The 62,269-nt window shown below is 29.9% G+C and overlaps 1 protein-coding gene and 1 pseudogene across 13 annotated transcripts; one reads left to right on the top strand and one right to left on the bottom strand.

The window, feature by feature from the left end:
- The first annotated feature begins 1,715 nt into the window (after nt 1–1,715).
- LOC106784199 lies at nt 1,716–12,765 on the top strand (annotated as a pseudogene).
- Nucleotides 12,766–18,086: 5,321 nt separating this feature from the next.
- LOC106784185 (transcription factor 12) lies at nt 18,087–49,670 on the bottom strand. 13 transcript variants are annotated; one of them, XM_014743457.1, is made up of 14 exons: nt 48,591–49,670; nt 34,311–34,395; nt 30,157–30,293; nt 28,199–28,495; nt 27,542–27,703; nt 26,737–26,796; nt 25,764–25,916; nt 25,559–25,676; nt 23,945–24,098; nt 23,197–23,286; nt 21,272–21,361; nt 20,766–20,911; nt 20,529–20,683; nt 18,087–20,456 (listed from the first exon to the last, which is right to left on the bottom strand). In XM_014743457.1, the coding sequence occupies exons 1-14, from the start codon at nt 49,176–49,178 to the stop codon at nt 20,412–20,414; spliced, it is 2,280 nt and encodes a 759-aa protein (XP_014598943.1). In that variant the 5' UTR covers nt 49,179–49,670; the 3' UTR covers nt 18,087–20,411. The 13 variants fall into 13 exon arrangements, with proteins under 13 accessions (XP_014598943.1, XP_014598944.1, XP_014598945.1 ...); XM_014743458.1 differs by having other exon boundaries at nt 21,272–21,358; XM_014743459.1 differs by having other exon boundaries at nt 23,197–23,283.
- Nucleotides 49,671–62,269: the final 12,599 nt, after the last annotated feature.

Genomic DNA, 62,269 nt, shown 5'->3' with positions numbered 1-62,269 from the left:
AATAAAGAAAGAGTCCTTGCAAGCATCTTAGCGCTACCGTGGTTACCACTAAAAACAACGATATTGCTTTGTCGCACGCGTCTCACGCCTTGGCAGGGCAGTAAACGCCTAGGTGCTTCGCCCTACTCACTCGTTGCGTGGGATACGCMACAGATAATGTTTCGCCATTGCTTATTGTTCTATCATAAGCCTAATAAAATCTAATAAAGAAAAATTAGAAATATTTTATTTTTATAATATAAAAATGTTTTTTAAATATAGATTTCACGGTTTTAATCAGCTTTTATCGTATAAAGGTAGTAGTAATTAATAAATTAAAATTACACTTTAATCGATTCAATGCATTAAATAAAACATTATGTTCTTTTTCTTCCTCTTCTTCTTCTTCCTCATTTTATCATGGCTTTGTCCTGTTATAATAGCTTCTTTTTATTGCTATTCTATTTTTGCATATTGTTTTATTGCATTCTATTGCTATTTCTAAGAATGACTTATACATATACTATGTTATATATATTATGAATAAAAATTTCGTAAACATTCCATTTTTGTGATTCTTCTTTTAATTAAAATATCTAATATTTTAGCAAAGCTGAGTGTCGATACGAACGTTGTACTATATTACCGATTAATACACTGGACGATTTTCGTCCAAAAGATACGAGAAAACTCGTCCAGAAGATATAAGGTCCTATCGGCAAGCTTTATAAATATATGTATTTTAATGGAATAGCATAAATTATATTAAATAACTACGAATCCAAGACTAAACATTTTCTTATTACTACATTATATTAAATATGGAATAATAAAAATTTACGCATGCAGAAATATAATTTGATCCATATTACTGGTTATTAATCAAACATATCCTGATTTTTTATGATAAAATCGTTCTTGCAATAATGAATATATTCATATGAACAACGAAGATATAAAAATAATTTACAGATAGTAGCAATTATACATACCTATTTGCATAATAACCAAGAATACACGTTTTCTGAATTACGTAAAAAGCATTATATATATTATAATGAGAACCTGTCGCATATCACAGATTGTGTAACGAGTAGTTCGATAAATCCTGTACATCTATGTATTATAGAAATTACCATGAATAAATAATGATACATACTTACCTATTAGAAAAATATTTCATTATATAAAATAATTCAACAATAAATGCAATAGATTTGTTGTTAAAGTGTCTTATAATGTTATAATTTCGAATCTAATAGCAACCGAGATAGTATGCTTGTCATTAGTATATCTCGTACCAATGTTAATAAGAATAGTTCAAATAAAATATAAGAAAATAAATATAATCTAATAACAAAAAAAGAGAAACTGTGAAACTAGAAGAGTTAGGTACGGAAGTTACATTTCGAATGTATGTACTATCTGTACACATACTGTATTTATTTTTATTACAATTACTGTTTAAATAGAAGAATGGAAAACTCTATGCTCCTTCTCTTTGAATTTGAATAAAAATTTATATATATATATATATATTATTCTTATATTTTTTATATCGATGACTGGTCGTTTCAACCAATCCAAGGAAAATGAGTATGCATATATTGTTAAAAGGTTTAGTGTTTTAGAAAAAATGCTAAGACAAAAAAAAAAAGAATATACTTTGAATGAGTAGAGATACGACAAGCATACTACTTTACGAACGATATATGTTTTACAGAATTTCGTTTGTGGAGGGGATAATAAGCTGCATCGATTGCGTTCTAGAGCTAACTTGTTCGTAAACACTCGAGAGCGATCGTGTCTTTCGGTCGATTTTTCGCGGGAAGAAACAGTACATTGAAGCAATGGAAACGTTCGTTCGCTTGTTTGTCGAGAACTTTGCAATATAACACATTTATTCGATTCTAATTGATCTCGCGAGTGATCGACATTAATTATTCATAACACTTGTAAATTTTGTTACTTTCTTTTCTTTTTAGTTTTCCAAGTGTAACATCACGAAATTTAGTAAAAAAAAAAAAAGGTAATATATCTTTCTTATTGTAAAAATTCTATTTCATATTATATTATCTTATAGATATTTCTTTTTTATCCATGCGATTGATATTTGATATAGAAATTAAAACCTATAAATTAGTTAATTCATATGAAATAATTAGGTTTTACTCGAAATAAATCAATTTTTGGAGGTAAACTAGATAATATATATGAATTTGCTGAATGCGAGTAATTGAAATATGAAATTGAGATTTGATTTCAAGCTTAAGAAAAATATTCTACCTATCCTTCAAATATATAAAACTTTATATACTTTTCTGATACAATCAATGAACCAACAATTTTTAAAACCAATTTATTACACAATTTTCTTAATTTTTGCTTTTTGAACTTAACCGCATTGGCTTCTAAGCGATTCATATATATATAATTGTAAATAAATACTGTTTAAATAAGATGACTCATTCAAATAATTCAAAATAATCAAATGTAATACGAATATTTTGCACGAATAGAAATACTATTTAATCTACCCCTCTGATAGAATTTTCAAATAATATCTAATACGAATAATGCGTATGACATAATATATATGTATATAGATATTTTTTGAAATGTTTCGATAATTGCACATTTATTTATTGATATATTGAAATATATCATTCGATTTTTGTTCGTAGCATAATGGGAGACCGTTGTACCGATCATTGATACAGCATTAATTTCCTCCTTCTTATCATCCACTTCAGACTAACATAACGTTTATTTATTCCTGTTTGTAAGAATAATTCGCTTACTGCGGAGCAATAATCTTTCTAATTCAAAATTAAATATTTAATCAAATTTATCGAATAACATCGCATATATTATGAAAGTTCCAATGACAGGTGCAGTGCATAGAAAATAAGAAACGTGTACAAATCGTAATTAACAGATGTGGAAATAATTTATATTCTAAAAAAATCGCACAAATAAATAACAACTATTACTTTTTATCTTTAATAATGTTTGTCTTCTCTTTTTTGTCCGCCAGTATTCATATACGTGCTATTAATATTTTTTTATTTATTTAATTTAATTTAATTATAAACGTTGCCCGTAACATATGGTAATATTTATAATTGTTTATTTATTTTCAAATTATTTAAAAAAAATTAAATTCCCGACAAGCAGGATCGAACCTCAAGCGTCGAGTCAATGAATGAATATGCTAGTCCCTAATCAATGAAGCTACTTGATAATTATTTTAATTTATTAACAAATAAATAGGTCAACAAAACTATGAAAGCTATTAAATCTCGGCTATTATTTCTCGTAATTGGTAAGCAATTGTCTCCTCATATTTTAATGAATAAACAGCCTAAAGGTATATTACTGATATATCAAGTTTCATCCTATACTTTAAGGAACATGCTTTGCTGACTTCTTTAATTATAATATATATATATAAATTAGCAAAAATGGGAAAGTAAATTTTGAAATCGATTATTTTTATTTTACAACAATATCATATTTTTTACTTTGTTTATTTTTCTCACGAATTATTTTTTCCTTATCTATTTTACTTTACTTTGTTTTACTTAATATCGGTCAATATAGAAAATATTAGATTAATCCTGAAAATGATAGTAATAATAGTCATATTAGCATCTAAATATTAGTTCTTACCTGTTCTTTAACATAAAATATTTGAAAAATTATTCCTTTCTCTTTTCTGTATTTTTTCGAACGATTAAATCTCAAGGTTTATGACATATAAAATGGAACAAGTATTCAATGAGATCTTGATTTAAGGTTAAAAAAAAAAATGACTCTTATGTACATAAAATCAAGAAAAGATAACCTCGCAATCTTGTTAATCTTTGTTCAACTGCAAATTATCGTCTTACAATGTATCATATCAATGTATCATGTAGAATATATATTAACCTTTCTTCTGACCGTTAGCTTATTAACAATAAGAGCTTTTTGTCGCTGACTTTTCTCGACCAAAAATTTATTAATCAGCTTTTTGTCGTCGACCTATAACTTATTAATCGGTTGACATGACAATGAACGATCATTATTATTATATGAACAGTAATTTATTATTAGAATCTTACAAGCATCTTATTAAAATCTGTTATTAGAATCTGTAAGTAGAATCGGAGGTTGAGCGGCGGGTCAAATGTGCGTGTGCTGTTCAAACGGTTAAGTGTTAAAATAAATGACTTTAGTATTCGAAAACTATGCGATTTCTATTTCCCCGCATAATATTATTTTGTATATATTCAAAATTAAATTATTCTGAAATTTATAAATGTATACTAAGTTTCATAGATTTTTTTCAGACACTATTAAGCTCTATAACGTCAATTTTGTTTGGATTTCCGGGTATCATTATGGCACGAAAAAATAATATTAATTTCCGCATATGCTTATTTATGACTTTTCATAATACTAAATGAACATCATGTAAAAAATTGTTACCATGCATGAATCTAAGTAATTGCATTATATAAGAAGTATTATTAGAAAATGTAAGCATGAGATTGATATAAAGTTGACATAATATCGCAAGGATGATTTGCATAACAGAAAAAAAATTCTAAAAAAAAATAAATAAAGATAGATTAAGTGTATCAAAATTAACTAAAAAACTTATTTACTGGCAAGGGGTCGTCGGGTACAGGTTGGGAAATGTAGTTCGGTATGAGACTGAGTATACAGGGTGATTTACCAGTAAGGAGAACACCTAAATGTCATCTTTGTTTGAAATTATATTAAAAAACTTTCAAGGAAAAAGTTGCATTATGACCGAGACGTCATTTAATGATTGAAGCAATTTTTTCTCAAGATCATTTTTTTTATAAGATTTCAGAGTCAACTTAATTCTGTAAAATTTTTTTATATACTTTTTTTAAGATATTTATTCTTCAGAGATATTCATATCCAATGATACTATGTCTACCTTTATTATCTCTTATATAATGTAATAATATAAAATAATTATTAGTATATAACTTGCATGGCATAGAGGAAATCATATTGTGATGTTTATTTTTTTTTACATAGTTAGAAGCGTAGAAGACAATTCAAGGTAATTTTCATTCTTATTCACATTCATTCTGAACGTTAGGTGCACATTTTATAAAAATGATTTCAAGAAATTATTAAATAAATGGATATAAATTATATTCGAGTAGTTTCATTAAAGATCGCGTGCTAAACAAAGAAATTTGTTAAACAATATCTTTGTATGATTATATTTCGAAGACAACAAAGGTTCATCAATTGGCATGCTAGCGATGAAAGACTTGGAACGCTCTTACTTAAATATTAAGCAGATTTCTTTACAAAAGGAATACTTCGTGAGAAAACCGGTTTTCAAGGTTTTTTATTCTTCAAGGACATATCAACTTTTCATCTCACTTCGAATAAAGATCTATATTTATTTGCTCGAACAAATCGTGCCAAATTTTCCAGATATTCTGTATTATAAATATTTGTTGACAGGAATTATCGACTAATTTCAATAAATATATAGATAATTTCAGTATTATATGATTAAAAAATGAAACAAAAAAGAACATCAAAGAATATTTAAATCTGTGACGAAAAGGTCAAAACTTAGGAATTAAAAATATGCGGTTTTTTAAAATATATTTAAGTCATAATGTCATAGACTTTTTTGCACATATGCAAAGATCATACCAATAGGTCATTCCACGCCAATTCGGCAAAAAACGTATTCAGGATTTTTTGGAATTTTTACGGCCACTCTCTTTTGAGGTAAGAATTTTTGTTGAAATTTGAGGTATATTTTTTAAATGCTTACAACTTCTTGAATAATCCACCAAATGAGTCGTTTTTTTTTCTAAATTGTTTATTTTTAAATGTTCTTTACAAAAAAAAAACTATTTTTTTAACTCAAGTTGACATCTTAATTGTTTTTTTAGTTCAAAGAAAAAAGTGTGTTATTTCGAGATGTATGCCATTCTTGATTTTTTTGAAACAATTCTTAAAAACATTTTCATAAATTTAAAGATTTTTAACACATTGGTCCGAGCGTGGTCAGGAGAAGAAATTTCTAATTTACAAGAATAAATATAAAAAAAAAAATTTGTTCAATTCCAGAAAAAAAATAGAAATAATCGTCTCTCCATGATGGGAGCAGGCTGAAAAACTTTAGAAATAGAAAGTAGTATTTTTTTTAAAACTTCATAATAAGTTGTTACAAAAAAATGCAATCGTACCGCTGAATTGTTTGTTTCTTACATAAAATGTTTGGAAAGCATTTAAATTCTGACCGAAATTTTGTCGAAGAAGTTTTATCAGTTATGATGGCTCGACAAAATTTAAATAAAACTTTAGCTACTGAAGCAGAAATCAATCAATGGATTCGTTGAAAAATTCCTTTCTTAAAAAATAAATCTAATAATCTGCTAGACTTCTTTTCGAAATGATTATCAATGAGAGAGATATTAAATTTTATGTTTATCGATTCATATGAAGTTTCACAAAAAGTACCATATTATATTTAACCGAAATGATGGATGACGATAATAATATAAATATCCAATAAGAGAAAAAACATGAAAAAATTCTTAAAATTCAAGTTATCTCACCATATTACTTATTATTAAATAAGTGCATATGTTTGAATAGCTCTATTTATGCTACAAGTGCGAGGTTTGTCGTGTCACAAGAGAACGAATTAAAACAAAACGTGAGTTCTCTTGCAATACAATACAAATAGAGGCAAATTTGGAAAATTATTTATACCAGATTTGTCATTTCTCAGACTTGTTGCATATAATATTTTATGTAATTCGTGACAAGAAGATAAAATACATATATAAGTCATAGAATCTTTATTAATTATAAAAAAAAAGGTTGTATAGTTTCTCCATTCAAAATTATTATTATAATTAATATTTAGCAACAATTCTACTTAAATATTGCACCTATATTTTTAAGACATCAATCCATCAATCGCGTCAATTAATGACAATAAATAACGTCCACTCATATGTGCAACTTCAGCTCGTGCAATAATATATCAAAAAGTGAGCTTTTCGATTACGAATTGTATAAAAGTAATTATTATTAGTAAAAAAATATATGTTAAATATTATTTTGTTATTATATAAGTGTTATCATTTCGTTTTTAGAATGGAACGATTGTTTTCGTAAAACACTAAACATTACGATAATGTAAATTATTTTTAACGAACCTTTCATACTTTTCGTTACAGAAGTAATTGCTTACATACGTCATTGTGAAATTAAAGATAACATATATCAATAATCTTATCGACGAGGACCGTGTAAGAGGAATTCGCAAATATTTTATTTATTTTTCTTTTTTATTTGATTATGAAAAGATAACCAATAATATATTGTATAATGTTTTCAAAAACAAACCTTACTTTTATTATGTTTGTTACAGTTTAATTTACACTTAGTCCTTCCGTAATAATTTGATTAAAAGATTTTTTTTTAATCGAAAATAATTTTAATCTTAACTTTTTTTTATAACTGGTATTTATAAAACATATAATGCAGACATAATGTAACATAAAATATATATTTTGTAAAATGAATAATTTTGATTGGATCAACAAATTATAACGTTAACAGGAGTTCGTTGATTTGCTGTACTTCAACATTGAATCATCGTAATCAAATACCATATTAAATAGAGCAGGGAAAGTAAAAGTGTGTGATGATAAAGAAATTAAAAGAAAAAAAAGGAAAAGGAAACAAGGAAACTATAACAAAATAGACAGATAATTATGCGAGCAAAGCGATTCCACGAATCATAAGAGAAGCTTGATATATTGTAATCTAATTAACAAACGTATAAAATCAATGCGTAGCATAAATTATAGAATCCATTATATATAAATCGTTCGTGCGACGACTCTTGTTACGGTTTTAAGTTTAATCTAAAGTTCCCAGACACACACTATCGTATAGATAAGACTAAAAGCATGAAAGCAAAGAATGTTATAACAAACAGTTGCGATTTATAGTATATTAACTTTTCTCGCTAGTTTCTCGATTAGTTTCCGCTCATAAAATATGAACGTTCAAAACAAATTAAGCCAGCATTTTCAAAACGTCAAACAGAATCATAAAAATGAAATAAAAATTGATATTATTTTTCATTCCTCTTTTATTTTGTTTGTAATTTTATACCGCGTTGATTAAACATATTACTTAATTATCTTATTTATGAGACTATCTTTCATATTCTTAAATTTGTTAATGTGTTTTCATTTGATTTTTATAAGGTGACATTGAAGATATCTTGGTCTCCACGTAATTTTGGAATTTTTCTTTAAATTATTTGATGTAGTATTGTTCATCCAATTATAAAATAATATCAATACTAATGTTATACTTATTAATCGATCAAATAAAAAATGGATACTTAAAATAGTATTATTTTTTAAATTTCATTGAAAATTTACAATAACTCCTTTCGCAGTAATTTGATTAAGAGACTTTCTTAATCGAAAATCATTTTAATCCGAAATTATATAACTGAAAGAAAAAATATGTTTTTAATAAAAAAAAAACATTAGTTAAACTAATACTAATAGAACATTTTTTACATACAGGGTATTTCGCATAACTCGACCACTTCAAATATCTCGTTTGTTTCGTACGATAGAAAAAAATATCAGAGGAAAAAAATACTTTATTCAAGGACGCCGATGTAGTGAAAGGCCGATTTTCTTTTTCAAGGTCATTTTTCGAGATATCAAAGTTATCGTATTACTATTATAATGAAACAAACCAGTTGATTGAAGTAATAAATATTCAACTAGTTTATGCATTTTGTAATACTCTTTTTTTTTTATCTCTGCAATTATTTTCTATAAATGAATAATATATATAGACATAATGATTCGTTCTCATCCGAAAAAACTAGTTTTCGTACTCGCGACTGAATTATTATTAATAACATTATTAATGGATAAATATTATTAATCCAATAACTTATTTAATAACTTTTAGAAAGTGATGAACGCATATATGAGTTTGATAAATGTTCCCAGCAAGGACGATGGACGCATATATGTGTTGGTTAATTTGTTCGGTTTCTCACGTAATATTATTAAATGTAACTTTATTTGAAACAAATATATGTATGTTTCTTATATCAACGGCAGTAAAAAATAAAACAAACTCACCGTTCGTACCAGGAAGTATTTTTTATCAAAACGTCCGAGTGAAGCGGGTAAAACACAACGAGCAACAAGGAAATATATTTTTTATGCGAAACATAAAAGAAGACGTGACACGTGATATCAATACAGAAAATGCGATTGCTGGTTGATGCATTGATGATTGTTTTGAACTTTATCATACATAAATAAATTATTCATTTTTGTTATATTTATATTTTGCGTTTAGTTTTTAATGGTCAATAAGTCTCTTTGGCATAGAAAGTCTTGTCTTATTTTAATATCGTTTGAAATATAGATACTATTATACATGATCAGTTATTTAATCTTGATATTGTCGAGACTCTCGGCATAAAAAGTTTTATTTTACAATTAGATTAGTATCGTCCGAAACACTAAATCAATATAAGCTGTTATATATTTTTCAAGTTTAATATTAATTGTCTTAAATCAATAATTTGTTTTATTTATCATTAATAATCATTTATGAATAATAATAATAATCATCATTTTTCTTTTCCCGAGATAAATAATCTTGAAAATGAATCATATTTTTTCCAGGTGTTCGATAGACAAAATGAGAATAAGTACTGAGAAAAAACGAACGACTTATCTTTAAACAAGAATTAAACAGAATATTAATTCTAAAAAAAATGCTGGAAAGATAAAAAGATCCTTTATAAAGTATTGCTAAATAAAAAATAGAAAAAGAAGTAAAAAACGCTAAGGTTAAGCAAAAGAAAAAAGAAACGAATAGATAAAAACATGTAGCGAAAAAACATAGAAAGCAGGCAAATTAATTATTGAATTGCAAATGTTATTAATTAGCATGAAACCTATTGATGAATAAGCTAAAGGATTTGTAACAAGCAATATACAATACTACAGTATTTATTCACTTCAAAGAAAATCATAATAACTCAATAGAATTCAGTATTGAAGAAATATTTCGAAAAAAATCTCAATAAGTACATGATACGCCTGTAGAAAATTAATATCTACGAAGTTATTACATAGTTGAAGAAAGAATAAAGGAAAAAGAAAGAAAATATAGTCGTTTAAAATGTATAGTCACGCAGTGCTGTTGAATTTTCCGAAGTTTGAATCGATAGACATTGAATTTTCCAATGTGGTGTATACAATTCGGCGTGGAATTCGTGGTTCAAATAAAAAGATTCTTAAAGGGATCAGTGGACTTTTCAAATCAGGTGAAATTACAGCTATCATGGGTCCGTCAGGAGCTGGCAAGTCAACCTTATTAAATATTTTGACAGGATTTAAACAAAATGAAAACTTGAAAGGCGAAATAAATTATGTTAGTAACGGAAAAGAAAAGAAGAATTGGAGCGTATACAAAAAACATTCTTGTTATATATTGCAAGAAGATCAATTACCTAATTTCTTCACAGTGAACGAATTAATGATTATGTCGGCCAATTTCAAGATTGATAATAGTCTTTGTAAAAAATCCAAACAGATGCTAATTGATGATATTTTAGATGCGTTAGATTTAATGCAGACCAAGAACACGCATACGAATGGACTAAGCGGTGGACAGAAGAAGAGATTGAGCGTTGCATTGGAGCTTATTGATAATCCTCCGGTGATGTTTTTAGACGAGCCTACGACTGGCTTGGATTTCTCTTCCTCTCTTCAATGCATTACAATGCTTCAAAAATTAGCGAAGAACGGACATACTATAATCTGCACAATCCATCAACCTAGTGCGAATATTTTTGAGATGTTCAATCACGTTTATTTGCTAAGCGATGGCCAGTGCATGTATGACGGAGCGGCTGTTAATGTAGTAGATTACTTTCATGATTTAGGTCTATACTGTCCAAAATATCATAATCCTGCAGACTTTATGATAGAAGTCGTAAGCAACGAATACGGAGACTTCAAAGATCTACTCATTACAGCAACGAAGAATAATAGAACCTGGCTAACAAATACCCCGTCGAAATTGATGATACAGAACGACAGTCAAAATTTCAACGATAATGGAAAAACCCTCGTTTTTATTAAAAAACCATCCGAATTTACGAGATTTTTTATTTTAGTCAATCGCTATTTCATACAATTTTACAGAGACTGGACTATCGTGTATCTCAAGATATTTGTTCATTTTATTTTAGGTTTGGTTTTCGGTTTGTTCTTTAACAGTATTGGTAACGAGAGTAACAAAGTCATTAATAATGTTGGTTTCTTAATGATCATTCTTATATATCTCACCTATACCAATATGATGCCAAGTGTATTGAAATTCCCTTTAGAAATAAGATTATTGAAGAAGGAACAATTTAATAATTGGTATAACCTGAAGACTTACTATCTTGCTCTACTAATAGCTAATTTACCTGTTCAACTAATTTTCACTCTCACCGTATGTGTTATTTCATACATTCTCACTAGTCAACCACTACATTGGAATAGAATGTTCATGTTCTTAGGAATCTCTGGTTTGACAACACTTGTTGCCGATAGCTTCGGACTCATTATCGGTTCTTCGATCAATCCTATAAATGGTACCTTCGTAAGTGTGATCATGATGTGTGTTTTTTTCATGCTCGCCGGCTTTTTCGTTTTATTCCATCACATGCATAAATACATCTACTATTTTAGTTACTTGAGTTACCTGAGGTACTCCTTAGACGGTTTAATCGACACGATATATGGATACGACCGTGAGAAACTTAATTGTCCTAGTCTCGTATATTGTAATTTTCGTATACCTCAATCAATATTTCTGGAATTCGGAATAGCCAATGGTGCATATTGGTACGATGTTATGATTCTAATCATCAATTTCCTTTTTTATCGAATTCTCGCTTACTACACGTTGAAAAGAACTTTATCAGTTACATGAAACGACTACCTAGTCAGTTTTTTCTAAATAATATTATTCACATATTTGCATAATCTCATCTACGAACTTATAACGGCGATTTTAACCGTTTAATTTTATAGTCGAATCATTTACTAAAATAAAATGAATTCATTTACATTTACCATTATTGAATTTAGTTTCTGATGGTTACAGGAAAATAAATGAGATAATCAGTCTTCTCAATTAGTTACTAATAAATTATATAGAATATCCTCATCGTTCAATTAGTTTAATTGTTGAATTATTATACACTGCATCCGTTAAAATATGTACGGTGTAAAATATTATGATAAGTGTCAGTAATAAAGTAGATATTATTTTAATAAATTATTCACGCGTATTTTCAATATGTATAAAGTACTAAATTAAATACATATATGGTTGAATTTTGTCTAATTTATCATAATAAACATAAAAGAAGAAAGGAAGAGTACGATTAATGTAAAACACGGTTTGAAAATGTTATATTATAAATATGGACACGAAATTAAAAACGAATTTCATATTTAATCGGTGCATACATTTGTTATTTTTTTTATTAGCACCTTTTAATGTAGACTGGATGTGTGAAAAATAGTGGGTCGCATGATGGAACAAAGAATTATTCTGCTTTTGAATTGTTGTTTTTGTCAGAAAATGATCGAAAACTTAACGATACGAAAATGTTCGATGAATATAATTACTTTTTTGTTAATAATATAAAAAACATATCTACACACTGTATTTTTACTTTAAAACTATCCTAAAACCTAAAATCATTTAATTATGCGTAAAAATAATTATACGTATAACGAAAAACTTAAAACGAAAAAAGGTATATGTGCGTATTGTTAGCGAAAAGAAAATAAATGTAAAAAAACGGGAGTATAATCGAATATCGATATTAATATTATCTAATATTGAGAGTATACAATATACAAATGAAATTACGAATGAGAAAGAAAAAAAAGAATACTGTACATAGATAGATAAAGTTACTTGAAATGTTTCATAAAAATGTTAATTTTTATCTTTGATAATTGGTTAAGGAGGGCGCGAAGTAATCGAAAGATCATTTAAAGCTAATGGTTATGGAAAAAATGGCACATTTATTATAGAGATAATAATATTACTAGTGATAATTATACATTTTTTTTTTCTTTCTTTCTCAATCGGTACACTTTTCTCACTCTTATTCTTTCTCGCTAACGCTCATCCTTTCAATAGTATATATATATATATATAATATTTGTTTTCCATCCTTTCAATAGTATATATATATATATAATATTTGTTTTCCTCCGTGATTCGTTAATTATGAATAATATTCGCATATTCTCCTCTTTGCGGATGTATACATAACGTATACGTTAAGGAGGAATCGATCCAGTATCCCTAACGACCATTCACACGAACTGACTACGTTATCACTTACGTGCAAATTTAATTACATATCATACAATAAGCTTATATATCTATTATAATTATACAATATTATATCCATCGATAATCGTTCTGTTCGCAAAGGAAATTGGTGTCTCACGACTTTCTTAGCTGACATCGATCGATCGTTTTTATTTCTCCTATCGTCTACTTTTCTCGTTCATCCCTATTCATCTATGGCCAATTTTACGTACGAGTGAGAATAAGAAAAAAAAAAAAAAAAAAGAAAAAGAAAAAAAGATTTTTAAATAAAATAAACAAGAAAGCACAAATAAAATTAACAAATTCTTCTTCGAATCGTTTTTTCACTCTAGTTTACTTCTTCTGTTTATTTATTTTTTTTTATGTATACAGCGAGTCACATGAAGTATTCGTACCTACACCGTCAATTTAAAAAAAATTAACATCTAATGCAATATTTCCAAAATCTTATTCACGGAAACATATTTTTTTGGATTATTCAACTTTTAAATCGATATAAATTTTATTACACGAGACTATTTTATCTTAAGAAATGTTTAAGTTTACATAAATATTAAAATCGGTCTCACCAGAATATGTCCCCACTCGTCTCAAAGGTATTAATAAGATGTAAAGAAGGGCTAAGTACCACTTACAAAAATATTATTATATTATTATATTTTGTGTACGTACAAATAGTCTTGTAAGATCAATTTTGTTATCATTTATATCAAATTATATATATATTTCTCTAACAATAAAATGTTTTTCTGCAATCATATTTATATATTGATTTAAAAGTTGAATAATCCTAAATTCCTTTCTGTGGATAAGAATTTTCAAAATTTGCATTACAAGCAAATATCAATTATTTCAAATTTACAGTGAAGGCGAGTACGAGTACTAATGTGACTCACAGTATATATAATAATAGTAATAATATTAATAATAATAATAATAATATTAATAATAAAAATAATAATAATAATAATAGTAATAGTAATAGTAATAATGATAATAAAAATTCTTCGATGACGAATTTACATGTTCTAAGATGTTTAACGAATCACAACAAATAAAATATATACGTGACGCATCTCAAGTAAACACGGAAAGGAGTTAATTCATCGTTAATTCATAACTTCGACCGAATTTATTTTCAAGCTTCTCGTCTCATCTTCCTTCACTTTGACTATCTAACTAATAGTAAGACTATCGACAGGTGCCTAGCTTACACTGGCTTACGAGCTATTTATTGTCGTTATTATCTTACACGATTACCTTCGCGAGCACAAGTGTATAATACGTTAACTTCCCTTGGATATATGTACGTGTGTGTGGTGTATATGTGCGTGTAAATCGTTTCCTATCCTTTATTCATGTCTTTCTTTTTATTTTAGCTCGCACAATGTACAATTAACTTTCTCTTTTTTATTTTTCACTTTGCAATCTATAGGCATATTTTGTTTCTTTCTTTTTTCTGTCTTTCTCTGACAATTAGATAAATCTACTATTTTGTTTGATCGTAACGCGCAACCAATGCAACCGGTGCATATTAACACTTTGACAGCCGCTGTTACGTAAGTAAACAAGTATATATATATACGCATGATTTCTTTACCCATTAGTTATCGGCCAATATATCACGCAAACATGATTTTATACTTTTAGGCAATTATCGGCCAATTTTATATAAATGGAGAATTCACTTTGCCAATCACATCATTAACCGGAATCATAATATATAATTCTTAGTAACATTTTATGACCTATGTAAATTAATTGTGAGACGCTAAGTTTTTGCATGAATTATACGATTCCGTCAAAGTGTTATAAATGAATATTAACAATTAAAAGTGGAGCGAGGTTGTACGAGTTCTTCTCAAACGTTTACGTTTAAAGTTTTTAATAACTTCTGATAGATGATCAAAGTGCTCTTATAATAATGACAGTAATAGTAATAATAATAATAATAATAATAATAATAATAATAATAATAATAATAATAATAATCATAATAATAGTAATAATCAACGTAATCACAGAAACTGATGAATTATCTTGTGGTATCCTGTGTTCGTGCACAGGATATTGGACTCATTAACTGANAATAATCATAATAATAATAGTAATAATAATAATAATAATAATAATAAATCTCTGATTTAACGAATCGTTATAAACGCCACTTAATTATTCAGAAGAAGATAATCCGTGTTTGGAAAAGAAATATATATAATTTTCTATATAGACGTGTGAATGTGCATGCTTTGTATATATACACATAAGTACGAAGCGTCGAGCAATCGGAAAGTTGGTATGACGATCGATTATTCATTTTCCGAGATAAATCATTTATTTCACCGTTATTAGGCCATATGGGAATGATCCATTGAAAGGAAAAATAAAATTTTAAAAAAATATAATACAAAAAGAAAAAAACAAATGAAACATTATATCTTTCTCTCTAACTAAAAGCATTTTTGATATCGAACAACGGTTGCACGTCGAAAAATATATAACTTTCATTGTCAAGTAGGATTTTTTAAAGTAGCTGGAAGTTCGATCATAAAATATAAATTATGAATGATCCGTGAGGTTATAAGAAAATGAAAATGTAATACATTCATTTAAAATTATACAACGCATATTGAACGCATTTCGAACTCGTGGAATTGGCAGAGCTTCCTTCGTTCTTCGCTACACGGTGCAAATTTATACCTTAAATCTTCACCCCTTACCCCTTATTACTAGACCTATTCATCTCTTTTCTTTTTTTGATTTTACTTATATCGACAAAGAATACTTCATTTAGAGTTACCAAAATAATTTGAATTAATCGATAACTTTTAAACTCGTCTCTCTCTCTCTCTCTCTCTCTCTCTCTCTCGCAGAGAATTAGGATAATTGATTTAGATTAACAAATACAAATAGACTCGATTGAAACTTTATACATCTAATGATATAAAAAAAAGCTATACTGATATGCTTGACTTGAAAGATAACTTCTTATCGAAAAAACATTTTCGTTTTTCTTTTTCATTCATCCATTTTTAACGAAAGTATCAACATTTTTTGAACATAATCGAATTTTATTATCGATTAATTTCTAAATTCTAATTAAAAATAATAAATTCCTGTTAAATATATAATCCTTTCAAATTTGGCGATAAATAATCTACGTATAGACAATATACGAAGTAAGGCGGTTAAAACGTTCACTTTATATATCTCTTTTCAGTTATGCATCTCGTTTGTTATGCGCGATAAAAAAGTGGAAAAAAACTGCTTTATTAGATAATTAAATTCGACTCGTATAATAGAAGATATTATATATAAATTTGAATGTAGAGGTAAGGTTCTTTTTTCATACCGTAAAGAAAATGTTTAACATTTTAACAATATTTTTAAATATTTTTTTTTTTCATCAATTGCAGCATGTACGTAAACATATCTAGAATAATCGATGAAAATTTATGAAGTATAAAATTCATTGATTTAATTAAGAAATATGTTAAAAAACATAAAACTTAATGTTTCTTGGGTAATACTATGTATAAGATAGCACTTTACAAACTTGTACTTATTTCCATATAATATAGCAATAAATTTATGGATATTGGCCAGTGCATTATTTCGTCAAAGTAACGCAAACGATTTATTGTTTCCTAATTGGGTTGTAGCTTCTTGTGTCAGCTATGTTAATAATAATTACTGGTATAAAATATTAGTTTGTGAAGAAATCATGTGTGTATGTGTATATATATTTGTATATGTATATATGTATGTATATATATATATATAAAAAAAAGAATTATTTTATGTACACGTTTTGTTATCTCCATCTATAAAGATGCCCCGTTTTAAGTATATTAAAGACATATCCCTGACATGAAAGCATAATATGATAACACGATAGATATGCAAAATTAGCGTCACGCTATACATCGTACAACACTTTGGCAAACAATGCATCATATGTTTTTGCAACGTAAGCTATACCTTATTTGAACAATCAGTTCTAACAGGTAATAGTTTGAAAGTTTTTATATTGTCTTTGTATTTTCTCAACGAAATCTCGTTAGAATTATCGAGACAGAGGTAGAATATTTGGATTTGGTAGAAAATACCTTGTGAGATCTACCACAATACACGACTTCTCATTAAATTGTCATTATTGAACGACCATCGGCGAGTGTTTCATTGTGAAAAAGATATATTTTACAAATAAGTTCTATATAAACGATTAAATATATATGATACATGGATTAAAACATTTCTTTTTTTTTTTTTCAATTTTTTTTTTCTTGTAGTTTTCATTTGCAGAAGATAAGTGTAACAAGAACATATACACAGCTCTCTCTTTTTCTCTGCAGTTAATGATATTAAACGAACTACAATACGTACATTAATAACATCATTTAAAATGCCTAATTAAACATGAGTAAACCGTTTTATTCGATATTAAAATCATCCAGTCCAATAATCTGTGATTTACCAAATCAAATGAATTATGCGTCTCGATTATTTGATTTAGTAATAGTCCAAATAAATCGAAATATATATTTATTTGATTTTAAAAATCAAATAACACTTATTCGACTCGATTCGATTCACTCAGGTCCGTATAATCATTTATGAGAAATAAAGAATTTATCTAATAAAATAATTTATAATACAAACTGCTTACATTTTCATTAAATACGAGATAGGAAAACCTGCATTTCATTTAACTAATCAATTATGGTTTCCTATTAACAAAGATAATGTCAGTATTGAAAATTTTATAAACTTTTCATTTTATATTGTATTAGAAAATTTTCTCACATACATTTATACTAGCCATAATAACAGTGGAATAAACGGAAGACGCCAATTTAATCCCAATTGACATGCTCCAACACTGATTATAATAATATTAAAATAGATTTAGATCTCTGACTTTACTTTTTAACTTTTTTTACAGACAATTTTTTAAATAAATTCTGTTTTCAAAATAATTTATGTAGTCAGTGATAAAAAACAAATAAAATTAAAAAGTATTCATTTAAAAATCATATATTATGTCATGTAGAAAATAAAAGAAAAGAGAAATAAAACAATTTGAAATAAATTTGTTAAATAGAAAAAAAGCTTCGAGTCAGTTTTGAATGAAAATCTTACATAATCATTGACAACAGTTTTATAGACGCCTATTCATATAAATTAACAAATCATTAGTAAGTTAGTGTTGGATACATACGTTTTAATAATGAAAACAGCGGACGAGAAAGAAATTTCAAAATTTGTTGTCCACCTTTTCAATCCACTATCATAATTATCGGCATTATGTATTGTTGATTTCTTCATACCTTAATTCGTGTCATAAAGCGTCGAATTGTGAAACACTATGGCATATTTACAAAGACTATATATTTTGTTAGGATCTTCCAATAATAAGATTCTTTGTAATATGAAAAGTTTCTTTATATTATATGGCTTTAGTGTATTTTTCACAAAACATGTAGCTTTTTAATATTTATCACTTCTGTTGATAAAATTAAATCCTGTTTCGAACGATTCCATCACAGAATCCGCAACTTTATCGACATTCGTGAACATAATGGAACTAGAGCAATCTAATGACTGTGTTGAAACTGAAATATGAAATCGTTCAATTTAATTACATTTAACTTTAATTATCCGGCAGTGTTTCTAAAAAATCATACATAATGTAAAATATCTTTTTTGACCTATTAGTTTATCATACCTGTTGCATACGTCCACATTCCTTAATATTTGTTGCTATTTTATCACAGTTCCAATCGATATGCCGATAAATTCTTTCCAAGTTTCTTTGGAAATAATAATATCTCTATTATGCAAGCTTTGAAACAAAGAAATAGAAAATAACAGACTATCATTACATCAATAATTGTATTCACTTCGGTATGTGCCGTTATTATTTTAAAGAATAAATTACTTTTGATGTTGTGTCAATAAATCAAATCATTAAATTTAAATGAGTTTTCATATAAATTTGTAAATATCATCTCTGCATAAATATAATCTAGAAAGTTTATTCAGCGACCGAAAAGTAGGCTGATACTTTTAGCATTAAAATTAAAATTTACAAAATAGCGCATTCCATAAATTGTAAATAATTATCTATTAAAGTGATATTGAAAACTATAATGATCACCGTGTAGTCGATTTATTTTAAACACCGTCAATTCCACGATTCTCTGTAAGTTCAATTTATATTAGGTCATAAAAGCGAGTCAATATATATACCGACAACGGGGCTTAAATCGAGCTAGTGAAATCTCGATCGTTACTACAAATTTTTTATATCTCGAAAGAGAGGAACCATATTCCTTTGTTTTCTTGCTATTTATAAAAATAATTTCAAGCCGCCTTAAAGGGGTAGATGCTTCTTAAGACTACCTATTCTATGCTTGCCTTAGTTCAAATCGGTACTTTTTCCTTTCCTTATATAATGGCTTCAAATAAAATATTAAAAGATCACATATGTACCGGTAATTATAATAGTGGACTATCATAAGTCAAATAATAACGAAAATTTATTTTATGATTTATTTTAAGAATTATTTTATAAAATAAATCATAAAATAAATTTGTGCAATGTTTATATTTAATCCATTACTGGTACATATGTCTCATTGAACGTTTCATATAACCGTAACGTTTCATATAATCGGTCTTTCATACATATCTGTTACATACTTATATGTATTTCAAAAGTAAAAAAGAAAATTATGTGCCATTAATGTTAAATCATAAGTCACTATTAAAATACTGAACAATGGACGATAAACTTAAATCTCAATCGAGATAATACTATTATATTTTGGCATACTTAGCCAATAAGGATAGAAAAAAGTTTTGATAAGTACATGCAAGTCATATTTGTAGACTAGCCAATTTTAAGGTGTATCTACCCCTTAACACAGGATGATACCGCCGCAGAGCCGCTGCTACTGTGGCTGCGTTGGATTGTGTTGAAGGGAAGGTGGTGGACCCTAAAAAATATGAAATTGTTAAAATTGTATATAACTAATAAATTAGAAATATGATAGTAACCAAATACTTACAGGCATCGCGGGAAAGGGTGGTTGAGAATGTGCATGAGGGTGAGGATGTGGATGTGTTATGTGCGCAGCTAAATGACCAGGTAACTTTGGTCCATCTTCTGCTTTTTCTTCTTCTCTTCTTTTCAAACATGCTGCTTTTGGATTAAGATTTCGTTCTACGAAAATGAGAGATAATATTTATTCAAATTAATTAGATATTTTCTTGATAAAAAATAACATAAATGAACAAAGTTATACCTCTAACTTGCTGTTCAAGTGTCATGATAACTTCAACAGCCATGTTGAGGATACCAAGCTTCGTTTGAGGTTTGTCTGTCTTTAAATGTGTCATACACATTCTTCCAAGTTCTTTTAGAGCTTCATTGATGTCCCTAATACGTATCCTGTAATGAATTATATAGATCCATTAGGAAATTATTCTTTTTCATTAGCATAGAAAGATAAAACAATTAAAATATCCTTTCCACCCACAATCTTTAAACTATATCAAATACAAAGGAATTTGACCATACAAATGTTATTATAAATTAAATATATGTATATGTATATATGTATAAGTACTACAATAATATTAACTTTCAAGACAAAATTTCTATCTATTACGAAGATCATTTTAAATATTCATAGAATTAAAGATAAAATCAGAGCATCGTTGTCACACATACATAGAATACGGGCCACATATAGCACTGGATTATTTAATCACATAAATGCATCAGTGCATATCTTTGGTATGCGCTTACCTTTCCCTAGCATTATTTGCTTGTCGCCTCTCTCTCTCCCTTTGCGCTTTCACATCAGGGTCGTCATCCTCATCCTCAGCGCTCGAACAACAGTTACGCAATAACAATACTTGATTAATCACCTGACATAAGTAATTTTATAACCTTAACTAGTTAATGAAAATAATTTACCATCGTTAAGATAGTAGACAAATGTTTAATTTTAATCAAGACCAGTAGATGAACTTTCATAGTTTAAGCTTATAATAAAAATATAATGATTATCAGTTGTTCGAGCAGGATTACCATAATTTTCATAAAATTATATGTTTATTATATTTCATGATAACATATTAATGAACACACGCAGCTGTTTTTAATCTGTGAACTGTGGTCATGAATAAAAAAGTAAGTTCCACTTTTTAAGGCCCGTATTCTTTGCACCGAACATATCGATGATGAATATCTGCATTTATTATTAATTTACAATAATATTTCCTGGCGTTTGTGGATAAAAAAATCTTGAGCTCATATTTGATGTCGTTACCTAAAAAATTCAGAATATATGATGTTTCCTTATTTATGAAAATTTTAAATTATACTTTGATGAAAATGCAATTATATGTTGCACGATGAAGCACATTAAAAAAAAATCGTTTTATTCTACAATCAATTTTCCTCATTAATTAATTTAGCACAATAAGTAAATAAAAAAATATAAAATAATACTTGTTTTTTTTTATTTACTTTTTTTTAAATAAACGACAAGAATTAATTTCACTCGTGATTACAAGTAAATGATGCCTAAAAAATAATTTAGCACTTGTACACATCTTCATCTAGAATGAGAATAAAAAAAATACAAAACTAAAATAAACTCTACGTAAATGGAGAAATCAATGCAATATTCAATTAATGTTTCACATAGTGCCGTATATTCTAACAAAATAGCATGCCTAGGGACCGAATCGCAATCGAATTAAAATGAAACTGATTTGCAGATATGCACAAGAGATTGTATTTTTTTTTTTTTTTTTTATTAATTTATTTATTTTAAATATTTTTTTCTCTTTTACTTATCTTGTTTCGTCTTATTTTCTGACGATAACCAGCAACATTTTAATTTTCACGCTCGAATACGGGCCTTGCAGTGCAACGGATTTCAAGGTCTTAGGAATGTCACAAGGATGTTTTAATAATCAAAAGTTTATGCATGCCAAGTTTAAAGGAGAAAATATAATTAATTTCGCAACAATGTTCTCCATTTACGCCACAAATACATATATACATACACATGTATATATATATATTTTATAATAGTAATATTGTGCATATATATTTTATAGAAATATTTCTCTTGTGCATGTCATATACTTTAGAATTATTTATAAAATTAAGACGAATCGTACCCTGAAAAGAATTCAGGATAGGTGGTGGATAGAAAATATATATATATAATATATGTTTCCGTTACTTTGTGAAATCCGTTAATTCGTGAGAAACCTAGGTTTTACACGAAATAGCTATACTGATCTGTTAAATTATATAATTAATATTTGATCCCAAATATAAGAAAAATATTCTTCGATTTAGTCTCAAAACAAAAAAAAATACCTGCCTATACCTGTACTGTTGTAAATCCAGAGACAAAAAATATGTGTTTCTTCATTTTAAGGCTTATCCAATTTCGAGATAGAGCTTTTCTATTGATTTAAGGGATTAATCTAAGTTTCCTTTGAAAATTTTGAAAACTATGAAAACGAAAATAAAATAAAAGCGAACAATGAGTGCTCGTAGTTATTCATTCAATGGGGCCTAGGGTTTTCACGATTTAACTGAAGTATACAATATAACGGTACTATATATATATATATAAAGATAGAAAAAATAATAGATGGTATAAAAAAGGATATAACAATGTGTGCATACTGCGTGTGTTCACTAACCTTTCACGAACGTTGTTGGCTTGTCGACGTTCTTTTTCACGCACCGCTTTGGTGCCAGGATCATCACAATCTTCGTCAGCACTCGAACAACGGTTTTTTAAAGACACAAGATGTTAGTTCAGGTAAGTTCAAAAAACTTAATAGGTGAGATACTTCAATGAGTAGTATATTCACGAGAGTAATTGTAATAAATAATTATAGATATTTATATGAGAAAGAAAGATATATAAAATGTGTACAGGATATGTCAAAGGTCGTTTTATCAAACCGAAAAATTATAAATTTTTGTTATTATTATGAGTTGCAACATCGTAGACCTATACTTTTTTAACACCACTATAACTGCAGATTCCTATTGAAATGAAAAATAAAATATTGTAATTCTATCGATAAGTCTATATTGATATTTTGTTTTATTCTTCTTTTCTAAGTGAAACGATTTTTGGAATACCCTGTATATTCAGTAGCGAACAAAAATATTGGTATAAACTGCATTTTTCTATAACATTTTCTATAAATCAGTAATAAGTACAATTTTACGCCTATTTTTTCAGCAAACTTTATCATTCATGAAGCTTCACTCATTTTTTCACCTATTTTGTGCTAATATTTTTGTTCGTCATTGTATATTTTCATTCGTTGCGTTCACAAATTTGACTTATGTTAGAAAAAATGAAGAAATAAAAAGAAAAAAAGGAAAGATAAAATTATTCAATCCGAGAAATAAATAAGCTTTAAAGATACTTACTACCTGCGCGACCTTTTCGTTCCTTTTCCTTGTGACGTCGAATTAACCGTCGCCGTACCAATTACACCAGCAGCTGCTAATTCGCTACTCGAAGGTTTTGTTTCACCGCCGCTACTGTCCGGTGGATCTTTTCTCTTTTCTAAAGAGATGTATTCTGCTCATTATTGATAATGTAATTTAGCATCTTCATAGTGTAACAATAAATAATATTTATATGCTTAAAAAGGATTCACGGAAGAATAGAGGGATATTATTCGTAGAAATGAAACTTATTGGATCATGATCAAGACATATAAGTACATATTATATTATGTTGTATTCTTTCTTCGGATCATCGTTCGTATTTAACTACAGACGTGGAATATGCGTTCACGCGGAAACAAAAGGTACGAGTAAGCCGACCTTCGTCGAACACGGCCGAGAATACATCTCTCGATTATCCATGTGCTTTGGGCAGAAGGCTTAGTCACGAAACCGTGAAAAGCATCCAATTACCAGCAGGAAACACACTGCTTATGGGTTTAGCTCCGATTCCGATTCAGCTATCTCCTTAAATGCACTCTCTCTCGTCTGACAATTCACCAACTCCTTTCTAAGCGTATATTGACTCGCGTATAGATCGAATTCGTATATTTTACAAACCATACAAAAAAAGAAATCTCGATATGAATCAGGATTGTGTGCTAAGGTAGTAAACTCTGTTTACATTTTCCTTCAAAAAAAAAAAAAAAAACAGAAAAAGAAAAAGAAAAAACATAAATAAAAAAAGAATAAAAACATTGAAAAATTTGTTCGGTAATATTTCTAAGAGATAAACTTTTGAAGCGAAATATTATTTGACTTTTCTGAATCGAAGATATACGACTTTTAGATTTCCAAAGATGCATCTATGATCTAAAGAAATGTCCCGAATTCCAATAACCAAATACGATCGGAAGCCTTCGAAGATAGAAAAATATATTTCTGACGTGGTAATGCAGAATGTAGTAAACCCATATTTCTTAGTGTGTCCACGGAAAAGTCCTGCATTCCACAGCTCGAGAGCAACGGTAGCTCTCCTAATCCGTAGAAGAAGAAGGACTCTGTGCATTCTCTTTGCTGGCATAATGGAAACGAAGATAAAAAGCTGAAAGGAGATACTGATTCGAGGCGGTAAAGAGAAAAAGACAAACGGATTGTCTTTGGGGATAATGATAAAGGTACATGCAACACTTACGACTAACTCTACTATCGAGTTTGCAGTGATTTATCTAATATTTCCTTATCGGGTTAGAATTCTTTATCGTGGGACACCTGCTAACGTTCCTCCTCTCCTCTCACCATCTTTTTTTATTTCTTTATTTTTCTTTTGCAGAACTCATGGGAAAAGTAATCGTCCGATGATGCGACGCCAAGAATAGAACGGTACGATAAAGCAATATGTTATTATGTTTCTCTGCTTGAAACTCTTTGTCAAGACTGACAGGGCAATTTTATAGATATTACACGAAGATATTACTTTATGGCAGGAATAGAAAATCGTGATGTTAGACGTGTCAATGACCTCTTTTTCATTCCGTAAATCTTTTATAAACTTAGATTGACATTGTCATCATTATCATGTTGTCAACTTACTGGCATTTGTAACAGGTAACCTTTCTATTTTAATAGAACCGTCCGTGTCGGGTGTTGGTGTAAGACCAGGATATGAACCCGGTGGTTGCGCTACCGTTACCGCAGGATGTGGACTTGTCTGAAAGAAAATAATCCATCTTTACTATTATGATAAAAAGAAAATTGCGATGTTAACGTAATAATCAATCTTTATAAAAGCCTTTACCAAATGATCCAACTGCGGTGGTGATGTGTGAGAATAAATAGAACCATGAGGACCAACAGGTCCTAAGTGAATGCCTAATTGGCTTTCTGCATGGTTCCTGAGAACATTTATGGCATCGTCCAATCGTTCCTCCATCCGCGTTCCCTGTACCAACAGAATACCAGGAATTTGACTCGATTACACGTCGGTTTAAAAATCATTTTTGTCGATGAATAATATCATTGTAAACCATCGCGAGCTCTATTCTCACATTATTTTAATATTCTTATCTAACTTTCGATAAAATCATTTGTTTTTATCTTTTTTTTTTATATTTTCAATAAGATATATATATCTTTCAATTTTAATTCGAAAAATGTGTAAATATATATACTATAAATGAACGGCGACGATTTGTTGACATGCTCTAAAAAGTACGATCGCTAGTGTTAGTTTTTGTATAAAAAAAAGTAAAAGCGAATACCAGTCTATAAAAAAAAAAAAAAACCCATTTTTCATGAATGAAACGTGTGCTCTGTTTCATGATAAACAAATATTTTTTGTGCCGTTTATAATTACACACATTCGTGACCGGCGTTTTATAAGCGAGACATTTAACTAGATATCGTATGTAATAATTGAAGTATATAAAACATATATATTATCAAATTAAATAATAATACTACAATTTAATAAGTTAAATATATAAGAAAATATAATAAAATTACCAAAATTGATTAAACAAAATGGAATAAACAAATTATCAATTTAAATTTAATATTTAACAGCGTAGGACTATGTTGTTGCCGGTCCCAAATATGTTTAAAAAGCATTGGATTTATTTTTAAACGAGCATATAAATTATTGTAGACATTATGAACACGCATTGTCATGGTACGGGCATGCATAAATCAATATATATATATATTCGTGTTTAATTAGAATAATGTGAAAACTGAATAAAGAATAAAAAAACAAAATCGGCAATCCTCACCTCGACTTGGTCGCGAAGGAAGCCGATGGCATCGTCTAGCCTCTGCTGTTCAGGCGCCGGCTTCACACAAAACACCAACGCAACAACAAAACCAAAAAAAAGAAACAACCAAGTCAACACAACGCTCACAACAAACAAGGAGAAATGGTGAGAACAAAACGTGTAAAATGAAGGATCGAGACGATTGATTTTGATAATCAAATTTTCATCTCTCTTTTTTTCTTCGCTCTCTCCCCCCACCCCCAAAAAAATCAAAGAATACACTTTAAACGCGAAATATTTCATAAATTCGTTTTAAGAATCGTATATTTTTTTAATTACAAATAAAAATGATCTAGAACCCATCCTTGGGAATAAAAATAACGAAGTGGTGCGTGCGTGCAGCCATCTAAGCGCTAATTACGCTCTCTCCGTGTCGATTCGAAAACGTTCAAAATATTATGCAAAAAAATTATGTGCTAACGTAGTGAAGAAAAAGAAAACAAAACAAAAAAAATGTGATACGAATTTTGTATATGTATGCATGTATTTTGAATGTTTTTTTTTTTTTAAGCATACCGGTAACGACGAGTCGTGTTTACGTTCAAACTCGCATTTAAAATATTCTCCGAAGAGATTTCATAGTCATAGATTGATATATAAACCTAAATGTCGATAAATATTAAAGGAATCGAAAAGTATAATATATAATAAAAATGAAATCTCTTGACCAGATTAATCTCCTCGAAGATATGCGAATTCTAACAGATTACCAAAGATAGTAGTATCTTTTGTTTTTTTTCTCGCGAAAAGCTTCAGTGCGTACCATGTGAATAGTGCCACGGTTGGGATCTGCCGTAAAATGTGGCGATACTGGTGCAGCACCAGGTGCCCAACTTGGTGCCGATCCCGTTAAAGGTGGTGGTGAACTAACTGGAGTGGATGGGTTACTGCTGTAACTCGATACTGATTGGTCCGTGGGATAGATCTGTAATACAAACATTTCATCTAAATATATATACTTAATTTTGTTACTGTTATCTAACATATTCATTACTCGATGATGATTCACGTTTTCGTTTAGAATCATATTGCTGATAAAATTGCATTCTATAATAATAAACAAAAATAAACAGGATTACAAACATAAAAAGTTCGAGATAAATTTAAAAAAGAATTTGTTGAAAAGGGGAAATCGAAAGACAATGTTCTTTTTTCTCACAGTTGGTATGAAAAACAAACAAGACATTTGTTCTTTTATCACAAAGCGTGGTCGTAAATCTGCGTATAACGTTAACTCGTTTATGCCGGTATATAGATCAAATATGATTCATTCAAGAATCTTTATGATTTAGATGAAGTTTATCGTGAAAAAAATAAAAATAAAAAAGAAATATCAAGAAAATCTATTTATATTTAATATTTATGTATGATAATATCATATGATTAAAAACACATGACTACAAAAAAGAAGAAAACGTACTCTTGTGCTCACTACAGAGGCAAGAGTCTTGCCAAGAGTGTCCCCCGTAGGTGGTTGTTGATTGTTGGTGGGTGCGGCATTTGGCGCCGATGGTGCAGTGGTTGGTGCACCAGGACTATGACTATATTGCAAAGATGCTGGAGAAGGTGCTCCAGTGCCACTGTTCGCCGCTGCTACTACCGCAACAGCCGCACTACCCCGGAATGTCGACATCGGCGGAAGGGAAGCCGCACTGGTTACAGCCGAACCAAGGATTGGCGCTGCTGGTTCGCCGTTCGGTGACATCGATGAGTATGCCTGCAAACATTACCGATGTTAGAACAACAAATAAAATGAAAAACGACCAACACAAATGAACAACAAAAAAAAACGAGAGAAAAAAAATCTTTTTACTTTATCACAAATTTTGATGTATACATACATGATGCATGGTATGTATAATCGTTCCACATTTTTTTAATAAAATAAAATCTTTACTTTTCAACAGACTCTTTTTTTTCCCCTCTTATATTACTTCGCTTTAAACTTAAAACATCAGCTTTGATATCGGATACGCCTAGCGGGATAGCGCTCTCTTGCACCTACTGAAATTGCTCGTAAAACGTCTAATTTTAAGCACCGTCGAGGGCGTATAGAGGCACATATTTATCAACAAATTAAGAGCTCGGATGCCTACGAAAAGTTCGAATTGTAGATCGAGTCACGATAGTACTTCACTGTGTATTATGGTGTTTTCTATTTTCTTCGTACCGAAAATTCGCATGAAATATTTTATGAAAATAACAAAAACTAAAATAAGATAATACAAAATCCTGAAACTGTTTTGTAGTTTCCGTTTTCTATTCAGATCATTACCGGTGAAAACTTAAATCTATACAATATAAGTGAAGATATCTAATTACTTTATTCTAATTTTATTATCATTAGAATCATATTCATTAATCTCATATTTTCATAAAATTGATAAATTTAATTTGTTTTTTAGTGTCTATTTCGAATTCTAATAATTCCACAAATTTCCTTAAATTTGTTGTTTCTTGTTCCGTCATTTCAATGCTTAAATCAATCTCAAGGGCATCTACAATAAAAGAAGTGTACTTACTTCTTAACAAAAAACAGGCTAAAATAAATCCCATTACCCTGAAGGGGCCTGCTGGCCGTGAACTGTGACACTACAAATTCGCAAATCTTGTAAATAACTTTAACGAGATCGTTGTTTTTTTTTGCAGAATAATCTTCTCAAATCGAATCGAAGAAAATTGAAAAGAAGGACAGATGGAATTATAGATAAACTGATCGACGGTGCAAGAAAGGAAAGGAAGAGAGTGGGGCGGGTGGGAGTTAGGAAGAGGATGGATGGATAGATGGATGATGGTAGGGTATCCAGGATGCCACGAAGAGGAGAATTTCGTGGTAACCATGGACAACGTAAATCAAACGAAGGCTGCACTTGACTAGAAACACGAAGTAGCGGGAGGGCGATTCTATATATAGCATCCAATGACTCATTTGACGTTACTCCGCGTACATGGAGCACTGTCAACAGTGCCTCTCAACCGGTACTCGATCTCGAAACTCCTCGATTTGATTTACGCTATGTCGAGTCAACGAATCAATTCGAAGGTCACATCTTTCAAAGAACCCTCCTCCTCCTCCTCCTATCTTTTTATAATTTCACTTATGTTTCTTCTTCTTATCGTCTAACTCTAACTGAATCCTACCAGCAAAATTACAAAACGTTTTTATACGCTGATGCACCTTTTGATGTAATATGGTTTTTTTTCGAAGTTAAATTTTTTCTCTTGTGATTCGTTAAAAAAAAAAAAAAGTTGGACGAAAAATGTTCGTAGAAAGAGGGAAAGTCAAAGTAGTCGATGATCGATCGTTCTTTGTCAGACTTTCTCGAATAAAGAAAAAGAAGGGAATAAATCTAAAGGGAAAAATGTAAGGAAACTTACCATGGGATCATGGGGTAGGTGCATGGGGTAGGCTGGTTGAGCCAGGTGAGGGGGAGCGTATCCGCTATACGGGGGTTGAACGCCACCGCCACCTCCCGTCCATGGATCACCAGGACCCGTACCCGCTGCATTTCCATCTGTAAGTAAAAAAACAACAAATATTTCATCGATTATATTTTTTTTTTTACTTAACACCAGCGAATAGTACGCATGATTTTGATTCGTAACGAGTATGGGATCAGTGATCTCTCAAAAGCTAGTATTCAAACTAAATATTTTTACGCTAAATATATTATTATTATTATTATATTATATTGTTATTATAATTGTGGTAAGATTTCTTTTTATCTTGACAATAAACCTGATTTTCAGAATAATTTCATTGTTCATTTGTTTAGTATCTATACTATTTGTCTCCTTGTTGGAGAGCTACGATTACTATACATATACAATTTATGTATAACCATAGAATTATATTACAATCAATCGATAGGGGCAATTTTCACAAGGACGACACTCGAAAGCGTGGAACAACAAATAGTGGCACGTGGCATGTTCGATGACCAAAGGATGTCACACACGTGCTCGTATATATACATAATGGCCAACGAAAACGTATTAAAAGATATTTTAACTCAATGGTAAATCTCAATCACACACAAATACATTTTTAAAACCTCTTACCTCAACTAAACCTCGATATATTTTTTTTTGGTGATATCTCGTATAAAAGAAAATTATCCGCTAAAGGTATAAGCTTTTATTTTAGTTGGAAACAACGACAATAAGCTGTCCGCAAACATTATTCTTGATACTTTTTCTTGATATAATTTCTTTTTCTAGATCCTGGGTTAGGCTAGCTCTCACGATGAGAGAAACGAAACTAAGCCAAACTATTCGGAGTGTTTCTACAAACTACCCAGTATTCGATGCTTGATAAAACTTTTCGCCTCTGGTATTGTCTCGTGACTTCCATTTATAAGAAGCCGCTGGGAAGGCCTGCCTACCGGGTGGTCATCAAATAAAAAATATCTTTTTTCTATCTATTATTTATACGATTTTTTTTTAATATTACAAACATGGCGCATCATGATTTTAAATGAAAAATATATTATTTCTTTTGTTACGTTTTTCGTATACGTTCTCCTATATGTTTATGATTTTTTTCGTTAAAAATATTAGGGGAAGGTTTTTAATTAATTATAATTTAAATAATTATAAAAAATAAAGCTACTTTTTTAATACGAAAGAAAAAGAAAAAAGATGCAATCCTTATTATTGAAATGCCATATAAAAGGAAGGTTCAAAGAATTCTTTAATAACGTTAAGATATATAATGATAAATTCAATCAATTGAATTAAATTAAATGATTAAATAAAACATGCAAGGATACGAATTTAAGTCTTTCCATTCATCCCGAGGAAGAACTACGTCATAAGAACGTCGAATTATAATGTCTGGTCTCACTGGTGGATTTATACACAGGTGGTCGTTTCTGGCTTCTTCAAAGCTACATTCGCCACTGTCTAATCTTCATGAAAGTTCCTTCTAGTGGATAAACGTACATTAAATTCAATATAATATTTTACTGACCTCGACCAAATACGTACAAGCTCATATATTATTTTGTATTTAACCTGGCAATATTATTAACAATGTACAATAGATTCTAAGAACCAACTTAGAACGTAACTGGTGCCTTTTTCAGTATTTACTTGTAATACCCTACACTTCTTCAAATCATATGCCATTTGTGTGCTCACTAAACATTCTTAGAAATATAAATAATTTAGAAGATTTTTTTTATCTTTGTTCATAAAAATGTATTTGTTTTAATTCTCGTAACTTTACGTCCGCCGAACCTAGCTTCGTAAAATAATAAAAACCTTCAAAAACTTTAAACCAATTAGAATTAGAAGTGTTAATATCTTTAACCAGAAGAGGAAGTAAATCTTTTATTTTCAGAAAGTCCCCCCTTATATAATAAATTAATTAATAAATTTATATATTCTACACATTCTATATGAAACCAGTATAAATTAATAAGTCTATATTCCACAGCTTGTAAAACTGTTGATTAGTTAATAAGTTTGTATTTCATATTTTATGAAAATGATACACTAAACTACTAAGTCTATACACGGAAATCAATAAATCTGCAATTTAGTTGGAACAGTTTGGATACTCTGATAACTTTTACTGAACATTGTTCACCTATCATCGCAATGAAACCTATCTTAAATCAATACACTACTTGCGAAAAGGAAAGTAACTTGGATTCTTTATTTTTAATACTTTGTCTTCAGGTTCGTTTAATTTTCAGACTACTTTCCTATCACATTTTCTTTCATTCTACCTTATCGATCTGTCTTCTGACCCGTCGCTCTGTATCGACTTAACGTTCTAGGTCAATTCCTGTTCAAAATTTTATAACCTGACTAAAAACAGATCATATTAAATCACATTACAAGAAAGGACGTAACATTTTTTATTGTTTTTATTTTTTTTTAAACTAAACAAATGTTTTAAAAAGATAAATCATAAATATAATTGATTGATCACAATTTAGATTGATGAATCATACGTGTATGTCTGAAAAAGATTAAGCTTAATAAACTAATATCTCTTTCTTTTTAATACCGTATCGTACCATTATTTATCGATTGAATCATTTCGATATCAGACGAAAGAATGAAATACAGACAACATACGCGTATATACTAGGTGTTTCAGAATAACTATTACTACTTTTCAAAATGTTAAACTTAGCGAAACCAGTAATATGTGCTCGATCATTACTCATATGATATTTATTATGATTTAATACCATTATTTAATATACATATAGTTATCCTCTTATAATATTTAATCATTTAAGCTTAACCGAAATAAAACAATATTTTCTTAAACATCTTTGCACTCGCTCACCACATGTTATTCTTTTTACTGCTAATATTCACCTTTTTCACACAACTAACTAAAACAAAAGAATCGCAAGTACATTGTTACCAACTCGAAATATTTCACGCTACCAATTTTTTAACAAATCTTTTAGTTGTTAGTAGTTCCCAAAGTATGAGTCGCGACTTTCTCACAAGGACGCGCTCCCGCGAAATATTACATAATTTTCATAATTTTTATTCCATTTACGACTTCATAATTGTGCGAAATTAGGTTTCGGTAGCTGCTATGTTAAAATCTAAATATAGCGCGAAAATCAATCTAAAGAAAGAAATGAGATCTATGTTGAATTTAATTATACGATTTAAAAGAAAATGTGTGGCAACTAACAATCTCATCCATGCAATTAAGTTATAATTAATTAATGATTTATGAGATACATATCAATACAAAAAAAAAAAAAAAGAGTTAATAGCTAATATTATTTTAATCTCTGATGATTTTCGTAACTGACCACAGATATTTCGAAGAATTCTTTGTGCAGTTATAAAACGTTATTTTTTGGATGTCAACAGTGTGGTGAGTGCAATTTTTGATCATTTTTATAATTGTTTTTCTATTATTTCCACAAAATAATTCACTAATTTGTAGCCATTAGAATTGAATGAGAGATTTATTATTCACGTTTGATATTATTTCATGTCCTCATTTCTTTCATATCGTATTATCTCGATACGGAGGCGTTTCCGTATTACAAAAGGTTTCCGGTTTAGTTTATTGCAAAATGATATTTAAATATAAATCCTCTATAACATTAGAACATTAGAAATAATTATTTAAAAATACCCTGTATATATGTACGGTTATTAAAATATTTCATACGCAGGAATATTCTTTTATTTTTTGTTTTTAATTCCTTTTTTTTTTTTTATCAGGAAACGGATATTCGTAAATCTTTGGAACGAGAGAGCTTCGACATTCGAACGTTGAGCACGAGCAAATAACAAGATTGTTATTGTTTTTGCGCGCGACAGACAGAGCACCGAATTTTACGATCGAGCGTTAAACAGCCGAATATTACCGTGCTCGTAAAGTCGCTTTATCGTCCATTAGAATCGTTATGCGATTTCGAACTAATATAAAGATACCTAGGACACATATACGTATTTACGTTTATACGTGAATCGGTAATATGTGTATCGGTCCCATATAAAATACGTATAATGATGAAAAAGTCATATCTTTAACTCACCGATATAATATGGATCCGCATAAAGGGCCGCAGCTTTTGGCGAGGTATATCTCGGAGAGTCTTGTCCGAATTCGTCCGAGCCATACTGTAAACAAAATAATTCAAAGTAATTTTTAATAATATTCTTCTCTGGAATAGATAAAACAACAATAAAAACACAGATTGCTTATCAATTTTCATAGTGGTGCAAGTCAATTTGTTATTATTTTTTTTTTAATACTTTTTATAATTTTTATAAATCAAAATATCATAACCACCGGTTTCAAACAATAAATATAGTAAAATGATTTTTTGTCCAAATTTTGACTTAGCCTATTTTCGAAAGAAATTAATTTTTACGGTTATACGATTAAGTCTAATGGAAAAACTTTGACGGTTTCGCGTTGACGGAGAAAGAAAGAAGGAAATGTCGATTGTGCCTTTTGGTTAAAACAACGCTTTTATATATCTGTTCATCCATCTTAGGATGAGCAATCTAGCTATTGCGACACGGCGGCTTCTGGCAAGAATAGCGATTAATTCAACGGTATAAACAAGAACGTACGACGCGTGTAAGAAGAAATCAACCGAGCTTCAATTTAACGTAAACTCATTTATAAGTACTACGGGAACGATTGCGCAATCGTAAAATGAATAAAATCGATATTTTATTTCATCGATTAGATTTAATTTCTTAAAAGAAATACCCGAGATTAATTATTTCGATTTTAATTTCAATTATTTATTAATTCACGATATAGTTGTTATCGTCTGCGATGTAAAATGAAAAAAAAAAATACTTTTCTAGATGGACCAAGTAATTTTTTTTTTCTTGATAAAAACAATGCAACTTTACACGAGAAATTAATTTAAGCATACAATTATTTTAACTAAATATTTTGTTTAATTATTAAATGAATTACCATAAATTGTTCGGGGTAATCCGTGAAGTACAGATACATGTTGAAGTCCTCTTAAATGATTTAGAATCGTTTGTAACACTGTATGTTGAGACACTACTTTTCGAATATTCAGTACAATGTTCCCAAAAAAAGAAAAAAAAATAATTTCGAATGAAAATTAAACCTCAGAATGCCGTGAGGTTCAACTTGTAATAGTTTATTACATAAAGTAAATTAAATGGGTTACTAATTTACGAAAAATTAATAATTTTAATTAATTAATTTTTAATAACGTAATAACAACAAATTTGGAAAGTAATAATTTATGCTCAGTTATCTAACTACATATGAAAGAATTAACTAAAATGATAGCTCAAAAATTAAATATATACATCAAAATAAGATACTGTAATTGCAAGAGAAGTCTCTAAGAAAAGTAATGTATCGAACTATTAATATAAAAACTAAAAAAATAAATAAAGTTTAACAATTTACTTAAGTGACAAAATTTAATAAAAAAAAATTATCATTATGCTGGTTAATGGATTAGAAGTCTAATTGTAAGATTAGAAAACACTACCAAGAATTGAAAGAAAAGACAGAAGCCTATCTAGAATGCAATAAAGCGTTACTGTGCAAGTTCAATTTCTGAATAACTTAATTGATTTTCAAGTATTTTTTGTCGTCTTACCACGACTCTGTTACTTCACGTAATACTTCAATACTTATGTTTAAGTTTATATAGAATTTAATATCTGATAGTTTTTCTCTCTATAACATTCTACTTTTATTTTTACGTGATTGGCACATTCTACCCTTTTCAATCACAGTATCTAATTTGTTTTTCAATGACTTTGCCGTTCACACTTTTTACAATTATTTCAGTCTAGTTCTTTCGTTTGAACTTATACAGTAATGCTTTATTGCGTTCTAGTTTTTCTTTAGATTCAAATAAAACGTCTGCCTTTTCAACCAGTTTTTGTCAGTATTTTTTAAACTTAGATATTCAATCAATTAACTTAACAACATAATGATTATCTTTTCTTTTAAATTTTATCATTTAAATAAATTATTAAACTTTATATATATTATTTTGACTTGAAAGTATGTTAATAAATAAACAGATAAGATACTGAAACTTAAGTCTGTGATTATTATATATAAACAGTTATTCAATGATACAACTTCGGAATATTAAACCGATAAAGAAAAGTATTAATAATTAAAAAAAGAAAATAATTTATTACGAAAACTAATTAAAAAGTTATTATATATTATTAATTATTATTAGTAATATATATTATATTATATATATTAAATCAAAGTTTAGTTTAGTATTAATAACAGTATTAATGTAAAAAAACAAGATTGTTAAAAAAATAAAAAGTTTTAAAAATCTTTTGAAAATGAATGAAATTCATTCGACAAGTAATAACGGGAACTATAATCTTTAAAAAGTATATGAAAAGAAACATATAATGCACATAATGCATGGTCGATTAGCACGAGCTTTATAAACATAACCTCAACAAGTACCACGCTGTTTTTCTTTACCATTATACTACGCAGAAACGAAGCTATATACAAGGAGGACAATCGAGATAGGCGTCGCGTCGAATTTGTGTTGTTGAAAATGATTGAATATCGAGTACGATAATTATCCATGGGGGCGGCGGTGATGTTCTTAAATTTAAATTTAAGTACGTGTGATTTTATAAATAAACAAATGAAATAACAATGAATACAAATGAATAGTTCTCTTGGATGTTTTTTTGTTTTAATTACTGTATTTAAAAATCAGACCAAAGGACTAGACGCGCTCTCTAGTGGCAATAGCAATCATCCTTTTATTGTGAATATTGTACCTACATTTATCGTCCTCCTTGTATATAGGCTCCATGTGCGCAGATATCGCAAGGAAGATTACCAATTTGTCTTTCTTCCAATATGCACTTTAAACAAAATTTTAACTACGATAAAAAAAGAATTACTTCTACAGAAAAGCTGCATATATAAGTTTCATTTTTTCTTTACTAATATTGAAAACTTAAAATTTTGACGAAAATTATAATAATCACAGAACAAACGTTTTACAAGCAATGAGATCTTACTTTATATCTTCGGATCTATTTGTTCGACACTTAATACTTCATTTAAACTGACTTAGAAAAATATTAAAGTTGTTCATAGTGATATCAAGTGACCAATAAAAGAAAAGAGAAAAGGATTGAAGTTTTCTAACGACTCATCTTCGTAACTTCCTACAGTCATCGAAATGAGATTTAACGGCTTTCCGTAATGGATACGAGAAAAGAATCGCGTAGTAAAGTTCCTCGTAAAGAACTACGTGTAAGTGAAAACTTTAGAAATTTCAAACTTTTCTACGAACTTCTCAGAATACATTCTACCTGTTCACGTGGATATGAGTATGTGTGTCGCGATCGATTTATCCAATGAAGAATTGAACATTTTGTATTTTCGGAAAAAGCGCGTAAATAAGAGGAAAATTTCAAATATAGAAAACACTAAAACTGTATACACCTACAAGATCGAGAGACGGAAAATAACTGGCGTCGTAGCAACGTGTAGTATGCTTTGGCATTCACCGATTGGTCACGATCGAAGTGGGGAGTGAGAATCGACCAATTACGTTGCAATATTCCGAAAGTAACGCATCAACGAATACAAAGGGATCTTCGTTTGAAAATGTGAGGGAAAAACCTTGACTGAGAAAGACGAATAGAGTTAAAAAGAGACAGAAAGAAAATATCTTATGTGATAGATTAATCGATATTAATATCCTATTTCGTATTAACAAAATTTATTTTATTATTTATTATATAATATAAATAATTGTAATATATATATAAAATAAATCATAAAATTAATTTTTTCCGCTTCTGGATTAGTTCAGAAAAATTCATTATTTAGCTGGTATCGATCATTTTTTTGTCACTATTTAAAAAAAAAAATATATATATAAAAAGAAACCAATCATTGTTCATCAGGAAAAAAAATCAAGTACAAGATAGAAGTTTATTCTCATGAAATGATCAGTAAATTATTCGCAAAAAAGCACATAACGGTATCACGTTTGGAAGAACGACATTCCGCATAGACAATAATTCAACTTTTATATCCTTGTACGATCGGAATAGTCTATGGGGACGGTATCAGAGTAAAAGAAGAAAAGGAAGAATGAAGAACGAAGTGGAGGGTAGGCGTAATAATAAAAATGTCTGTCGACCGACAGGACGGATCAGAAATCTTAATATGTCCCTGTGGTGTCCACGGTCCGCCACGATAGGAGTCAGCGATTTCCAGCCAATATAAATGTCCTACATTGATTTAGTTCTCCTTTTCCCTTGCCTTACGCGATTCCAACAATGGGAAGGGTCGCCGAACGGAAACGTCTCCGTCAGGGAAATTAGCTTTCGAAGATTCGAAATGGAACATAAGGGGTTTAGTCACCTGATAGATTTTTTTTCTTCCATCTTATTTTCCAAAGTTAAATAATCGGCAACGTTATGTTCGTATTTTTTATCACAGCTATGTATTTAATTTAGCACTTTCTATAAATATTTTAGGAACTAACGGATGTGTCAGTTAAATGTTAGATTTTTTCGGAAAAACTATTCTGCGTTCATATAGGATGTGTTTTCGTTCTATCACAGTTTTATCTCTCTCTCTCTCTCTCTTTCTTTTTCCTTCTTTTTTCATTCAAGTCGTAAACGTGTCTATTTGAGACACGGTAAATTTAATAGAGACGATAGTAAAACAAAATCAAGCTCGGACATCTTAAATTCGTGTTCTGAACACGACACGGTGGTCAATGATCTCTTCTATCCTCGTTTAGGTAAATAACGAATACCTAAATCGAATACTATTAGATATCAAAGTATTGTATGTTTTAATCAAGTTATATTAGAAAAACGAGTAGTATATTAAAAATTATCGAGGTAAATTGTCTTCCCTTCTCTCTCTTTCTCTTAGACGTTAAAATTCTCTGCAAGATGACGTTCGTAAAGGTGCAAGATTAAAAGTATAACGAAAGAAGCCGAAAATACAATAATAATAAAATATATATATGTATATAAGGATGATTACAGGCAGCGTATATACTCTTGCTGTGAGTGGTTCAGAGATAAAAAAAAAAAAAAATGAACGATATACAAAGATAATACAAAAATTCTTAATGTAACGCGGATAAAGAGGTAATAACCGTAAAAAGAAAAAAGAAATTAAATTTCAGATACATAATAATCGATTAACGTCTTTCATACAGCGTTCTTTCCTTTTCCTTCTCATTCTCTTCTTCTTCTTCTTCTTCTTCTTCTCTTTTCTCTCCTCTCCTCTCTTCGTCATCTCTTCTTCTACCGAGCCGTTATTGATATTACACGTGGGCGGAAATAAGTTTAAGGGGTCGACGAGGAGAGATCGCAGAAAGAGAAGTATAGGAAGAGGAAACACAGAGAAACGAGGGGTCACTATCGGAGGGATAATAGATAGACGATTATCCCTCTATTAATTACTATATCAAAACTTTTACCTGACACGACGATACAGCTCGGTAAGGTAAGCCAGGTGTTTCCTCTTTCAATTTCCTCTTTTTTTCTATTTAATAGTATATTGTTTCTTATTTATAATATTTATTGTTTTATGTGATAATTTATATAGGGAGTATAATATAATATAATAAAACAATAAATATATATATAATATAAATAAAAAAAAATAAAATAAATGATATATATAATATACTATTTCATTACTTCTTTTTTATTAACAGAATAATTATAATTTATTGTTTATTATTTATAAAAAAAAATAATTTTATTTATTTATGTATCTATCTACTGTTTTTCAAAATATCTTCTTTCTTTATTTGAAATATATTTTTGTCCCGTAAAGAAAACATGGAAATCGTTTTCTATATTTCATCGAATCATCGTTTATCTCTAATTGATCTTACCGAGACAAGATCGATGCTCGGGAAGATCGTCCCTCCGTAAAATAAATTACTCTTGCATACAACAGATTTTATCTCTGCTCTTCGGTTCAAAACTTATCACGACGAAAATTTTATTTCCCGTTGAAACGTATCTTTTCATATATATTTTTTTTTTCTTTTCATTTGCGCGTATACACTTTTTATTCTCTTATCTGCTTCTTTTTGTCGTCATGTTTAAAATAACAGGTTAATGTAGGGGGGTTATTTACGAAAAGAGGGAATGTAACGGTTTTTAAGTTTAATAGTCATCGTCTCGCGGATGACGGGCCGATAATTTTTGAATAGTCTTCTTCGTTAACGGCGAATTCCACTTCGACATACTTATATGCAGTAGTTCGTTCGTAAACAGCACGATGCTCAATTTGATTTTACCAAATGACCGTTGTTCATCGTGTAGAAAACATTGGACGACAATTTCACAATGAAAAATAATTCGATACTCGAGTTAATAGATATGAAAACAAAGTTTCGTATAATGTCTGAGGGGATAAGAGGATTACAACAGGATTGGTCGATTAGTAACGAACGAACGAACGAACGAACGAACGAACAAATGTTATATCTCCAATACGACAGCCATCTTGTTATTTTGGATACATCGCTGATAGCATTAAAATATCATTAAAACAATACTTATTTATCTTTTAATTTTTTCTTTACGAACATCTTTTTTTAGTCTTCTCAAATTAGTAATAATCGTCTGTTAATCAGATAAATTATTAGAAAGGGCGATCGACTTTTTTAACATAAGAAAAAACAAAAAAAAAAAAACGAAAAGCAATTAACTGTGTCGACCGATAAGAAAAATAGCTGGAAGAAAAAGAAGGGTGTCAGTAGCAAGTTTTCGAAGAGGACGAAGTTACGAGAAGACGTGGGAACGTCAGTTTTCTCTCTCTCTCTCTCTCTCTCTCTCTCTCTCTCTCTTTTCTTTCTCTTTCGAGAGTCGTTCGAACGATAAAACGTTTCTTGCGGTATGGTAATTTCTCTCTCCTGTTCTTTTCTTTTTGGAAATTTATGTTTCTTCTTTTTCTCGGGTGTAGTATGGGGGCTGGCTTGACGTGTTCCCATGGTAGAAGGGCGACCGACTATAAAGGAAACGCCCGTAGATGGAATAGGCATGTTCCAAGCAGGATGACTTCCGGTTGTGCGATTTTCAACGATCGCAAGAGACATATCAAACTCTCCTTTTCCTTTTCTTTAAATGATCGTGAAGGTTAGATGAAGTTTACGCTAACCGTCTTAACGACACCATGTATAATAAATTCAAAATAACCAAACGTTGTGTTGTAAGTATAATGTACTTTCCGATCGGTATCCTATCCTATCGTATCGTATTCTATTTAAACCTAACTATAGATAATTACATACATTTCAGTGTATCATTATCGGAAAATAATGTAACAAGTTAAGCATATTGCGTATATCAAATACAACCGATCGAACGTTATATTTACATAATATGCAATCGAAACTCGTGATCAAGATCGTTGTCGAGAATTTCTCGTCTCGTTAAGCTAATTCTTCTAAGAAATTTATAAATTACATTTCATTTATTCATAATTTCTATTAGATCGTATATATCGTATATATTGTATATACTGATGATTATGACAAGTAACTAAGTTAAAAATAGACATATTATATTTTATTTTAATTATCAATATTCTTGTCCAGAAATAAATATTATTAATATAAGTCTCAAAGGGAATTTTAGATGGTTGTTAAATCTTATGAACAATTTATTTTGAACCTATCTTTGAGCATAAATTGTTCATAAGATTTAACAACCGTCTAAAATTCCCTTTGAGAATTATATTAATTATATTTTATATTTAACAATATTATATTCTTATGATAAAATAATTTATAACATTAATTTTTGTCAGATTTTTTTTAACTTTGTCCAATTGCCTGGACGTAAATCTTTTCTCGTCCTTTTTTTTTTTACTCTATAACTTTGATTTTACCTTCGGTTAATCTCGATTTCGTTTATAGCTCGATAAACGAATAATCGTTCTCATATAAAAGTTAGAAATAATGATCACGATAGAATTTCGCTAGCTCATCATTATCACATTACGAAGAGTCTAAAGAGTAGTTTGAAAAACAAGAGAAGTAAGGGTCATACTAATATTTGTGACTTTTCGACGACAGACGATATTTCATCCGACATTCGATCGGATGTTATGCTGATTTAGTGACAAAGTTTAAAAATGAAGTCCGTTTATTTAAACGAGGAGGTGCAACGCGGTAGCAAATAACAAGCTTGTGATTTAATAATAATAGATTAGAGCTAAATTACTTCGACGTGGCGCATTCCATGTTAATCTTTAACGATTAACAAGAAAAAACTGATCTCTATACTTTTATCTAATTTTTTTTAATTCTTAGAATAAAATATAAGTTATGTGAATTAGATATTACATAAAATTTCAGATATGTAATAGAAGATTTGGATAGTATTGCATTAAAAAATGTAATAAATCTATGCACATTAATGGTTGGATATGAACAGACTCTATTTTTACATAACTGATATTTGTCACCCAAACTGTATCTAAAATAACATTCCAAAATAACTAAATACTATTGGAAAAATCGGATGTATTAGAACTATTTATCCTACCCCATTCAAAATTACTAATAAATTCAATAATTATCAATATATACAATATATCAAATTTATTTATAAACGATTTCAAAAAAAATAATATTACGCTTCTCATTTAAATTATTTTTCAGCATAAGATATTATATATAATTCTAGTAATCAATCAATAAAAGAAAATAAAAATTGCTATAAAATAATAGTAATAATTTTTATCGTTCTTCACATAAAACTTGAACCCGTCATATTGGCATGTCCCGTAAATCAAATATTAACAAGTTATCGAAATAGGATTTTTAAAAGAGGACATGTATAATCAAAAAGAAATAATAGTCCAGAAGGTTTATCAACATATCAACTAATTATTAATTATCAGCCTAACTCAGTTGCGGAAACCCAAAAGTAAGAGGCTTAAGGCCATTTACATGGATCATCGATCGTACGTTCTCGATGATACGATACGAAACTCTTCTCAATATCTTTCTATCTTTTTCTTTTTCTTCTCTTCCTCTTTTTCCTCCTTCTTTTCCTCCTTCTCAAATGTCGATGAAACGTAGTGGTAGGTAGTCATCGTCGTCGTCGTCGTCGTAGTCGTCGTTGTCGTCGTTGGTTACAACGTTATAACCTACGGCGCAGGTGTGCATATGTAATTCCGAATGGGTACCTCGGTCACGACACGTGAAAAGACCAGATCCACGACATCTACATTATTTATTAGGCGTACGGCAACGCGTATATAGCGAGAGTCAAGACAAACGGCTGCATAATCAACAATTAGCGAGCTGATAGGAGCTACGTGAACGTTTTTAACGAGTTACCATTACATTCATAAAGATAGTTTTTTTTAGATGTTCACACGTAGAAAACTACGTTTGCTTCAACTTTTACTCTTATACGTTTATTAATCATTCATAATTTTTATTAATTTATCGAGAATATATTTCTAAATGATTTTTCTAACCGGTTCAAGTGATTTCTCTATTAAAACGATTAAATGTCAAGCCTATCGTTAATCGGTTTATAATTTTCAATTAAAATATTGCATTTGTTGTTAACGATTTTCTTGATTTAATTTTTTTTATAACAATTTTTATTATAAATATTGTTTTATTATAATTTAAAAATGTATTATCAGCATTTAGTTGTTCAAATTTTAATTGATGAATATTATTAATATTTAGAACTATCAAAACTTATCGGAATGATTTTGGTTCAAATAAATCGAATCTTTATTATTTTATATTTTTAATAGTATAAATATATATAATAATATTTAAATATATGTTTAATCCTTTTCTTGTTGATTTTAAATTGACAGAAAAGAAGCTACAAAAATATATTATAAAGTTTTATTCTCCTTACTTAAGTTATTTTATGAATAACCAGTCATATGTAAATTGAATTGGTAGAATTAAATATACATTAATTATCATTAGTTCAAAAACATTAATTAAATACGATAATAATGCACATACATATGAGCTACTCATTTGCGAAATCGATTAACTCCGCAAAACAAAAAATAGAGAAAATTAATAAAGTAATATACATTATCCTATCATTTATTAGTCAACGCCGATAAAAACAGTTGTTATTTAGTGATGTTTAAATATGTTATATTATTAAATCAAAATTATATTTGAAATATCAAAAATGAAGTGAAGATTACTTTGACAAAAGTAATTCTTAAAATTATAAAAGTGAAATGAATAATTTTTGCTTATCAACAGCTCTTATATATCGAACTCTATCTTCTATAATATCTTATTATGAGATTTAGCAAAATTCTCGTCTCCTTTGTTTCATCTCTTTATCTCTCGGTTAATGTTCGGGATCAAGTAACAATGTCCATTAATAACAAAAGATAATTTGCTCGAGTATTGTCGAGAGTATCTTTTCTCAGGTCTACCGAATCATTCGAAGGGAATGCGACTTAAGACTGTGTTAAGTCAGCCTCCTGCAAAAGGATCAAATCTATGATTTCTCTGTAGTTGATCGAAAAGAAAGAAAGAAAGAGAGAAAGAAAGAGTAAGAGAGAGAGAGAGAATTCTTTTCGTTCACGATCACAAGCTAGAATCTCTCTTATTCGAACGTGAGTTTCTTTCTAGTGGAGAGGCTACGACTCATGCTCAGAGAATGTGATTTAAGTCTGCATAAAAGACGACGTTCGCGCGGAATTACAAGGGCCCAGAGAGTTCCGTTCCGTTTTGTTCTGTCCTCGGTCGTCGATTATTCTCTTCGCTACCGAAGAACGAACTTTCGTTCGACTGCGTGCATAGAATACCGAACGATCACTTATTGACTTCATTCACAAGAGAAAAAGAAAGAGAAAGAAATAGCCACGTAGTTTCGTTTTCTTCAATCTCTCGTTGCAGAGAACTATTTTCCTTTTGGAAAACTCAATGTGTTTAGCGTATCACCAGCTCTATTTATTTCCAATCGCGAATTCTTTCAGTTCGTTTCGTTTCGTTTCTAGATATCACGTATCCACCATTGTTTGGACCACGACACGATGATTTTCTTATTCCATCTTATTAATCCACCGAGGAGAATATCCAATCCGATGACTCAGCGAACGCGATACTATAAACGACAAAGTTTAGTCATTGTCTTTGTATAAATTTACGAATAATGCCGTTGTACCTTGAAACGTGAGAACTCATGGCTCGTCGAATTACGTTAAATGTTGAATTCTAATGTTAAACAACAAAAAAAAGTAATATGTGACGTATGTATTATTATACTTATATTCAATAGTGATTTATAAACACATGTATCGATAAATATGACACCGAACACTACGTCGACAAAATTAAACTATAATTTATTTTCTTATTATATATATTCTATAAATCAATTTTGCGTTGACAACTTTGAAAATACTACTAAAAAATGGATTTTCATAACATTTAATAGTATTGAAAATCATTTTTAGATATTTCTCGTAAATTCAATTTTTTAAACTTGATTAAACATAGATTCTTATTGCCGTTCAAATGATATATCACAAATTATGGGATGCTACTAAAGATTTGAAAGTAGGGGTGGATGGAGCGAAAGGAATGGAATTGAAAATTGTATCAACGTTGGTCTTAAACTTTCTCCCTCTCGATATCTAAATTGACGTATTTATTTGACACAAATTGAAATTACTTCAAATCAATAATTATGTTAAAGGGTGGTAAGTTACGAAATGAAAGCATTGTATATAAAGAAAATAAAGATATATAAGCAAACAACTAAAAATTAGTAAAAATATAAAAATGTAATCGTTATTCGTTAAAACGCGAAAATTAAGTAAAACTTTTAAAAATTATTCGTTGGTATAATCGTGAAAGTTAATAAGTAGAAGAATTCCGAGTTCAAAAATAATACGACTAATCAACATCTGACGGTATTGAAGTTCGCTCGAATTACTCTCACAAACGATTATTTGTTTTTTTCTTCAGAGTCTACCTCAGTCATGATATCCTCAGGTAAAACGCGAAGAATGCAAGTATTTCGGTCGGTTAGTACTATGATCAGGAGCAAGAAGATCATTTTCTGTCATTTTCAGGAAGACTACATTTTCACTCAGTAACCGAGTACTTGCTTTTCTATAAAAGTCACTTCTTAGAAAACGTTTTGTAATTATAATTGCCCCAGCACGTTACAATTAAATAGGTAGGTATGTATATCTTTGTGTATAGCAGATAAACTAACTCGAACATAAATGAAGTTTCACGTCGAGAACGAATACATTGAAAAAACATTGGTTTTGATAATGTCGTCTTACAATTAGTCAATGAACAATAAAAAGAAATCATTTAAAAATATTTCTTTCACATATTTTCTATTGTATTTTTTTTTTCAAAAAGCTTATATTTATTTTATTAATAAATAAATTTAATTTGAAATTGTTTTAATTTGTTTTTCTTTTCCCATTTGAAAAATATTCGATAGATTATAATAAAAGAAGCGTCCAACACGTATCTCAAAAATAAAATTAATAATTTTGTTTTCTAATCATTCTATTAATCCTATTGATGAATTGAATAAAATGTAGATATCATCAAACTTTATTGCTTGAAGATGGGTTAATTAAAACGTACGCAAAGAAGAAGACTCGAAAGTAACGAAAGATTTGCTAGAAGGAGGTCACATCTGTTTGACGTGACCTCGTCGTTTTTGTAATAACGTTGTTGCGTCTAACGGCCCATCTATCGTTCAAGGTCATTCTCCGACGATCTCACTCGCGTGGTACGCTTTTTCACGAAGCAATGATTAAACGATTAACCTGTTTCATCCTTTCCACGAGCAAATAATTCAACAGATCGAAGTTTTTACATTTGATTAATAGTTTCTTAGGAAGACAAAGAAAGAGTCGGAGTTTTGTAGTTCTAACGACCCGTTTTTCGATACGACCGATTTATGTAGATCACCGTTAAATTTCGTTCACATCGAATGGTTGTGTTAGATTAAATGAAAATATTTCTATTTAAACAAACACAACTTAGATACATCTAAATTTCTTGCGATAATCAAGAAGAACATTATCATAATCATAAGTTCTACACGTTGCATCCTAAATTCCCATTTATTATCTATTTTCAAAGCATGTGCCCACGTATGGCTAGTAACGTTACCCGCATCCTATCGATTATTTCTGTAATATATTTTCCTTGTGTTTTTTTTCCCTCCTCCCCTCATTAAATATTTATTGATCATTTCTTTGACAGAGATAACATCGAAAAATTGTAAACCCACCATTAGAAAAATTTAGAAGAACCACGTTAGTTACCGTGAAATGAAACAGAAGGAAAAAGAAAAATTGTTCCGGTAAGATACGAATTTTATTAATAGGATATAAAAGCGAATACCAAGGAAGAAGTACGGTGCGTGCGAGAGAATTAAAGACGCTTTAACGATACCGCGAGGTAATTAATATAATTGTCCTCGAGCGGCACACGCTAAATTGCCATTCCTCTCGAGTTTACTCCCTATTTATTTCTTTCCTCCAAGAAATACACCTGCGCGTATTAACGACTTCGATGATCAATTAATTTCCTTTAATTAAGAAGTAGAAAAAGGTTAAGAGCGGTGGTAGATAAAAAGAGAGAACAAATTATTATAGCATATCGAAATGGCACCCGTGTTATTTTCGAATTATTTCGGAAGGTTTTAATTAGAATCTCGACATTATTTTCGTGCAACAGTTATCATAGAAAATCATACTTTATATTATAACAAATAAAGAAAATTATATCGAATAATCAATAAATCCAATTTATTGTTAAACGAATAAAATTGTGTTCAAAATAAGAAAAATAAAAACAAATGAGATAAACGTCGGAAGATAAATATACAAGATGATGGAAATTTTTGTGATTACATCAAAATATTCTTTAAGAGGTTGTAGACGACCTTCAAGCCCTTTTCAGTCCTCTCACCATATCACTGGCTGTTCTCTCCTTTCGTATGCAACTGTGAACACCACCTAATATCCGATGCCATGGAACATACTAATTAGCTTAGGAAGGGAAACGCATCTCGAATACATAGTAGATATGGGAGAGAGAACGTTAGGTACCAAGGATGGTCGGGGTCCTTCTACTTCTGGAGAACGTCAACTCGAGTTAGGTCCTTGGGTCCTTGGCCCTATAACGCTAACTATACTATCGTAGTATGATCGATCGAGTAAATTACTTCCAACTCGTAATTTATATACACATGTACATTTCCAATAAATAGTATAATAATTATAGTTGGATCTGAATGAATCATGTTAAACGTATATTTACCCCGCTCTCCTGGCCGCCATATTGCTTCCAATAATTCGGCGAAGGGATCGAAGAAACGTTTCCTTGTAGTATCGAACTAGTTGTTCCTGATAAAGGAATAGGATTGTTGTTGCTTGGATTGGAAGTTTGAAAGCTATCGACGAATAGGTTACTCGCTGATTGGCCAATCTTTCGAGCTTGACTTGAGGATGAAGAAGAAGAGGTAGAAGTAGAGGAAGCGGAAGAAGGAGAAGAAGAAGAAGAAGAAGGAGAAGACGAAGACGAAGAAGTTCGAAAATGATCGTTGCAAACGATCGAAGTATCGATACCACATCCTCTTCCTACGTTTGAAGCTAGTCTAGAGAGGTTTAGTTCGTTGGTCCCACTTTGTGCAAGACTATTACTATCACTATCACCGTTATTCGAAAATGTCCCTCGGATTTGAACCGATTCGATTTGAGAATAACACGAACAACCGGTCCTTACCGAACTACGAATCACTTTCGAATGTACGCTGGATGATAATTTACTATCGAGGCCAAAATCACTCAATTTAAAGTTTTGCTGATTCATCTTGAAGTCCATGTTGTTCTTGAAACTTCGATCCATATTTGTTTGTCGATCTTTTTTTTCTTTTTCTTTCCTTTTTTTTTTTATTTCTTCTCTACTCTTCTCTCTTATATCACCACTTTTTCCCGTGAACTATTTTATCCATACGTTCGAAGTTAAACGCGAAATCTGTTGGCACATACATATTTCCCTAACCGGTTTTCTTCGACACACTGTCTAAACACTTATGTTGTTGCTGGAGGAGAATCGGATTCACCAGTGTTCTTTAAAACGATCCCTTGATCTTTCGTATTGGATTCCGATAACGTCGTACAGATACCTCCTTTCTGATTTATGCGAATTCAACGATCTTTCGAGTATCTCGTTCGAACGGGTCATTATTCTTTGACAATTTTTCTTTCCTTGTTCTTTTTTGTTTTTTTTTACATTCAAGAAACTCGATACTACAGAGATCGAGTGAGATACGAAATAAATATATCGATCGAATGACACATAGAGCACAGTCTAGTTGAAATTTCTAGTAGCACCTAATCTCTGCCACATTTATACTTTAAGAAAGTGACATAAATTTATATATAAATACCTATATCATATTTATGAACATATGTAAAACGTTATAGTAATAATTACGTAATGATTTATGTTTCAATGAGATTCATAAGAAAATAATATTTCGATTTTTGTAATTCCACTATATGGTCATTGTATGCTAATAAACGATTAGGCGTAATAGTGTTAATGTTATGATAATTAATAAAATAAACAAGTAAAATATATGAGAGAAAACGTTTACAAATTTTTGCGAAAACACAAAGATGTCATTACCGGTGTTGTTTCGATACGACGAAATTACAAACAAACATTTGATTTCTAAAATAATAGTCAAAAATAATCATAGACTTTTGAACAATTGACCGATCACATTTGCTTTGCACGGAGCTCCTTGCCTTGACACGGATCGAATCTAGTATTGTTGCTTGGCCCTTTTAAAAGCATCCGTTCGTCATGAATTTATCGTCGCGTCGATGTTTATCGTATATAAACGTGACCAATCGATTTGAGATCTTTCCAAAAATTCGCGAGCCAAATAGACGTAGAATGTTTATACTTATTTTGAAGGTGACATTTCTCAGAATGCATGAAAAATTGTTTCGTTGTTAACACTTTTCTCTAAAATGAACAATTTGAATATAAATTCAATCGTTGTCAATTGACGAATTAATAAAAATAACGCGTATGATTTATGATCTACTAATTATCGATTTCAATAAAAAAAATATTGCGCTAAGCTCGAATAATAAATTTTCTAGTGACTACAAATAGAAAAAAAAGAAAAGAAAAGATGCGTCTTTAAATTATCGCTTATTCGTCAATGGAATACCTAAAACGTTGATCGTTCGATCGAGAAACTTTCACGGCTGGAAATCTCGCCTACCTCAAGTATAGAGGAGAAGACTCATGCCAATAATAGGCCTATCCAATAGACAAGCCAAAACGAAAAGTTTCTATTGTGACGCCTACAGTTCAGCCAACGTTCGTATTATATATCGTAGTTCGATCGTACTCATCTGTAAGGGGACACTTTTAGAAACGTTTCGATTCGCAGGAAGATCGAACCCGGAAGAACTTTAACGAAAGAATCTACAATGGCGAAGAACGTAGCACGTATTTACGATCGAAATTTTCCTTCTGCACATATATACACATTAACATACGCACAAGCATACACACACACACATATATACAGTAGTAACATACACGACAACGTATGCACGCACCGATTTATGCACGTTGGCACGATTCTTTATGCACGTATACACATTTAATAGAAAAAGAATAGACACATTTACATAGAAAACTCACGAAACAATCGGTAGGGGTATTAGAAGGCAACTGGCGAGCAACCAGTTCAGCCAGCCAGTAGAGAGACGACTGGTTTTGTTAACTTGACTCATAGACTACACACCGCACGAACAGAGGCTGAGGTCCAGCGTAACTCCCCACCAGATACGCGACTCTAGGTGAATGCTCTCTCTCTTTCTCTTTCTCTTTATCTGTCCTATCTCTCTCTCTCTCTCTCTCTCTTTTTCTGTTATACACACACACACTTAAACATACACACATACCAAACACTTGTATTTCTTATGGTTCATGCTCAGCGCTGAGCAAGCATATACGAGGCTAGCTACTCATGAGTATGTAACCTGCTTACTCGCCATGGAAAACACTTTCTGTCCTTTACTTGCTAGTATGTATATTTGGATGTGCTTTTCTCGCTTCTCCGAACGTTCTTTCTATATACGTATACTGTAAATGTAAGTATGTATATATTCGTTGTATTTACTCTCGATGTAGTATCGCATTCAGTACAATATTATATGAGAATCAAGCTTTCGCGATTTACAGAACGATTTGTAATGTTTTCAATCAATATTATTTTATATTTCTCTTTCTTTTTTTTTTTTACGAGAGATATGATATTAAATAAAAAACAATCTGGTAATATTTCGATTTGATATTCAAATTTTGGATTTTATACGATGGAGTTACGCTTAAAATTGTATTTTATTTTAACTATAATCATAAAAATATCGTAAATACACTCTTTTTTAAATCGATTTATTTTCAGCGAATAAAAAGAAGAAAGAAAGAAAACAAAACAAAAAAAAAACAACAACAACAAATTATTTGCAACAAAAAATTCCATAAAATGTGTGCGATACTTGTTGCGAGATATTTTATATTCTCAATTAAACGTTAATTTAGTCGTAATATATTCGTTCCAATATATATTCGTTAATACGAATTATTAGTTTCTTTTAAAATTCGAGAAAAATACGAAACACATTGTACTTTAAATACGTACTCAAACTCGATAGCATAATTTGCACAAAATATAACGAATAAAATGTGTCATATCTTCTCAAGAAGAAAACAAATGAAGGATCAATACTATGAAAATTATTATATTATAAATGAAACAGAAAGTGAATCGCGATTAAAATGGTGAATAATAACGAAAACGAAAATATATAATATGAATATTAAAAATATAAATATGATAAATCTAAAATGAATATATAAATAAATACACGTAAATATATATAAAAAAAAAAAAAATAAAAATAACTGCACGATAAATTGTACATTATCGGGGAAACCTCAAGGACTAAAGCGCGGTCGTTGAGATAGAAATAGAAAAAGAAAAAGAGAGAGAGAGAGAGAGAGAGAGAGAGAGAGAGAGAGAGAGAGAGAGAGAGAGAGAGAGAGAGATAGATAGAGAGATTGTGTGTGTGTGTGTGTGCGCGCGCGCGCGCAGGGTTCGTTACGACAGTTAAATCGCCATCGTTAAATGTCCAGCTTTACGAGTGTAGTTGGATCGACGGTTCTGTCCGTTATCGCACCAGCTATTCCATCCCTTCCACATCCTCCCCTTTTACGGGTCCTGCTTCAGCACCACTACTATTACAACTATTACCATTACCACCACAACTTTCTTTTCCTTACTATTAAATTTATTCGCTTATGTTAGAGAATTTCAAGTTTATTCGATTGTGACAAGAAATATGTGAATTCAAATGATACAATAGAATTTTGTATAATGTGATAAAAATAAATTACGTTTTGTATGTGAATTTTTTTTTCGTTTTAAAATATCACGTTTTACATACATTTTTCTTATATAATACGATTTAAAAAACAAATTATATATATATATATATTTTCTTTTCTTTTTTTTAAATATTTCCATTTCTTCAAGATAAGTTTCTGCAAACTATTTTTGACAACATAGTACTCACAAATTTAAAATAAATAAGATTATGAAACAAAAGGAATTCGTTAAGGATAAAAGCATTGATGTAATGTTCAATTAATGAAAATTTTATTATTAAATGTGAATTATTTTCGCAATTTATTATTCTTATTATTTAGAACGTTGTATGAGAAACTGCATTGTATGAAAACAGTAGTCGCAACGCTTTTTTGGCGAGTTAGAAGAACCTGATCTATTGTATTTTTATAAAATGATATTTCTTGTATATATATACATATACTTATATATTGAAAGAAAAAAAAGATACCTTTGTAAAATTGATTGTGTAACTATTGTAATAAAGTATTCATACTACAATTCATTTACAATGTCTGCGAATAACTCAATTAACCAGTCGCTTAGCTAATTCATTTGCAATCGGTATGTCGCTTTTAAATCGCGCGACATAATTTTATATTCTCGCTCTGTATAACGCAACAATCGATAATATCTAATTGAAATTTATTCCTTTTTGTTTACAGGTAAGTTCTCGTGAGATGAAGATAAAAAAAAAAAGAAAATAGATAGAGAAAATTGACTCGGTAAGAAATTATATTACATAAGCGCATAATATAATACACCGCCGTGCTATATAGAAAACAAGAGATAGAACGAAACCGGATTTCGCGGGGAAATTTAAATTCGTTCTCTTCTTTAACGTGAGCGTGTAACACGTGGGTAGTTGTTGTAATAATCATAAGCAGCAACAGCAGCAGCAGTAACAGCAGCAGCAGGTAGGCATGCTTAATTCATTCAACTTTCTAAACACACCGCGCCTACCTATCTATCTATCTCCTGGCTAACTAAGCTAGCTGGTTGGTTCGTTATTTGTTTGGTTTTTTCGTTGGTTGGATGGTCGGATGGTTGGCTGACTGACTGACCGGCCGGCTCGTGTTTAAACCTGTGAAAACGTATTCCCTTAGCGAATCGCGACGAGTCACGGATATTTGTCGTTTCTACTTTGCTGTTATTTATTTAACCCAGCTCGCGTGATATACGACTATTTTTCTCTTTCTCTCTCTTTCTCTCTCTCGCTGATATTCATTTATCTCCAAGCGCGAAAGGACCCGTAGGCGCGACTTTTCCTTTTTATTTTTTTATTTTTTCTTTTTCTTTTTTTTTGCGATAGCTCGTTCTCGAGTTGTGAAAGAAACATATTTAGCATTTAGATAATGTATATATGCATATTCATATATACATATAAATGTATGTATATATATCTAACGACAATTCATAACTATTAGCATCGACTTCAATTAAATCTAACGTCAATGATGATAATTCTTATTTTTATTTTTTTTTGTTATTAATAATCGATACAGAGATAATGCTGATTATAATCTTGTATATGAGTAATATTAAATGAATTAATAATTGTATATTATAAATGAGAGTATTTTTTATATATCTTGGATAAGTTACGAGTAGAAAAAAAAAATATCCTTCTTCGATTAAATCGTCGATCTTCTATTAATAAATTCAACACAATCTTACAGATCTTATAATTTTTATTTTATTTCTTTTATTCCTATCTGGAAATTAATGTTCTCTTCAAAATATCGTCGCTGAATGTGTCTTGTTTATGTTTATGTTTTGGTATTTTTTTTGGGGGGGGGGCGTATTTTTAAATAGTAAATAAAACAAAGATTATAGCAATCACACTACGTGGCACTCTTCGGAAAAATGTATACCGTACGCCATTCTTATTAACATGACTACCCATGGATCGTACTTCTCGTCGTGAAAACACGTGCGCAATGCACACGTTGCCAAAGGCGACAGACAGTCTCGCCAATTTCATTCTCGGCCACGAGCTTGCGTTCCTTTGCTCTACTTAGAGAAACTTCTAATTTTCTAATTACGCGTTCTATCATCATTTTGAATTTTTTTTCTCTTTTTTTTTTTTAATAATTCATTATTCTTTTTTTGTTTTTTTTTTCTTCTTCAAATATATATATAAACGTTATAAATTTAACAAATTATATTTTATTCTATGAAAAAAAAAATGAGGACAATAGTAAATGCAATCAAATAAATATTGTAGGGGGTGTCTCATAACACAAAAGATATGTTTAAAAATTATTTTCTATATTTATTTATTTTTTTTTTATTGATTTTGTAAAGAAATGTTTCAAATAAAAGTTTACTAGATTTTGAGGGGAAAATGTATTGTATATTCTTACATAATAATATAATATAAATAATTGTTGTAGAGGGTGTATCTCATTTTAAAAGATATGGTTAAAAATTATTTTCTATATTTATTTATTTTTTTCTTTTTTTATTGATTTTGTAAAGAAATGTTTCAAATAAAAGTTTACTAGATTTTGAGGGGAAAATGTAATATGAGTTCATATATATCATAAAGGATGCTATTGTCAAGATACAGAAGTCATAACAATTTGTTTTCAATGGAAATCGATATTTTAAGTCTTTCGTATTTTTGACAAAATAGTGCCCTCTATGAAATAGCTGCAATGCATATTACATTTCTCCCTCAAAATCTATAAACTTTGGTTTGAAACGTTTGCTTATAAAACAAATAAGATCGGCGGAGATATTCTCCCATATTGTTTAAAATGAGACATCTTGTATATAGAGGATAAAACGATGAGAACAGCAATTTAACATCGATAATGTTCATTTCATATCGAGTGTTAATTAAATGTAGATAAACCGTTCAATGATCGTTTTTACTCAATGTCATAACTTTACATTTGCATCGAATATTCCAATATTTGATAAAAGAGACAAGAGATATGCAGTATCGAATTATAATTTTTAATCGTAACACGGTACAGAAAAAAAAAAGAGTACTTTTATCTATCGCATTCATTATACACTGTATATCAGGGGTGTGGGTAACTTCTTTTCTAATAAGAATATATATATATGTCCAAATAGATATGTTTTTTTTTCCGAAATTAAAATTGTTAAAAAACAAGAGATAACTGTAATAAATGTATAAAATGAAGATATACTAATAATTATTTTACTATTAAATATATTTGTAATCATTAATTTTTTATATGATTAAACTTAAATTGTTGAACATATTTTAAATCAATTGTTTAATCATTATTCAATTGTAATATCGTTATATTAATACGTATACGTGTCGAAGCAAATTAGAAAATATAAAAATCACAATCTCTTCCTATGTATATAATCATAATACAGAAGCTACCACCAAGGAAGTAAAGAATAAAGATAGAAAATGTTGGGGTTGTCGGAACAACAATATTCCGTTCATTCTATCCTATCGAATAATCCTGTTTATCATCCACCTTTTTCTTTATTTCTCTCACACTAACATTTACTACTAATCCCCATTTCTATCCTTCTCCCTCTCTCTCTCTCTTCTTTCTCTTCCCCCACTCTTTCTATTGCAAATAATATTACGTTGCAGATAGCGGCAAGCAGTCTGGTTAGTTTGCTCTTCGATGGTCAACGTATTTACTTCTTCCATCTCTTTTTTCTTCTACTCAGGCCCCCCCTTCCCCCTCCCTTCTTTCCCATGCTGCTTCCGTTTTTCTTTTTCCTCCTCCTCCTCCTCCTCCTCTTCTTTTCTTCCTTTCTCTCTCTCTCTCTCTCTATATATATATGTATCTCCCTTTCATTTTGTCTCTCTTTCTCTCTCTTATTAACTTCATACTCCACGCACACATTTCTCAGTGAGTAACGTCCGGTACGCTACGTGTGTATACCTGGCAGCACGTTAAGAGTAGTGACCACCTTTCTTCTCCTCTTCTTCCCCATTCTACATCCTCCTACCTCCATCTTTGTCCCTGACTAGGCAGTCCTTTAAAACCGGTACAGTGCCGGTAGAAAACTAACACGCGAACGTGTTATATTATTTTCTATTTATTATTTTATTTTTACAATTTTGCGTTCTCTCTTTTTATATTATTTTTACATAAAAGTTATTTAAGATTTATATAGAAAAAGAAATTGTTCCTTGAAAATAATTTATTCTCGTCGCGTATGATTAATTAAAAAAATATATATATATATATATCTCGCTCGAAATGATTTTATTTCGAATTTTCATTAGATTTTTAATAGTGAAATTTATGAAAAAGAAGACAATGTGTGGTCGTTTAAACGCAGACAAGTGTTTTGATTTAACGCTAAACGTACACCACGACCCTATCGAATATCATCGATTTTTAATTTTCAATTATAATATTGTTATTGCTTTTTTTCATATGATTTTATGAGAATCAACATTATTAATATTATCTTAAAATGAACTTATTTATTATTCAAATTAGTATCAAATTTACTGTTATCTGCATATTCAATTATAGAAAATATGTTATTTTTATTTTGTTTAAAACCAGAATCATTTAACCGGTTTATGTACATAGATTTACATAAACTGTCGTTAAATGAGCTACTTATTTATAAAATCCATTAAATTCTATAGAATAAAAATTAGATAAAATCGTTAATATTATACATAAACATATAATAAATTATTGAACAAATGTACAATTTGTTCTCTTATTTTATTTATTAAGGAAATTTATGTTAAATTTATAAACATAAGTACCAATTATATATAGAAGTATTTTGATAATAAAATTATCAAAAAATTTGTAAAATAATATCAATCTCTCGATTGAAATTTGGAATAATTCTAATTTTAAGAACCAGAAAAAGATTTAAGTATACTGTAAGAAGCAATATCTTTTGTTGATTTTCAACGTAAATATAAAAAACAATAAGACTCGTTATATTCTTTAGAAATAAAAGCATATTTCTTTCTCTCTCTCTCTCTATATATATATATTTATATCTCTTTCTCTTTCTCTTTCTGCCTCTCTCGTTTTACAAAGTCGCAAACGTAGATATGGATCGACATCGGAACACGAAGGACGAGAGAAACGAGCCGAACTGGTCGCACATGAATGGGACCATAATCATGCGACGAGTCGCATACGCTTAGACGGTCCCTGAACTCTCCTCTTCCTCTTTTCTGTTTCTCTCTTTATTTCTCTCCCCTCTCTGAACGACATATAGACTGTGTGTGTCTCTTCATCTCCTTCTTTTTGTCTCTCTGTCGATTTCATCGCTCGCCAACAGCGAATCATCAGCAGCAGCAGCCAACATGAGTTTTCTCTACTGATGATGCATTTCACATGCCGTTTCATTTCGATCCATATAGTTGGACATTAGTTTCCTTGTTTTGTTTTTTCCTTTTCTGATATTTGTTGTTTTTTTTTTCCCCCTCTTTCTCTTTCTCTTTCTTTTTCTTTTTCTTTTCAACGAGATAATTTTTCTTATCAAAGTACCCCGAGATTAACCCTTATCTCATCGCTGTCTTCTATCTTTTTTCCTTTTTTTTTTTTCTCTCTCTCTTTGTGCGTGATACTCTTTCTTTTTTTTCTCTCTTTATTATCATTGTCTCGTTTTTTTTTTATTTCTCATGGTATTTCGATTTGTATTTTTATTACGCTTGAATTTTTTAACAACTCTCGAGAATGTTGTACTTTGTCCAGAAAAGCTAATTGAAGATACCTGGGAGTGTATCGGAATATGGTATCAGAGGTAATAGAGAAACGATATTTCGTAAGTAACATACATAATGTGAAACCCTGACTATTACAACAGGCACATGTTTATCCAGTTCGCACGAATTGCTTCTACTTCTCTCTCTCTCTCTCTTTTCATCTCTACACGAATAACATCCTAGTTGTTGTCAACATATATTTTCGAAAAGGGTATCAACCTATCGTTGGTTATACGACATGAATTATTATTACAAACCTAAGTGAAGAAATCAGTTCGATTCGAATAAGTAGAAGATTTCTTTCACATTCTTATCTCTTCACACAAGAATTTGATAGATTTTTCTATAGATCTATACTGTCGAAATTACATCGAATATATTACATCATTTGGGATTTTGCATTAGATACGTCCTATATATTCTTCTTACGTTACGTGATGCTCCAGTTAAATACATTTATTATTGTAAATTTCAAAAATAAAATTTAACGAATTCTTGTTTTCTTCTTTTAAAATCTATTTACAATTTTAAAATAATGTCATATATTATATTATATTCGTATGATTTTTTTTTATTTCTACTTGTGCACTATCTTAACGATAAGAAAAATCTGTGTATATTTCTATAATAATTATTGTAAGATTAATTATTCAAGCGAAATAGAAAATTATTTCTGTTGTAAACAATGAAAATTAATGTCTATTATTTTTGTGCTGCTGTTTATGCTAGAAAACAATTTTTCTTTCTTCCTTTTTTGCGTTGACAATTTATTAAATTTATATAATGGAGAAAGAAGAAACGTGTGTGTTGTTCTTACCAAGTTTAATATATCGTGACACTAATGTACCCACTTGTATCCTAATCTTTATCTATGTATGTATGCCAGTCTTTAATGCGGGAAAGAATTTTAAAACCGATGCAACTTTTTTTTGACCAGTTCTTCTCGGAAAAAAGGCGAAAACTCGTTAGTTCGGCTCTAGCTTAGTAGTACTAGCTGCCCCATGATCCGTGGACTCTATTCGCGAACACGATCTTTCCTACCTGTTGCATGCCGAGAAGGCCAGTTTTTTCTCAGATTTAGCAACGTCGAAAGGCGGTTTCCACTTTGCTCTAACAGACCGTAAGAGAGGATCTCGAAGTTTTTCATTCAACATTTTCATACGAGACAAGAGAAAAAAACCCACGTTAATAATGTTAATATCGTCCTAATACTTCTAAACACATTAAATTAATAATATCATCGTTAAATCCAACATTATTTCCCAAAGGGCATACATACTAACATATAACATGTTAATCTCGTTATAATTCACGATTATTATTTTATGAAATTTTTAATAATAATAATAATGTTCATATCTATTCTAATCCTATCTATATGCAAATAATATTAACCGTAGTACAAATTATTTATCTTCATTTATACACTGATTTATATTGTTTGACTTTTAGCATTGCAAAAAGAGAACGAAAAGATTCTTATAAATAAAACAAAACTAAATAAAAACACTAACAAAGTAATAATAACTTCAAAATTAAATCTACATCTTTTTTTCGCTTTAATCCAACATTCAATAATTGTTTCCTAATTATTCATAGATTTGCAGATCTCTGAATTTTACTTTTATTCTATATATATATATTTCTTATCTCTTTTTATATATGTAACATTTTTTATAATGTTGAACAATTAATACGGAACGAAATAAACAACACATTTTGTTCATTTATCTTTTATTCGTTATAGGCTCTGTTATATTATTTCTTTCTCTTTCGTTTTTTCTGTTTGTTACAAAGAAAATTCGCTGTGGAAGAGGAAAGAATCGGTTTCTTCTACGGACAAAGGAGAACGTTGGATATTGCGGCACGGCGTCAGCAACCACGATGGCGTTGGAGGTGGGGGGGTGGTAGTGAGGGTGTGGGGATGAGGGTGGCGACGGCAGCAGTGGCACGGGCGCCTTCTAATCCGTACAAAGCGGCTCGCGCGTCGCCACCAAGTCGAAGTTTACTTTTCGTGCTCAAACATAACTCCTCGGCTTTGAAAAGTAGAGAAGGAGAGGGAAGTGTGGAAGAGGGCCTAAAACACACATAATCCACCGTTTTCCGGCATAACTCGTAATTCTCTTCTCTTCTCTCTCTCTCTCTCTCTCTCGTATTTCCCACCGTTCCCCCTCTTCCTTCTTTCCCCCATCCCTCTCTGTTTTCGTCTTTTTCTTTTACTCGCGTTTATATACAAACTCTCATCGGAACTATTTCTGTATTCCTCTAGTAATGTAATGGAAGAAGCGTCTAACTCTGGACACTCAAGGATGTAATTTCGAAAAGCTACGAAGATCTATCAATCGGGATGTTCCTCTATGGGAACTCGGAATATATAATTATTTTCTTTTTTTTTTTTTTTTTCTTGGTTGGAAGGGAAGATTATTAGAAACTTCATTTTTCTTTTCTCTTGCAAGGGCAACAACACCAGGATTTATAGTCTCTGATTTTTTTTTTGATTTTTTTTTGTAAATTTTACACAGCTGTAGAACTCGTTTAGGATATTATATTGAACTTTACGAGAGGTCTCAATACTCAACAAGATGTTTTCAAGATGTCAGAGGACAAATTTTATACATATTATTTTATATCCTTATTTCTTTATTCACATTATTCTTTTTTTTTTCTAGTATTTCTTTTTCTTGAATTAAACTATAAAATATTCTTTTTATTTTTGTTTAGAGAGAAAAAATATTTTATGAGGAATATAATGAAAAAAGAAATAATTAAAACTATTCATTACGCAAGTATATATACACATATAAATACATATATATTTAAATTATAATATGATAAGAAGGGGAATATTTTCTTTTATCATTCGTAACTCTAAATCAAGAGGTACTTCTATAAAACATATGTTCATATGACTTTTTAAAAATTTATATTAACGTATAGATTGACCTCCTGAAATGTTGGCATATATTGATGAAGATTACTATAAATATATATAATAAAAGTAGAACAATTTATTCTTTAGGGATTTTTCCTCGTTAATTATTTTCCCGTATCGAAGACTTCGCAAAAAAAAAAAAAAAAAAAAAAAAAAAAAAAAAAAAAAAAAAGAGAGAAATGAATCGTGAAGACAATTAAGTCTAACTGAGGTATTTGACCTCGGTGTGTGAATAAGGAATATAGCGGCCGATTAAAATATCTCAAACGATCCACGATTAATGGGTTTGCTCTGTAGGAGAGGGTAGAGAGAGAGAGATAGTCGTTGTAAACAACGCTTGTTGCCCCCTTTGAATCAATATACGTCTTTTCCATTTCGTAAAAAGAACTAGCAAGAAGCTATAACGTTGTTCTCCTAGCACGCGGTATTATTCATTTTCCCTTGTATTGTGGGTCAAAGAATCCGATATCTTTCTCTCCGTCTCTCATTTTTTGTTCTCCTTTTTCATCTCGCATGGTAACCGGATAAGAAGAAGAAGAGAGAAATAGAGGGGGAGAGGGAGGAAGCAGATATGACAGAGTAAAAAAATTTCAACCGACAGGACTAATATATATATATGTGCACGTCTTTTACGATTTACACTTTCTCATCCGTGTTTCGAAGGACGAAACGAATGATACCGCTTTATACCTTCATTATCTTTACCCTTCGATAACATGCGATTCCCCCTAACTAGCACGCTTACCGAATATTACATTGGAATAATTTCTGTTATCTCTCTCTCTCTCTCTCTCTCTCTCTCTCTCTCTCTCTCTCTCTCTCTCTCTTTTTCTTTTTCTATTTCTATCTCAACGACCGCGCTTTAGTCC

The sequence above is a fragment of the Polistes canadensis genome, unplaced genomic scaffold (assembly GCF_001313835.1).
Source record: "Polistes canadensis isolate GaletaPanama2010 unplaced genomic scaffold, ASM131383v1 scaffold_31, whole genome shotgun sequence".
Lineage (NCBI taxonomy): Eukaryota > Metazoa > Arthropoda > Insecta > Hymenoptera > Vespidae > Polistes > Polistes canadensis.
This window is presented reverse-complemented; position numbering and strand designations above follow the sequence as displayed.

Excerpts from the sequence above, each read along its gene's own strand:
- LOC106784185 (XM_014743457.1), bottom strand. The coding sequence starts at position 49,178 with ATGGATCGAAGTTTCAAGAACAACATGGACTTCAAGATGAATCAGCAA. Across the intron at positions 28,496-30,156 it reads ACCTACCCCATGATCCCATG|GCATACTCATCGATGTCACC; the intron begins GTAAGTTTCCTT and ends TAATGTTTGCAG. Across the intron at positions 23,287-23,944 it reads ACGAAAAGGTCGCGCAGGTA|TTGTTCGAGTGCTGACGAAG; the intron begins GTAAGTATCTTT and ends TTTAAAAAACCG.